The sequence below is a fragment of the Castor canadensis genome, chromosome 1 (genome assembly GCF_047511655.1).
Source record: "Castor canadensis chromosome 1, mCasCan1.hap1v2, whole genome shotgun sequence".
NCBI lineage: Eukaryota > Metazoa > Chordata > Mammalia > Rodentia > Castoridae > Castor > Castor canadensis.
The window spans coordinates 76,636,077-76,708,165 of record NC_133386.1 but is presented as its reverse complement, the minus strand read 5'-3'; the positions used below and the strand labels follow the sequence as shown (position 1 = coordinate 76,708,165).

General features: G+C 39.3%; 1 long non-coding RNA gene across 1 annotated transcript; it reads right to left on the bottom strand.

Moving 5' to 3' along the window:
* Nucleotides 1-40,790: 40,790 nt before the first annotated feature.
* LOC141420775 (uncharacterized) lies at nucleotides 40,791-47,695 on the bottom strand. The gene is made up of 2 exons (XR_012445388.1): nucleotides 47,152-47,695; nucleotides 40,791-41,691 (listed from the first exon to the last, which is right to left on the bottom strand). It is a non-coding gene; the product is annotated as an uncharacterized lncRNA (long non-coding RNA).
* Nucleotides 47,696-72,089: the final 24,394 nt, after the last annotated feature.

The window sequence follows — 72,089 nt, the reverse complement described above, 5'->3', positions numbered from 1 at the left end:
CTCTGAAGGCTCCTTATCATTCAAATGTCAGTACAGATGTCACTTCCTCATGGCCTTTCCAGCTTTCTGATATAAAATATCCCCAAAGTCATTGCCATATTTCCTAATTTAATTCACTAATTTAAAATTCAGTAAGATGCTGGGATGTAACAGGTAACTTTCTGGCCTATGATAGGCTGTGATTGCATTCACGTATTCTTAACTGTCTCCTAAGTATCAGACACTGCCAATCCCTTACAATGGCAGGTCCATAGGAATAGGGGCCTTCTCTGCAGACCAGTTCCTGGAAAAACTGCTGGCGCATTGTAGGAATGCAATATTTGCTGAATAATTTAGTAACTGAAAGTGGTTGGTAACTTACCTAGTATATAGGTATAAGGACTTTTTACTTTCTAAACCATGCTAAAAAATAAAAAGAATGTCACTTCAACAACAGCTCCAACCAGGTATGGTTGTACACAATTGTAATCCTAGCACTTGAGAGGCTGAGGCAGGAGGATGGCAAGTTTGAGGCCAACCTGGGCTACATAGTGAGATGCTGTTTCAAAAAAAATGCCCCAAACTTCATTCTGCCTTGCATCCATACTCTACGCTGTGACTTCCCATCTCTTCCCCTTAAAGTGTAGAGGCTACTTCTTACCTTTCTATCTAGAGTAGCCTTTAATTTGCTTTGGTCACTAGAGCAAAGCAGAAAGGACCTTGTGGTGGTTTTGTGTGGGCCTCAATGGGCGCTGCTGACTCCCTTGGAAACCTGATGTCTCTCTTTAATGAGCCTGGGCTAATCTTCTGCATGATAAGAAACAATGTGGCCCAGTTATCTTTGGCACTGCAACCAACAGTCAGAGAATCACTGTGCATGTGAGCCAGCCTAGATTAAGCGAGTCCACTGAGCCTCTGACTGACCACGGATGCATGAGGAAGGCTTCCCAGAATCAGCCAGCTTCCCAGGTTGGCTGGATTGTTTAACTGACCTAAATATTACCAGCATTAACTCATGGTACTTGTTTTAAGCTGTTATAGTTTCAGGTGCTTTATTACACATAGATTCAATAGTTAATATGTGAGGTGAAACTCCCTGTTTAATTTCTGTCTTGGTCTATTTAAGGTGTGATCACAGAATGTCACACCGTGGGGAATTTACAATGAATAGAAGGGTGTATTGGCTCATAGTTCTGGAGCCTGGGAAGTCCAACATCGAGGCACCAATGGGTTTATAGATTCTGATTCCAAGATGGTGCTTTGAGTGCTAAGTCACAGAGGTGAAGGGTAAAACAGTAAAAGGGAGATGAACTCTCCTTTTCATAAGGGCATTAATTCTGCTCATGAAGTAAAAGCACTCAGAGCCTGCCAACACTGCTTAAAGGTCCTAACACGTGAAACTATTACCATGGCAATTAAATTTCAACATAAGTTTTGAAGGGGACAAATATTCAAACCACAGGACTTCCACAAATAAGAAAGAGGAGCCCTGGAAAACAGAATGGTAATACACTATAACATATCATAACATCATTAAAATAGAGAAGGAAACTGCAGCAATTATAAGCATTTATTATAATTATAAGCAATTATAAGTTTGAAATTAGGTCTTACTCACACTGATGCCCTAAAGCCAAGCACAATTCTGTGCAGAGTGTTCATCAAAGGTTTTTGAGGAATATACTGTCAGTGTACCTGATAGTGAACTCTACATAAGGATCAATGAATTATGTATCAGAGTCTAGGAAAGAACAACAACATAAAAAGCCTAAAAAAGAAGCCATCCTATCCTCGAAACAATTTTTATCAAAAAAAGAAGTTTGGGGGGAAAAAAGAAAAGAAAAATCTCTAAAGAATTATTAAAAGTATTGTGAAACACAGCAGCAAGTAGAATAGTAATACAACAGAACTTGCTTTTTTATGACATGGGGTATATACAACAATAAATCTCTTGCATATCTATGTTCCTCAGGAAAAAAAAAAGCCACAAAAGCAACAAAACAAAGGCCTGCTAAAAATGAGGAGAAATTATAATGATGGCAGAGAGTTTCCTTGACCTAAACTCTATTTCTCGTGCTCTTTGAATTTTAGGGGGGCAGCCCTTCCGGTATGTACACCCCTTAGATTCACATCTGTGTGAATGTAACAATAGAAAAAGGCAGATGAGTGAATTCCTGAATTGCTCTCTCTGACACACACGGATATGTTTCCTTGGATGATTCTAGTTCGCAGGTGCACTGGCCACACACTAATTGAAAGAATTATTTTCTTAACATTCAGTGTCATCTGCAAAGGCTTTTGTGAAGAGCCTCATTGTTTCAACCAGCTGCTAGGAGCTGTTTTTATTAATTTTTTTAAAAAATCAAACAATGCTGAAGCAGGGGGTATTTGTAATATTTCATCCTCGGCATTCTTTTGAGAGACTAAACGAAAAACAACAGCCCACAGCTCCATGAGGCTAAGGACTTTGAAGACCAAAGAGTTGGGTTCCATAAACAGAAACCACCAAACTCTGTCCTTTTTCTCTCTATTTTTAGCCTCACGCCATGATAGGCTGTCTGAGTATAGCCTGTCTGGACGATCCCTGCAGGGATTTGGGGAACCCAGAGTAGGCCCACAGAGAGCCCTGCACTTTTACTGATTGATGGAATTCATCCCACAGTTCCACTGTGTGTCCTCCTTTAATCCAGAGAAGTTGCATCAAGTGCCATCATTTCTGTTCTTTGGGTGGTTGCCAGATTCATCTCCAAAAGGCTGGCCCTAATAGCTGATAAATCTTATGGAGTCAAATCTCTTATGTATAAGACTTTCCAATTTTTCCTAAAGACAGCCCTTAAATCACTTTGAACCTAAATGTCATCATAACATTGTGCTACTTTCTTCTTATTATATGCCTTCCCTCCTCTTTGATTTTAAGTTGCTCAAAATGGTGTCTTGGTAGTGTGGGTTGCTATGACAGAGTATCACTGCTTTATAAACAACAAAGATTTATTTCTTATAGTTCTGGAGTCTGGAAGTTTAAGATCAGGGTGCCAACCTGGTCAGGTTCAGGTGAAGACCTCTTCTAGCATGGAGACTGCCGACTTTTAGATCCTTTTAAAAGGGTGCTAATCCCATTCCTGATTGTTCCACCCTGCGGCCTCATTACCTCCCAGAGTCCCCACCTCCTAATGCCATCACATTGGGGATAAGAATTTTAACATGAATTTTGGCAGAATGTGTTCAGTACTTTGTAGAAAGTTTTTTTTTTAAGAAAAACCTACAAAAGAACCTAAAGAAAATATGCATAATGTCATCGTTATTACAAGAGGGAAGCCATACCTTTTAGAGCAGTGATTTTAAAAAGAATCAAGAGAGTTCAGGTAAAAAAAAAATGATAGACTATACTTGTAAATAACTAAATTATGACATTGATCAAGATAAAATATTTTAAGACAGAATTGGGCTTTCTTGACTATAAGGAATCTTTAGGAATGTTTACTTCACGTTCAAAATCCATGCTCTGTCTGAATAGAGTTTTGCGCACCCTTCCCTGAGGTTACAGCACTGTTACAACAAGCAACTGAAAGTATTTGCGTAGTAGTCAAAATATCATACATTCATTCTGGAGCACGATTTCCTTACCTTTAAATTTTTTTCTCTTTTTCACATTAAACAGCAAATTAAATGCAAATGTCTAGAGAAATGAAACACTTGCACTACAAATTTACACACACCAAATCAGAAAAAAAAAGAAAGTTATAGTCCTCTCGCTGCCTGTAAATCCCCACACTTTTAAATATGCACACTCAATGTATTAAGGAGCAGCTTAACCTTGCTTGGAGGACTTTGACTTTTGCAATTCCCAACATATGTTTATTCTTCAAGCTAAAAATTGCATTTCCATTGGGTTAAACCTTAATAGACCAATTTTTCCTGATGCTTCAGCAACTTTTTAGAAAGAAGTCTTGTGCTTTAAAAAACTTACCTAGAGTCTTTTAGATAACTAGAATCCCACACAAAGGAATGTCTCAAATGGCAATGCCAATTTGTAATTAAAATGCCAAGTTGTTTTTAAAGACAAAACATAAAAGAGCAATCACATATTCTGTCACACAGGGGAAAACTCAGTCATCAAATGCCAGAGGGTTTTGCCATCACTCTTAGACACCTTTCCCAGCAGGCAGTCTTTACAGCCAGGTTATTGCAAAGTGTGCCATTTACTTACCTTTAATGCATCACCAAAGTCACCACCCTCCGCCACCACATCAACTGAGCTTCACATCATCCTTTCCCAAATGCTGGGTATATTAGATAAAAATAGGGAAATGGTACACTTCCACTTTTTAACATTTCTTTGTAATTGCTTCACCTAACGTAGCTCTCAATCACCCCTATCGTTACTGATCATCTTCCCAGACCAGAAACAGATGTGCAGTGTCATCGTATACTTGCCATTTAATGATTAAAAACAAGAGAACTGAGTAGGGTAGAATAGGGTTGAAAGTCACCCATGTAGATACTGGATTTCTCTCTGCATTGAAAGGAACTGTGTGGAAGACTCACAGAGGGAAGGTAGAATTAGAGTCAGAATCAAGGCTGCCTTTTGCCTAAGGTACTTACACAGCAGGGGAACACAAAAGATGCTGCTGTTCTCCCAGTACCCTTTGCTCTATACGCTCTGCTTGACATCGTGCAATCTGAGTGTTAATTATTCACACGGCAATGAGGGAAATTCCATGTCCTAAAGACCAGTAAGTACAGTTGAACACAACAGCCTGTTTTAATCAATAGTTAAAACCCTCATTTTAAAAGATTCTGTTGTCATAGAGAGGAGGCCACCCCCAGAAATGTCATGTGGACGCCAAGGCCATGGGGAAGCTGGGGCCTGATGAAGCCACAGCAGGTGATCCAGATGTGCAAGTCTGCTGCAACCCACTCCTCCCCTAGGCAATGACTGGGCTGCAGTCTGTCACTAGGGACAGCTAGCACAATGGGGAGGCAGAAGAACAAGGTAAAATGACATTTGGAGGGTTTCTGAGTTATGATAATAGTCTTTGAAATTCCCAGGCGTTGTTGAAGGGTCTTCAAAGGATTCTCAGCTCCAGGATTTAGTGCTCTGGGCAGTCACCCAGGTACCACAAAATCCCCATGTGTGCACATCTCCTTTGTTACCCGCGTATATACTCCCTCCCTGACGTCAAAGCCATGTTTGCTCAGCTTGTTGAAAATGTGTTCTTCGCTGGCAATCTTCTTTTCCTTTTCTGAGCTAGCTAGGTTTCTGCAGAGCTCATGGCATTGAAGCTGCTCCTTCCATAGAAAAGACAGAAACAACAGTTGTTTCTGTGTCAAGCATATGCTAACCAGACAGGGCTTGTCTGCCTAAGAAATCTTGTGTTTATTTTTTGTTTCTGTTTGGCATCTAACCAGCATTGTAGTAAAATGTCCATTCCTTAGCTTTGTGAATGAGAGACTTCTGGAATAGGTTCATTGGTCTCTTGGTTGCGAACTGTTCTAAGAAATAGTCCTAGTCATAGCTTAGCCTGCCATTTGGAGAACTTTTCTCTACCTTGAATGATAATAAATGTAGGGTTGGGGGACAATGGTAGCTCAGTGCTATTGTGAAGGTAATGAGTGATTGTCATGGGCTGTCCCAAAGTCAAAACAAAACTGAACATGTGCCAAAGTTACAATCAAATTATAGTGTAAGTTATCTTAAACAAGAAAATGTCATCTTGATTATTCAATACAACTTGTTTTAGCTATTTGGAGACTTAGTCATTTATAGCAACATTAAGTAGGATGACAAAGCCTTCCCAGTCTTTTTTGTAGTTATTAGTTTCACCTGAGAGCCTAGAAAGAAGGGCAGGATCAATAGCCTGACCCATTCCATTTAATCTGTTGGTAAGAATGGGGAAAGGACACGATGTGTGTTACATGTCTAAGATGTGATAGGCTTTCACATTTACTATCTCACTTTAAACCTCTGAGGTAGTTATCCCAAACCTAAAGCAAGGAAACTGAGAATGACAGAGCTCACATAACTCATCCAAAATTCACACAATTGGTAAGTGATGGAGTTGGAATTTAACCTTGTGCATGAAATGATTTTGGCAAGATCAGAGCACTGAGGAAAACATTTGACACTGGATCCTCACAGAAGTTTCTCATAACTTTATGGTCAGCCCCTGATAGATCTGGTGGTATTATCATGGTTACTGATATTAGATGGAAGCAGAGAACACTAGAAGCTTCTTATGATTCACTCTGTGACACCATTTGCCTTAGTGTACCAATCAGTCTGTCCTCTTCCCTTGCCCCTCTTCTCAGCATTCACTCTCCTATTATGAAAAGGCTTGCTCTACACCAGGTCCCTTATTTACAAAGGTAAATGAAGAGTCTCTCCCAGAGAGGAGCTTGCATTCTAGTGGCATTCTTCCCTTATTAACAAGAACAAAGTAATTTAAAGTAAACAGTTCTAACCCCTTCTTACATGTTCAGTTACTACCTTTTTGTTCCTTGTTAGTTGTATTATTTTGTGTTAATAATAAAATTTTTGAAGAACAGAAAAAAAGAGCAGAGCAATTTAAAATGCATTTATTTTTAGAATTTAAATAAACTTTGCAGTAATTAGCAAAGGCTCACTCCTTTCTACCTAGCTCAGCTGTTCCAGGCCAGGAGTCTCTGAAATGCTAGGGCTGTTTATGAGTTATTTAAATATTGGCCTCTGAGAGTACTTTAAAATATTTGATCAGATTCAATGGGAATCACACCTTGAGAAGTGTATTAGAGGTTAATTAAAATATCAAGGTCATTTGTGGTTTTACTAGAACTGTGGTGAAATATGCCTTTGATTCATTAAAATGGGGAAAATAATTATTAGTCTAAAATAGAGTGTTAAGAAAATATCTTTCCATGGCAACAGTAGTATACTGGAGAGGGGCTAATAAAGTAACTCCATATTAACAAGAAATTGGATGCAATTGTTACATATTGCTTCAACTCAGTGCTGGCAGGAAGGCAATTTAGAGATTATACACCATACTTTAGAGATGTAAGTGAGGAATCCAGCATTGACCCAAACAAATGCCAGCATAAAGAATATACTCCAGATCTTCTGATTTCAAGACAATGATGTCTTTTTTTGCTTTGTGGAAATGTCCTATAATTTATTGTGTACCATTTCTATTTCAAAACATGTTTCTTAGGTTTTCATTTTTACTCATACCAACATTAACAGGAAAAAAACACCATAATAATTTGAGATAAATACAACAAAAGAAATTAGGAAGCTTTATCTTCTGGAACTTCTAATAACATGTTTTTCCTCTTTTTTTTTTCTTGTTGCCAAATAACTTTTATTATTTTTATTTTATCATTTTTATACTTATTTACATGTGTATTCATTATTTGGGCCACCTCTGATTGCTTCCAGGCAGAACCTGTTCTGCCCTCTTGTTCTCTGATTTTGTTGAAGAGAAAACTTAAAAGATAATAAGAGAAATGTATTTTTGCTAGTTTGAGATAAAGATAGCTATACAGAGATATTCCTAGAGTTGTTTCCATGCACTGTGTATTGCAACCCACACTGGTTCATCTCTGCCAGACCTCTTCACTACTTCCTAGTCCCCTTCCCATAGTGGCCTCTGCCAGTTTAAGACTACTATAGTCACCCTATTCAGTGAGCACATCAACCAAATTCAAGTTTTGGTTTCCTCCCATTTCCCTATCCCTCCCACAGTCTCCCTTTAGTGTGTGACCCATGTCCAATTACATTACTCTATTTGTTTTAGGTCTACAATCCACATATGAGGGAGAACATGCAATTTTTGGTCTTCTGAGCCTGGCTAACTTCACTTAAGATGATGTTCTCCAGTTCCATCCATTTACTTGTGAATGACAAAATTTCATTCTTCTTTATGGCTGAGTAAAATTCCATTGTGTATAAATACCACATTTTCTTAATGTATTCATTGGTAGTGGGACATCTTGGCTATTTCTGTAGCTTGGCTTTTGTAACTAGTGCTACAAAAAACATGGGTGTTACTTTTGTAATAACCTGAGTCAAATTCCTTCAGGTGTATCCCTAGGAGTGGTATTGCTGGGTCATATGGCAGATCTATGTTTTTTTTTAAGAAGCCTCCATATTGTTTTCCATAGTGGTTGTACTACCTTACTTTTCCACCAACAGTGTATGAGTGTTCCTTTTTCCTGGCATCCTTACTAATATTTGTTGATGGTGGTGTTCTTGATGACAGCTATTCTAACAGGAGTGAGGTGAAATCTTAGAGTGGTTTTGATTGGCATTTCCTTTATGGCCAGGGATGAGCATTTTTTCACATGTTTTTTTGCCATTTGGGCTTTTTCCTTTGAAAAAGTTCTGTTCAGTTCAGTTGCCCACTTCTTTATTGGTTCATTGATTGGTATGTTGGGGAGTTGTTTTTTGAGCTTCCTATATATTCTGGTTATCAGTCCCTTGTCTGATGTATAGCTAGCAAAGATTTTCTCCCATTCTGTGGGTAGTCTCTTCAATTTAGAGACAATTTCTTTTGTTGTGCAGAAAGACTAATTTCATCTAGTTCCATTTGTCAATCCTTTCTCCTACTTGCTGGGCTGCTTGAGTTCTACTGAGGAAGTCTTGCTTATACCTATTGCTTCCAGAGTATTCCCTGCTCTTTTATATACTAATTGCAAGGTTTTTGGTCTGATATTAAGGTCCTTAATCCACTTTGAGTTGATACTAGTACAAGGTAACAGGCTTGGATCTAGTTTCAGTTTTCTGCAGGCAGATAACTACTTTTTCCAACAACATTTGTTGAAGAGGCTGTCTTTTCTCCATTGTATGTTTTTTGGCAACTTTGTTAAAAATAAAGTGTGTGTAGCTGCATGGATTCATATCTGGGTCCTCTATTCTGTTTCACTGGTCTTCACATCTGTTTTTGTGCCAGTACCATGCTGTTTTTATTGCAATGGCTCTGTAGGATAGTTTGAAACCCAGTATTGTGATACCTCTAGCATTGCTCTTTTTGCTCAGTATTGCCTTGGCTAATTGTAGTTTTTTATGTTTCCAAATGAACTTTAGGGTAGATTTTCAACCTCTGTGATGAATGTCATTGGGTTTTTGATGGGAATTGTGTTGAACATGTACATTGCTATTGGTAGTGTAACCATTTTTACTATGTTGATTCTACCAATCCATGAGCATAGAGATCTTTCCACCTTCTGTAGTCTTCTTTGAGCTCTTTCTTCAGTGGTTTGTAATTCTCCTTGTAGAGGTCATTTACATTCTTTGTTAAGTTTATTCCAAGGTATTTGATTTTTTTTGAGGTTATTATAAATGGAACTGTTTTCCTATATTCTTTCTCAATTTGTTCATTGTTGATGTATAGAAAGGCTACTGATTTTTGTAAGTTGATTTTGTATCCTGCTACATGACTGAAGCTGTTTACAGTGTGTAGGAGTTTTTGGGTGAAGTTTTTTTTGGTCTTCAAGCTAAAGGATCATGTTATCTGCAAATAGGGATAGTTTGACTATTTCTTTACCTATTTGTATTCTTTTTATTTCTTCTTCTTACTTTATTGCTCTAACTAGGAATTCCAGGACAATGACAATGATGTCTTCTAAATAGAACACTCCAGATCAATGAATGAATATGCAATGGCTGTTTCTGAGAAAAAGATAGTTCTGAGAATATAGTTAAATTCTAATACTTCTGAAATTAGATGAGAACTATTATCCTCTAGTTTTTAAGAGATCAATAGCAAAATACTAAAAGAAACAAAATTCACCCAGATTAATTGTATATTTCAAGAAAATGTTTGTGTCTACACCACCTACACAATTGTGCAAACCTGTGGTTGGTCACTGAACTTAGATACAGCAGATAATAGATGCAGAGCAGCCCCAAAGGATTTGTCAATGAGTTGTTAAGAAACAGCACCTGCTTTTTAAAGTGAATATAGCAATCCACAAATAATTTATAACTTTAACATAGTTCATTTGGTGTCCTCATAGCCATTGTTTCCCTTGTTGAAATGAAAAATCTTAATGTGAGCTCTGTTGCATAGGGTTTTCATCATATTTTTTTGATGAGGGAATGTTGCTTAAAAAAAAAAACATGAAGAGATTTGGATCCATGGGTCAAAATGGCACTTAGCCTAAATGGGGGAAAAATGAGGGGTGAATATTTTACTCAGTTCAGCTGTTAAGTTTTAATGCAAAGAAATAGCTTTCCACAAATCTGTAATGGACACCAATTTCTAATCTTCATTATTAGCTTTGAAAATTTTATCATAGTGTATTTTGGCAATAAACCAAACCCAGGATATCCAGATTAGTAGATTTAAACTGATTTTTTAGGATTTCCTTTCTTCGGCCTTTCAAACTGTACAGCTAAACCTCTTGGTGAACTGCTGATAACACTTCTCTAAACTAAAGTTACCTTTGGACACAAAAGAAACATTCTTGAGGAATGACACAATTTTGCCACTGGGCCAAAAGAAAACCATGTTGTGGAGCATTTTCTTAAATGACAAAATATATTGTTTCAGGATTATACAACCCAATGTGGTATCTCACCAACCAGATATTAAGGCTCCTAGAACTGAAGTTACATCCTTTAAGGCCAGAGAGGGTATGTAGTTCCTTATAATGTTTCTGGGACATCAGTTGTCTCACAGCATCATCATATACAATCCCTCTATCATTATAAATGGCCATGTGAGAAATTTAATTCTAATTAACCCTGGGTGTAGAGGCACATGCCTATAAGTCCAGCACTCAAGAGGCCTGAGCTAAATGCAGAGACCCTGTTTCAAAAAAAAAAAAAAAAGACTAAATGCTACATACTAATGTATATTAGTAAAATTCCCCTTGATGGTTACAGAGAAATAGACACTGCCTCAATAAATTCTGGCCTAAAATACCAGATCAAACAAAAATGCATTCATTCAACAACTACTCATTATCTAAGCTATACCTACTGTGATATAGGCAGATAGAGATGTAATAACCTTATTGAACTTACAGTCTTTTTGAGTACAAAGACATTGATGAACAATTCATACAAGTAAATGTCTGTGATAAGAACTAGGCTAGTAGCTTAGAATGCTTTAGCTGTGTGACTTGAATAGGCTGCTTAATTTCTCTGAGCTTCTTTTCCTAATTTGGAATGAGGTTGGTGGTTCCTGTCTCCAAGGGTTATTGTAGAGGACTACATGAAATAAACAATGTAAGTGTTCATAACACTATCTTATATAGAATGCCTTCAATAACTGCTAGCTATTATCATTGGCATTCTTATTTTTAGTTTCATTACTGCTGGTAGAAGAGGTCCATGAAGAAGTGAACACTAGAGGAGGGTGGGATTTGAAGACAAACTAAAATCAATACAGTGAGGAAGAAGGGGTGAAATTTCTAGACAGAAATAGTTCATGCAGCTGTCCTGTGGGGGACAGAACACCGTAAGGAGGACAAACTCATAGAAGGCTGCCACATGAACACCAAGACAATACAAATGAGGCTGGAGAGGTAGAGAATGCTTTTGTGGGATAAGTATTTAGTTCATTTATAATATTTACTGTGGATTTGTAAACACAGACAAAGAACCATTTCTGCTTAAGGAAAACCTAATTTTACAATACTGTGCAGAGCAAACATAATAATTCTGTAGTTTCAGACTGATTCTTTATTCAATTATTCATTTATCCACTGTCCACACATTCAATATTTGTTAATGTCTACTGTTGGCCAAGTATGTGAATGGGTACTAAAATTAAAGGATCAGCCAAGCATCATCCCTGCCATGGCGAGAGATAGAAATATAAAAATCACAACATAGAATTACTATGAAGAGGATGTACCAATTTCATCAAAGGGTAGAGGAAAAATCTACTAACTGTAGAACTAGGAAAAGCATTAGGGAAGAGACTTTTGAAGAATAAATAAAAGGAAAAACAAAAAAGAAGAGAGAAGCAGATGGCATGGGAGCCAAGCATGTGAGGACAGAGGGGTCTCAGGCAACCAGGAGAGGGAGGAGGGCAAGCACAGAGACAGAGGGAAGACTGACAGAGACACAGTGGGGTAGAGAAACCTGAAGACAGGTACTTTATGGGATTTTATTCTTTGGCATCTGGAGCTGAAAGAGCAGAGCAGCGGCTTAATCACTGGGAACCAACTGAGAGTCTTCCATTTTCTGACTGCACTGATCACGGTGGCAAAGAGGTGAACATACCAGTGTCCACTGTGCTCAGGTTACTTAGTTCTCCACTTAGTTCTGCCTCTTTGAAGGTGAGGCTAAAGAAATTGAAAAGGACAGAATTTGTTACTAAGAATGAGGTACTTGACATCATCTAATGTCCAGTGCTGTGGACTGATAGACTGAATCATAGCACAAATATTGACTCAGGAAATGTGCATTGAGTCACAGCAGGCTGCCACATGGACACCAAGACAACATTTAAAAATTGCCTTTTGAAGTGAAACAGTCATCAGACTGTAGAGACAGACTATAGGCTGGGAGAAAATCTTTGCCTGCTATGCATCTGACAAGGGATGAATAAACAAAATATACAAGGAGTTCAAAAAACTAACCTCTCAAAGAATCAACAACCCACCAAATAAATGGGAAAACAAACTGAACAGACAATTCTCAAGAGAAGATGCACAAATGGCCAATAAACATATAAGAAATGCTCAACAGCTTAACATCACCATCCTTGGCCATAAAGGAAAGACAAATCAAAACTACATTGAGATTCTACCTCACTCCAGTCAAAATGGCCATCATCAATAACACAAACAGCAACAAATGCTGGTGAGGATATGGGGAAAAGGAACCCTCATGCACTGTTGGTGGTAATATAAATGGAAAGCGATATGGAGGTCCCTCAAAAAACTAAAAGTAGAATTGCCATACAATCCAGTAATAGCACTCCTGGGCATTTATCTGAAGGAATGTGCTCCAGGATACAGAAGAGCCACTTATGCACCAATGCTTACTGCAGCACTATTTACAATAGCCAAGCTATGGAAACAGCCAAGATGCCCCACTACTGATGAATAGATTAAGAAAATTGTGGCATATATACACAATTGAGTTTTATTCAGCCATGAAGCAGGATGAAATTATGGTCTGTGCATGTAAAAATGGATGGAACTGGAGAGCCAGTTCCATCAAATGAAGTAAGCCAGGTTCAAAAAGTCAAAGGACCAAGTTTTCCCTCATATGTGGAAGTGAGAACTATAAGTTAAATGTATATATAGAAACATACATGCTCATATCTATAGGTATGTGTATATCTATATCATTTATATCTATACGCATATATTTAGTGAGAGAGAGAACAAAATTGTATTAGTGAGTCTGTCTGAGAGGACTACAGGAGGTGGGAGAAAGAAAGAAAATGTCAGAGAATGAAAAATATTGAAACAACCCATCTATATATGAATATAATATAATGCACTGTACAGTAACCAGTTGAATATTAGGGGAGCCCAGTGATAGAGAATGAGTAAACAATGGGGGGAAAGAGGTTAATTTGATTAAAGCACAATATATGCAGACCTGAAGTGCCAAGGTGAAACAACTTGGACTATCAATACACACTTTAAAAAAATGAAGGGCAGGAGGGAAAAATTGGCCTCTTCCAGGGATGGGTAACAGTGGAAGGTAGGTGGGCCCAAGGAAAGGGAGAATGAGGGTAAATATGGTGGTTGTATTTTGTATCTGTATATGAGACTAGAAGAATGAAACCTGTTGAAATTTTTCTAAGAAGAGGGAGAAGGGAAGAAGAGGGAGAACAATTGAAAGGATAAATCTAACTAAGATATATTGTAATCACATATGTAAATATCACAATATTTCCCCATTACAACTATTATATGCTAATAATTTTTTTAAATTGTGCTTTTGAAGAGTATTTTATGTCTGTTCACATGCTCACCATATAATGCTTACTGAACAAAAATTTTAAAAGTCCATAAGTAAATGTGAGACTCCCACACATTACTTTAGGTTACAAATTATGATGTATGAAAGAAATGGTGTCCTTTAAATTATCTCTGAATGTTGAGATTACAAGTGATTTTTGTTTGCTTCTCTTTGCTTTAGTTTCCAAATTTCTTCAAAAACATATACCAATTTTAAAGTTAAAACACAACATAATAATTCAACACTATATTAAATAAACATCATCAGTATTCAAGATACTCTGGAGGGGAAAGAGTAAGGAAACCTGAGCCCACTAATATGTGAGCCTTAGGCATCAATTTGCAATGGTTTGTAAAAATTATTTATGTCAAATATGAGGCAAATGATTAAGGAAGACAGAAATAATTCCAAGTTAATTTATTTAAAGTACCTACTAAAGTACTAAATCTATCGTGAATGATAGATGGAACTTGTTTTCCTGAAATTTAGCGACTTTCTCTCTCTCTGAGGAAAAGGCACCATCGTCAAATTAGGGAAAAACTGGAACCATATCAGACCTAAATGATTTGGGATCTTTCTACTAACTAGAAAGCAAGAAAAGATAGTTGCTTATGAACTGGCCCTGAGGTGAAATACAAACATATCAATTATGGTGAGTTTCAGATTATAGAGTAGAACGGTATTTGAAGCAAAAATGATTTACTGGGCCAAGAATGGGCATATAGGCATGTCTAAATTTCTAACCTATGGCTCAGTTGTTAACCCTTGCATACAACATGTATTATCATGCTCCCCTGAATACCTTGTAAATCCAGCTGGGCATGAATTAGCATTATTATTTCTAAGAAGTGAGTTGCTTTGGACAAAATAAAAGGGAAAACCATACCAAAGAAGAAAGACAAAGAAACAAAAGAAAGGAAAAAGGAGAGAAGAAAGACTTGAGCACATTCAATTGTAGTTGTTTATAACTAAGAAGATAAAATGGATAAACTGCACAAAATCAGTATGCTTAAGATTCTCCTGATTTCAGCTAAAGTCAAAAGGTCAACATCATTTTGAAAGCTGTCAATTTGAAACAGTACAGCAAAATAAGACCCCAAGTCATAAATACAGGTTCAACCTATTTCCTGCAAAACGTTTCATCTACCTTAACCATTCTTGAGTATGGAGTTTCTCTAGACCCAGTAACCAAAGTGGCTTTTCACCTTTGTCTCAGTGTTTCTGCCTCATTCTGTTCCTACCACAACAAAAGTACACTTTCGCTGGCTGATGGATGGCTTCTCATTTTTACTTAATGTTCACTTGTACTATCAGTGAACCCCAGAAATATCTAGAGATGTTTCCCAAGGGAAAAGAACAAAAATGTATGTCTCAAGTAATGGTTTCATTGTTACAATGCCGAATCAAAATGTTTACTAGAGTGAAGGAATTAATACTTAATCATCTCCTCTTCCTTATTAGAAGGAGGGTTATAATTTAAAGTGAAATAATTTTACTGATCCCAATGCCAGTTCCAGCTTGTTGGCTTTAATGGGGAAGTATAACACTTGAAAATGTGAAAACACAGTGGGTAATATTTTTATGAAATCTTCAAGAACCACGGTATTTTGCTCATGTGGAACACTATGGCGTTTTGCCTAGATCGGGGAACCAACGGATTAGCACATTCACACTTTAGAAGACATGCACATAATTTGCTTTGCATGTGGTCTTTGACTTGTAGGAGGAACACCTAATAGTTTCAAACTGACAGACTGTTTCATAAAACATTTCTTGTAAAACTGGCTGGTTGCTAAGAAGCTCCTAACATTATAGAACCAGTATAAGGTTCACTTTTGAGCAAAAAGAGTCCACTTGAGACAGTTCTAGAAAATATTCTAAAAATATAAATAAATTAATTTTAAACAGTTCTTAGATTAATCATCAACTATATTCCACATTCTAGGAGTGGTTCTGAATGCTATATTCATATCATGTCATTAATTGTCCATGATTAGGATTTGTAACTATTCTTATTTTAGAGGTAAAGCAAGGGAGACACAGAGAAGTTAAAAGATCTTTTAGAAAATCATGTCTGATCACTGAACAAGATTAGATATGAACCTGAGTAATCTGACTTCAAGACCATGTTCTCAACTAGTAGGCCACACTAACCCCATGCATGGATAGTCTGAGAGTTCCGATGTTCAAAACCAATCTATAAGTGAGTAAATATTGTTATCTACAGCATTAAAAGTCTCTTTCCCCGTCCCATATCTTTTATAAGTGGGGAAGGACTGTATTTACCATTTAATTATGCTGAAACCAAACACATTAATAAAGTTGCTATATACTGAGTGATTGTAATGTTTATGCTACTAGAGGTAAAATATTAATCAATAAAAGATTTCATTTAAATTGGAATAAACATCCCTCGCAGTCTTGCTTACAATGCGGCAATAAAATTTCTGCTTTCTCTAATTTTTCTGATTCTCCATAGAAACAGTTTTTGTTTCATTGACTCAAACACTAGTATGGAATTAAATTTTAAAGAATTCATGCTAGTTAGCCACTCTATGGCTTCATTGGAGAAGACGAAGATGATGATGATGATGGTCTAAGTGAATTTTAATGTGACAGAAAGTAAAGGTGGAGAGAAAGAAGGAATGTATGAAGATGTAGAGATACAGTTGAGAAAACAGCCTTCGATCCACACTGAGTCTCCTACACTGACAAAAAAGATCCCCTATCCAGGAAACAAGGAATAATCAGCAGTCACAGAGATCACTAGTCAGCTTTGGAAGCCAGGTGTTACATGCATTTGGGAAGAACCCTACCTTTGCGAGAGCAGGTTACTTTCCCAGAATTTCTGACAGCCCACTAAATGTCATCCCCAACATGACATTTAGACAACATTATTTACACCAAGATCAATGACAGCTATATTTTGGGTTAACCAAATACATTTTGGGGTAACAGAAGGCAGGCAGATATTATTGCTTCCTGAATTTTTTCTTTCTTGTTTCTGGTTTATCCAGAAGAATTGTGATCTCCCTTTGTCACTCTGACTTTTCCTTACTGACTTCTCCCCATACCACATATTGAAGTTCACATGTTGAAAATGAGAAATAAACTAGATGGATGAGAAATCACTCACTACAAAGCTTGCAAATTTAACCACACTCTAGTAAATTCCCTACCAAAAACTAGAATATGAAATATTAGACTCTCCATCAGATCTTTCCCCTCTCAAAACTCAACTGATACACTGAAACATTCATTCTGGCTAATTAGAATCAGAGCATTTGGAGGATATTTTTTGTCTCTCTGTTCTAATGCTTAGTGCCATTGGGTCTTTTATAAATACTTGCAGTCCATCTGTCTGCTGTCTTTGATAAATTATCAAGAATTATTTGGAAAAATTATTGCTCTTTCTTTTCAGCCTTTTAAATACTCATTCAATGATTCTAAGTAAAGGAGAATCATTGCAGATTTGTTTTCCATTAGTCCCCCCAGAGTTTATGAAGAACTGATTCAAAGTAGGTTAGATTGTAAGCAGGAAATCCAGATAGGAAGCTGAGGCAGCCCAGGCAAGGTGATGAGGAAATAAGCCAGGGTGATATTACAGGGATGGGAAAGATAGGAAATTTTTAAAATTACATTTAGTGTCCCAGGACGTGGCAAGATAGTGGAGTAGAAGCTTTCTCAGTCAGACTCATAAATGAGAAGAGTCAGGGTAAGGGTAACAGAGAAGAGAGACTACATTTAGAACATAGAAAGAGAGAAAGAGCACTGAGAACCACAAAAAAAGTGACAGGGCAGTTGAACAGTATGACAAAACACAAAGGTGACAGGAAATTAAGAAGACTGCAGCTGTAGCCTCAACTCCCTGTCAGAAAGGGGAAGCCAAAGACTCAACCACAAGGTAGTCTAGGGTGCCTCATGACAGACTGGGGACAAATCCACACTTCCCCCAACCCTTAAAAATTCAGAGTGGGGATTTGGTGGGCAGTGTCTCTCCCCCAGTATGACAGGCTAGCATTGGATAAGATAATCTTTCACTCCCCATAGCTGGGAGAGCTGTGGCAAGGGAACATCTTGAGAGATGGCCAAATGTTTGAGACTGAGGTACCTGGGGGTCTTGGAAACAAGGAGCAATTGCAATACAGGACATCTTGTGACAACCAGCCACAGTGTCCAGAAGAGGCATGGCCATAAGAGGAGAGAGGTTTGAAGTGGGCGAGCTGTGAAGTTAGTTGCAAGCAGCCATCAGAAGCTTGGGAAATGAAAAGCACAGTAGTTGGCAGCCCCGGCCAATGTGATGAAAGCAAGCTTCATTGCCTGAGGACGATTTCAGAAACAGAGCACAGAACCCATGGCTGGCAGAGTGCTCAGGTTTCAGGAGCTGCCAGTTGGGTGCAGCCAGACAGGGTTTGAGACTGAGCTAGCTACTCTGGAACAAGGAACAATGGCAGCTCAGGAAATCCTGGGACACTGGGCTACAATGTCTAGCAGGGAGATGGCCATAAGAGGTGGTTATAGAGAGGAAGAAAGAGCTGATGCAGATGGAGAAGTTCAATTAGCCAGAAGCTCAGAAAGTAAAGGGTCTGATGGTCAGTAGTCACTCCCTACCTGACAAGAGCAAGTTTCATCCCTGAGGATCACTGTAGAAACAGCACCAAGCCCATGGCTGGACACGTGCTCAGCGTCCAGGAGCCATCTGCTAGCTGTGGGAGCTTGTTTACAGGCAGGGCTGAGAGCTTTGAGCATGGGACCTGGGAATAATGTGATATTCTCCTGCCTCTTCCTTTCCACAGGGTGATGAACTGTTGGGCAGGATCTGAAAGAACTGAGACCTATAAGCATAGCATCTGAGGCACTCAGTTCTCCACCAATGAAGAAATCAGTGCTTTGTTTGTTCCCCTCAATATAAGATGCATTTGGAATACACTCTGAAGGTGGAGTGCAGGAAATTGTCTGCTAGCCACAGGCATTTGCTGCCAACCTGAGTTTGAGACTGAGCTACTCTGGGGACTTGAAAATCAAGGAACAACCATATCTCATGGAGTCTTGGGACACCATGCCACAGGGTCAGGGTAGACAGCCATGACAGATAGTCTTGGAGAGGGAATGGGTAAGATGAGGACCTCTTGAGTTTAAGCACAGGGAGCCCAGACTTGTGACTTGTGGAGTACTTGGCTTCTAGGAGCTGTCTGCCAGCTGCAGGTGTTTTCTACTAGGTGGGGTAGAGAGCTCCACCTAGAGCTACACATTCTGTGTTCTAGAACACAGAATCTATGGATCTCACAGTCTCCTCGGTCTCCTCTCTTCCACAGGGGGGTGAACTGCTAGGTGGGGTCTGAAAGCACTGAGACCTGCAGACAGAGAGTTTGAGTCCTTCAGTTCTCTACCACAAGTACAAAATGGCAGAACTCAATGCTTGGTTTGCTCCACCTACTCTCTGATGCATTTGGGGGACATAGCTAAGCTTGTAAACTTACTGCCCCTGGGGTTACAAACTGTGGTTGAGAGTGCTTGCAGCAAGTGGGAAACTGCCTGTTCCATAGACTACAGTGCTGCCAGCAGTGACTTTCAGTGCACAAAGAAAGAAAGCTTGTAATGTGAAAGCAGCACAGAAGCTACTGACCCTCGACCAACTGTGTCTTCACACACAAATAGCAAACAACCCCTACATTAAGAACTACAAAAGACTCCAGTTTTCTTCTATCTGAGCAGTGTGGCAGACCAGGTTTGGTACCCTAGGCACACAGATCAAAGGTGGTCAGTGGTGAGAAACTATATGCCACCCTCCCACTACTGCCTGAACACTGAGACTAAAATTTCCAACCAACACCTTGGCCTCAGATGCATAAATCTCAGTACAGAAAAATAAGAAACATGAAAAAAAACAAGCCTACATGACACCTCCAAAGTATCATGGTAAGTCAACAATCCCATAGTAAACAACACTAAGGATAGTAAAGAAGAAGAAGGAAGAGGAGGAGGAGGAGGAGGAAGCCTAGACAGAGAACTAGAAAGCAGGACCATAAGAATGGTCAATGAAAATAAAGAAGACATGTATAAAATCCTGAATGAATTCAGAGGATACAAATAAAAGGTTGAATGAAGTAAGACTGACAATGCAGGATATGAAAGAGGAATTCAATGAACACACAGAAATTCTGAAAAAGAATCAATCTGAAATTCTGGAAATCAATAAGTCAAATATAAACCTCAGTGGAAAGTCTTTCCAGTAGAGTAGATCATATTGAAGTCAGAGTATCAAGGCTCAAAGAAAAGGCAGATGTATTAAAACAGTCAGATAAAGAAAAAGTAATAAGTAAAATAAAATTTGATTTAGTGATTGACTGAATATATGGCTAACAGAGATAAAATATGGAGGAACAGCAGGCTCAGTAGCAGAAATAAAGATTTCTTTCTCAAATAAGTTGAGTGTGTGGTCCTAATGGGTGAACAATATGAAAGGGTCCAGCAGAGTTGTATTACATGAAATTCATGGAGATACCTGTGGAGGAATAATAGACTAAAACATCATCAAGCTGCAGGAGGTTGTACTGACAATAACAGATGAGACAAAGAAAGTTCACACTGAGAGCAAAGAAGCAGCAACTCAAGTACAGAACTCTTAACAACATTAAAGAGGTTGGGGAACAAGAAATGCCTGTGAATGATAATATGCCAAGTGGAATCTATTAATACTCAGATCTAGTCTACCCTTCCAAGCTCTTCCTTATGCTTCAGGAACTAAAAGCCTTGAAAGTACATCTCTCCAATTTCCTTGATAGTTATGTTCCTATTTAGATTTGTAAAAAGGTGCTTACATGAGAATAGGAGACAGAAGGTGGAGTTCTCTGAAGTCCTGAGTTTCAACGTCAGTAGAGTAGACTTCTACTTAGACTTTCTAGAAGCTTCTGGTATTGTTCCGAGAATCACTGACTCCAGTACTGGTAGCAGTTTATTGGCTGTATATTACTGGGATTGTGTGAAGCTGCTTGCTTACAATTTACTTCTTAAACATTCCAATGACTGAGGAAGTCGCTTCTTTCCTATATTAAATTTCTTCCTGTTCAAAACGCTCACAATCAAAGATCCATACTCATGAACAAACCTCTGTTAATGTAGAAAGTGTAGTGTCAAAGAGGTACAGAGACAAAACATTTTTTAGCCCTCACTCTCAGTGAATTATCAAGAAAACGGAAGAGACAAGGAGCATAGACACAGCTGGGGAGGGGAAAACTTTATGAGAAGAAAAGGAGATATATTATATGGCAGCTAAAAGTGGAGATGGGTCAGAATAATTTCAAAGACAGAGTGTGTATGTTTTATAATCAGATAAGACATGAGCAGATTCATAAACTAAGGCCAAGTAAAAGGGAGAAGGAGCTGAGCACAGTGGTACACCTCTATAATCCCAGCACTCAGGAGACCAAGGCAGGAGGGATAACAAGTTTGAGTCCAGCCTGGACTGCATAGCAAGACCACATCCAAAAAAGGAAAAAAGCTGGATGTAGTGGCTCATGACTATAATCCCAGGTACTCTGGGGGCAGTGATTGGTAGGATCATGGTTCTAGGCCAGTCCAGATAAAAAGTTAGCAAGACCTCGCAATCTCAAGAAACAAGCTGAATGTGGTGGTGCACACCTATGATCCCAGCTACCCGGGAGACATATAGGAATATTGCAGTCTGTTGAGCAAAAACTAGGAGACACTTGAGTTCAAACCCCAGTATCACCTAAATAAAAAAATAGAAGGAGGAACAGGTCTATGGAATACTTAACTATGACTGAAATGATCCTGGGCTAGGTGGAAGGAGTCAGGCCAATGATAAGTTTGGCCATAAACAGAAAAGGGGGGATTCTATTCACTTAAGACCACAGCAATGCAGAGGATACGAGCTAGGAAAGTAAAAGAGCCACTTGCCTAACTGCAAAAGTGCAAGGGAATCTGGGTGTGACTTCACAGATATTCATACCACCTGCTTTTGGAAAGCAAACCCTGATTTCTCTTGGGAAACCACCTCTTTCCATTTTCAACTCTGAGTATGGAGTGGAGCCCATGACCCTGCCCCAATTCCATGCAAACATCACACTCTACTGTCGATAGTGATGGGTCCAGGTGCCTGATACAGCTGGAGCTCATGGGAAGTGATGGGACATTTTGTGAGGCTTCTGGTTATAAGGCAGGTATAAGCCCCTGCAGTGCTTCAGGCAGAGACAACACAAATTATCCTGATCCATGGGAGGAAGAGTATTTCTGAGAACAAACCTAAACCAGAAAGAGTATAGCTGAAAAGACTGAGAAAAAACAGGTCCTGCAGAGAGAGATCAAGCTGCCTGAGCTTCATTTGAAACCAGACCCTCTCCTGGACTTTTCAATTAGTTTAATCAATGAATTCCACCAGTAAGCCAGTTTGGGCTGGGTTTTCTCTCATTTGTTGAAAGCATCCTAACAATGTAATGAGGGTATCTGCTGAATGAGAAGGGAATAAGATGTATTTCAAAAACAAATATTAGTCTGATTACATCAACAGCAAAGGGAAGGATCTTAACCAACAATCACCCAGTTAGATCATAACACAGTTCAGTTTGCTTGCTAATATCAAGCCCAAGTCAATAATTTGGTTTTTTAAATGTTCTCTATGGCAACTAAAGGAACTGATTTTTTTCATCACTTGCAATTGCCTTTGTGAAGCATGGACCCCCCCCTTTGGCTGGGCTCATATGACACCTAACATCTGGACAAAAGTTGAAAAATATGATGTCAACCATGTGTTTTGTCAAACACAATTACAAACCCCTTGGCAGTTAGAAAATATCTAATAATTGTTTCAGATTTCATCTGAGTCATGTATGCACAGCATTTGTGACTTAAAACTTTCATGGAGTTAAGGGACACAACCTCTGCACCCACCATTCCTTGGTTTTACAAGTCAGTCCCCCAACCCAAATGTGATATCACCACTTAATATTTCCCCCATGTAGGATTTTCTCCATGCAAATGCATCACGATTTCAGCTCCATGAGCAACTGTTCATGTTGGAGTCTTATATTTCAACTGTCACATAAAGGGCATTAGAATTTAGGATATTCAAGATAGAAGGTAAATGTGAATTTGGAAGGGCAAACTAAACCTTTTATTTTACAAGAATGAAATGATGTTTGGGATGTACACATAACTCATGCAAGGTCCCTTCACTAGCTAGTGCCTAAAGTGAGACTTGAACCTATGACTGTTGACTACAGCCACTAATACCATCAGTGGTAACTTGCTGAGAAGTAAATTTTGGTTACATACCATTTGGCAAGAAGGAGCATTTAGTGGTTATGAATATATTCAGAGCTACCCAAAATAGTGTCAACCATTTCTAACATGTCTTATTCTAAACATCCAAAAAGTTAAATCTTTAGAGATCTGAAGTTTCTCTATACTACTGAGTATCTAAGCACCAGAGACATTATTCTTCTGTCTACCTACCATTCCTAGGATGTATTATCCAAATAGTTAATGCCAACTTGTGGCCACTACAATTAAAGGGGCTCTTACCTGAATTCTTGTCTCTGTGATTCTTTTTCAATACACATCGCAATTTCATATATTTGATATTGTCTTTTGGAATGTAATGGAATATAAAAATCAAAGTCATTCATGCAATGTGATCTCATTTGTAGTGGGCAAGTCAGATACATATTTTGTATAATATTATTTTATATAAAATATAAAGATTTTTATATGAAATATAAAGACTTAAATATTTTATATAAAAATATTAATGGAAAGCTTAAAACATTATCTTCTGACATAGAGATTGGTCTAAGAGTGCAAGCAAGGTCATTTGTTCAAGGGACAGCATGTGACCTGCAATTTCTTACTCACTAATTCACTCACAGCTGCTATACAACCAAGTATTTCATGATAAAACATCTATTACTTCAGTATGTTTAAGTATTATTATCAAATGGAATGCTATGAAATCACATAAACATGGATCTTAGCTAAGAATTATACAAAAAGCTAACTAATTTATTCTTAATTTCAGGGAAAAGAGTTTTATATTTTTCTCCATGTTTCACAGCCAAGATTAAAATAAGATTTACTAAGATGGCTGTTTGGTTTAAAAAAACTAAAGAAATTAACGACAAGGGGATTGGAATATGAGCACATGATAAAAGCGAGAGCACACAAGGGAGGGGTGAGGATAGGTAAGACACCTAAAAAACTAGCTAGCATTTGTTGCCCTTAACGCAGAGAAACTAAAGCAGATACCTTAAAGCAACTGAGGCCAATAGGAAAAGGGGAACAGGTACTAGAGAAAAGGTTAGATCAAAAAGAATTAACCTAGAAGGTAACACCCACGCACAGGAAATCAATGTGAGTCAATGCCCTGTATAGCTATCCTTATCTCAACCAGCAAAAACCCTTGTTCCTTCCTATTATTGCTTATGCTCTCTCTACAACAAAATTAGAAATAAGGGCAAAATAGTTTCTGCTGGGTATTGGGGGGGGGAGAGGGAGGGGGCGGAGTGGGTGGTAAGGGAGGGGGTGGGGGCAGGGGGGAGAAATGACCCAAGCCTTGTATGCACATATGAATAATAAAAGAAAAACGAAATAAATAAATAAATAAATAAAAATAAAGAAATTAACAAAAAAAATTGGAAATTTAGGCAATCATTATGCATTTGACCCCTTTGAAGTCAGAAAAGGGAAAAGTAGGGTCAGTAATTTAGAAGAACTTTATCTTTTGAAAAGATTAGTATTAGTAGATGTCACAGATTTCTGAGTTGCAAGGAACAATACAAAAATTACCAAGTAACCAATCAATTCACCAAGCATAGGAAACATAAGGGACACAGAGAAGGAGACATGGCTTGGCTTCTAAAGCAGTTTATAATCCAGTTGGGATGATAAGGCATGGAATCAGTTAGAGGAAGTATCAAATATTGTCATAATATTTAAGTGATAAATTATTCTTTTCCTTTTCCTCCTAGTCTACCCCATAACAATCTGATCAGAATTTTTCCCAAAGTAAAGTTGTATAATGGAATAAAGACTTTTTGTTCCAGTAATTCAAACCTGAAAGTTGGTAAATCGATGCTGAAAAAATAGTTCTTCATTCTGAGGACTTAAAAGTTTACAAAACACTTCTCTACATACTATTTCCTCAGAAAGAATTCAGAAACCCTATAGTACTTATAGAACAGAAATGTTTCTCTCCATTTTGCAGATTAAGTAACTTAGGCCAAGAAAGAAGACTACTCAAAGACTTTGGTAATTCCTAGATAATTGAGGCACACTGAAGTTTAACTTAATTAAATATCAAATTTAATTCCATAGCCATACAATCTAAAAGTCAGGAGAACTGGCTAAAATCTCAGCTCTGTCACTTATTATCTGTGTCATAAGAATCATGCCACATTCAGTCTCTCTGGGCCCAATTTCAGAAAGAGCTGCCTGCATCAGTAAAATTAGGTTTGCTTCTGAGTAATAGAAAGCCAATAGTAAGAGTGATTTAAACAAGATACAAGTTTACTTCGTTTACTCACAAAGGAGGTCTGGAGGTGGGCAATCTGGGGCTGGCATGGTATCCCACTGGATCAGGAATCTAGGCCTCTTGTACATTGCTGTTTTGCCATTTTCAGCAGTTTTCTACTTCAGGGTTCAATATGGTTGCTCAAACTCCAACTATCATACCCGTATTCCAAACAACAGGAAGAAGGGTGCATCATCTCTCCCAAATTATGAAATATACTTTCTGTGAGTTGCATACAACACTTCTTGTTTTGTTAATGAGAGGCTATCATATCCATGCCTACTACAAAGAATACTAGGAAATAAATCTTTCTGTGGAGTCAGGCATTTATCTAAAAATCAGAGATTCTATTATGAAGAAAAATGGGATGATAGGATTCAGAGACCAATAATGCCATCTACTACTCTGGCAATATCATTGGGTTGCCTTATACAGCAGGTTATAGTGTTATCAATGAAGCTGACTTCGGGTAGAGCAGATGTCTTGCCATGGTGCTCTTCCCACAGGTTTCACAACAGTAGAGCACAGGTGTGACCACCATGAGCACACACCTGCAGACTTCCCTCTATAGCTGATTGTATGCCACAGTGTTGACGTGGGGCACACCTCACAAGCTGTCCAGCCAGCAACTGGATAGGCATGTTTTCCAAGACAGTCTCAATCCTGGAAGACAGTCTCATACTCAGAATGCAAGTAAGTTTTGCTGAAACTTCCTTAAATGGCACAACAGTTGAGGAGCCCCACCTGCTCTTCCTCTCTCCTTTGCTCAGGACTGCTTGCATCATGACCTGATGGCTCTTCCAGACTTCTCTAGCCACTTTCCTATTTTCTCATTCCCTTAATGAAATCCTTGCATGCTTAATCCTATCTTGACAGCTGCTTCTCTGAAGATTCAGATTAATAAAACACAATGTGTTATGAAGAGATATAACTTGTAGGATTTCTTGATTAAGAAACAGATTTTTGAGGCCAGGTGTGGTGGCTCATGCCTGTTATCTCAACTACTCAAGAGTTGGAGATCAGGAGGAAATCCAGTTTGAGGCCACCCAGGCAAAAAAGGTAGTGAGACTACATTCTAACAAATAAGATGATCAGTATGGTACGCTTCTATAATCCCAGCTACATGGGAGACCGTCGGTAAGAGGATCACAGTCTGAGGTTAGCCCTGGGCAAAAACGCAAGACCCTATCTGAAAAATAAAGAAAAAAGGAGCATGGTTCAATTGGGAAAGTCTAACGAGTGGAAGGCCTTGAGTTCAAACCCCAGTATAGTAACACCAAAAAAAGAAAAAGAAAGAAACAGAAGAAAAAAGATTTTTAGTGTTGATAATGTAGATGAGTGATACAGTAAGTACCTGCTTAGCATGCAGAGAGCCCTGAGTTCAACCCTCTGCAACACCACACACACACACACACACACACACACACACACCCCGGAAGACTTTTTGGCAACACAAAACTTTTGCTAAGTAAGCACATCTTCGTGATCATCTTATATGTTCCCATTCATGAAAAGCTCAGGTTCACTTTGTAGATCACTTTTAACTATGCAGCAATTAAACACGTCATAACATTATTTCCTTTCAGATACAATAGAAACATTTTACTAGGCTTATCACTTTGAGCTAGTAGAAATACTTTGTAGCAATATTTTTAAAATTCAAAATAATATGAATATGTGTTTAAAATCTCCATTACTAAATCCCTATGTGGTTAAATTGTTTGTTCATTCATATACATAATCAAGTACTTTGTACCCACTATGTGCTAAATACAAATTTATGAATGAATAAAATACATCTGCCTCCAAGGAACCATGCCCCCTAGTCACAGAGAAACACTGCTAACAGTCAGCTACCATTCACTTTACCACACTGGCCTTTGTCTGTGGGAATCTTGACTGGGAAAGGACCACTGTCTCAGATCCCAAGGAGCTTGCTTGGTAAGGTCTCAGCTGTGCTTCCCAAGTTACCCATGCAGCTCTGTAGGCACAGTGAGACTTAGACATCCTGGAGAACAGCTATAAGCCCAAAAGATGTATGCCTGCACTTTCTGTTCAACCACTACAGAATAGTCCATGTGGAAAGAGCTCTGGGAAGAAGGGTCAACGACAAAATAAGAAGGCAGTGGTTAGACACAGGGCAGCAGACAGCAATCTGTCTACTCTGGGCCTAACACAGACAATAATTCCGGGAGTCATTTTATATCCATAAATACTGTAGGGGAAAGTACTACAGAAAAGAAGGTCCCAGAGAAAAGTATGGACTTGGTTCTTGTTTCATTCCCAAGAATCATACTAGCAATGTTTAGGATATTGCTCTCCAGCGTGTTTTCCAGCACATACAATGGCAAAAAGTAGAGCCTAGATTCTTTAGAGCTCCTCCATCCAAGATTTCCCTTTCAAAAAAAAAAAAATATTTAAACAAATTCAATTTAGTCACTTTCAGTTATTTCTGAATAAACTAGACTATATATTGAATATTGATGATAGACTTATGAGCAAAAAATGTTGTTGAAGGTATTGCAGAATTTAATGTTTTCAAATGACTAATGTGACTTTAGTGCTGTAAAACACTCTTAGAAAATAAAATATTGTGTATGTTTTAAATTTTTCAAAGTGTCTCTTTTTTCCAGCTTAAAATTTTTAAATCAGAAATTTTAGGTTGGGCACAGTAGCCCACACCTGTAATCTCAGCTAATCATGAGGCAGAGATCAGAAGGATCTATGATTTGAGACTAGCCTGGACAAAGTTAGCAAGACCCCATCTCAAACAGTTGGGCATGGTGCATGTCTATAACCTCAACGACACAGGAGGCATAGGTAGGAAGATAATGAGACCAGCCCTTAGCTGAAAAATAACTAAAGCAAAATGTGAAACACCCTATCTGAAAAATAACTAAAGGAAAAAGAGCTGGGTGAATGGCTCACATGGTACAGTACTTTCCTAGTAAGCCCAAGGTCCTGAGTTTGAACCCCAGTGCCACCAAAATAAAATTCTACATTCTTTTATGATATACAGAATCACTTTTGGAAAAAAGAAGCAAACTCAATGAAACTAAGCAGAATTTTTAGAAGACCCAAAGTTCTTTGAAGAGAGACTTTGTCACATACATACCTATTCTGTGCTCCCACCCTGATAACTCCTGAAACAGATATAGATGTCCAAATCCTTTTGAGATAAATGGGTGGGAAATGGACAGTTGAGTGGGTAAAAAGTAGGAAAGGAACAAAGAGAAGCAGGAATGAGAGCACTGAGTATTAGAGAGAAACTGAAAAGAAGGGCACCAGATCCTAGGAATCCAATGAGCTCATGACAGTCAAGAAAACATATAGTCAGTTGTCTTTGTCTTCAAAAATAAACAGCTAGAGAAGACAAGCACCTGAACTAATGAAAACTGTTCTCTTCTGGCTTTCTCCTAGGAATTGAAAACAGCTCACATAGCCTTCTCTGTAGACACAGATGTCTGGGAAGTTAATTGCAAATAAGACCTGAGGGTTGCCAAGGATGTCGGCTGTGACATCACTGAGGGAGGTGTGTGAGGGGTGAAAGGAGCACAATGGCACTGTACTTGGCAAGTCTCTTCTCCTCTCTAAGAGGCAGTGTTCCCACAGACTTGGGCTAATGTCATTTGGCTGGCTCCAGGCTTCAATTTGACTCTGTTTGTCATTTGCTCTGGAATTGGAAAAGAAACTATTCAAATCCTGTGGCAAGCAGAATTTTGACAGCAATCTGGGTAGTAAAGGCATGGAGAAGACCAGGAGGCTGAGATTCTTGAAGGGGGAGCCATGAGACAAGTACCAAATGGAGCTCAGAGGTCCCTTTCCTCACCAGAAGAGCCAGAAGGAACATCCTCTGTCCTCAAATCTAAGTAGTTTATGCATCTCTTACAACATTTCTCTCAATCAGCTTTGTATTCAATATTAGTGAGATTTTCTTTATCTCTCAAAAAAAAAAAAACAGGTTTCCTCAAGTTATTATTCCCCCTTTCTTTGGCCCACAATGGATGTTCATTAAATGTTTGTTGAGTGATTGGGCAGAAGACAGACTCGTGGAGCAGGTCATGGCACTATCCACTGACTAATACCTCCCCATTATAAACTCTCCTCCTGAGGTTTTGTTTCGTGTTTTCTCCTTTCTGAAATTTCCCTTGGAAAGACTATCAAATGTGTTCAAGCAGAAGTAAAGTAGAGATCCCTTCTAAGTCTCTTCGGTATCTGTTATGATAGTGCTACATTGGTTTAGGAACAACTTAAGGTTTGGGTTCTGTTGCCTCATCTTCCTATTGGATCATTCATTCCCAGTTTTCTTTGCTTTCTCATCCATTAAAATTAGCTAACAGCTATCCATAAAATATCAACCTTTATTTATTTGACAATATTTTATTGAGCAGCTAGAATGAACCAGGTGCTGTTTTTATGTCCATAGAAGAGAACTGACTCATCTGACTTCAATTGCCAACTTTATGTGCTGGGTCACAGATGACAAGAGGGAGTCAGCTCCTTGCACAATAGATGTGATGGTGCTAAGCACGTGGACCCCTGGCTGTGGTTAAAGGAGCTTCTGGGTAGCTTATACTCCAATACTTCAAAATCCTGGACTTCCAAGGTCTGTCTTCATTGTCCTCCCCTTAACTCCTCATAGCTGCCCCCCACTCATTCTCTGTGTCACTACGTACCCACATGCCCTACCCCTTGCTGAAAGTATTACCCTCTAATCCCTTTCTCTGCTTTCCAGGTTAAACTTTTTAAAAATTCCACTGCAGTGAAAACCTCTTTTCAAGAAGTGATTTCTAAATCCCAAAACATTGTTGAGATGACCCATTCTTCTGATGACATTAACCCCAAACCAAAAACACTACTTGCTTGGTAATTTTGCGAATTATTTCCTCTGTAATTCCTTCTCAATGCAGGTACAGCAGTCATTGTGGACACCTTCCATAGGAAAGACTGTGCACAATAAACAAATTACACTGCAGAGTCTCTGCCCTATGCAGGCTTCCTCCTGGCAAAGGGAATAAGACTGAGCTTGAAGAAAAGTCAGTTGCTCTCCGGCCCCCCATTTCTACCTGCCTTCAGAGTAGGTGCTTCCTGCTCCCCACTGAGTAACCAAATTCCTCCTAAAAGGGTTGAAAAATCTTGAGGTACCCCCGCTGCTTGCTACACCTACACACACATGCACACACACACTTGGAATCGTCTGTGTGGATGGGATCCAAACATATAAGACTTCTGACTCCAGGACCAAGCTTGAATCCCTACTCCTGGCCCCAAATCATGGCCATCACCATGGCCACACCTAGCAGTCCAGGAAAGTATGAGAGGACCTGTGTGCGCTGGCTGTTGGCTAACCTGTAACTTTGCATGCTGCACAGCACTTGGATCAATGGGTGGAGAGGAGGAAGGAGCAAAAATGAAGAACAGAAGCATCCTAGAGGCCCCGAATAGTGTCTCTAACTTATTCTCCAGGGGCTCGAATTTGGCAAGTCCCAAAATACTCTTTGCCAATAATTTCTTTGCCTTAATTTTTAAAACCCATGTGAATTTCAAGGGAAACTCGGTCCTTATGTTTCTGATTCACTTACACTTAACGCACCACAAAGTTGTTGTGAAACAGCCATTTGATGTCTAAGACATCTTTAGAAGTCCTTTCCTGTGCCTTTTCTCCCTTGCCAATGCTAACTGCAATTCCAATCAGGAATCTCCTTCAGTTGGAGCTAAACTCAGAACTGAAACAGAGCTCATCTTGATAAAACATTGTTGTCAGCAAGTAGACAATGGAAGCCCATGGGAAAACAGAATTCTCTGAAGCTCCTGAAACTTCCTCCAATTCAGGGCTTTATTCCCTCTTACAAAACTCATGTTAAATCAAAAGCAGAATGCTGATAATGTAAATGGACATTTTACCAGGTCCCTTCTCAATCATAGCAGAAACTCCAGAGAGAACAGTTACCCTAATTTTTTCTATCAGATATTCCAGCTTGAAGTCTTCAGGAGAATTGCAGTCACTTCCTCTCACCATAGAACTTTTTCAACCACAAGAGTCTTTGATCTTTAACATGCAAAGTAGCTCTGCCATCAGTTATAGAAGGCTGTAACTAAAATAAATATCCATTTACCTCATGCATAATATAGGTTCAAAATAAGCCAAATTCAAACTGATAGTGTTTAGGAGGAAAAGGATGTATAGAGACTGTGGTTTCCAGCTGATCTTTTGGTGTGGACATTGTGGGGCTGGATTCAGTATCAAACACTAGAAAGACAAAGCTGGGAGGTAGTTTGGAAGGTCAGGGCAGGTCTTCCATACTTGTTCAGGCATGGTGAATTCCAAATTCTTAAGCACCCTGGGGATAGCAGGTAGAGTCTGCCAGGCTGGAGAGGAGAGAGACCAGGGCACCCTGGGCACTTTTTGGCCAGGTATTCACTCAGGCTCAAATGCTACTTCAGCATCTTATCTTCCTGCCAGCACAGTCCAGCAGAACAAAGACTCTTCAGATCATGGAGATCAGGACTGGGTCAGGGTAGCAGGAGAAATCACTCCCAAACAATCCCCTTCTTCACCTCTATTCTCCCCACCCCACCTCTTCTTATTTCCTGCTCATTCTGAAATCATTCTCTTAAGCATTTTCAAACTATATTTGCATTTAATCATCTGAAAACATATCCTTTATAGCCTCCTCAGAGCTCTTTCAAATACTCCTTCATGAATCTAAACATAACTTGAACTGTTTCTAACAACTCCCTCCTGGCTCAGTAAAGTTGCCATGTTTTTCCCCCCTTATTTTAAATTGTGCAAACAATTAGACATTTTGAAAACGGCATACATCAAGTACAGCAAGTCAGGTTTTAATTACTTTTTCTAACCCCTGTTGTCAGAATCAGCCCTCCCCACCCCCCAGTCATATAACATTTTAGCAAAATCATGCTATCTTTCTAGTTTGACCTAAATATCTATTTACTTAACTGAGTAAGTAAAGGGCTGATAGGTCAAGTGTGAGGCCTGGCTGAATAAAGAGCAAATACCTGTTACAAAATACCATCATTACGAAGAACTGTAAAATTAAATGCATCTTTAGAGGTTTGTAACTAAGTTCACATTTGTATTGAAATACCAAATAATCTTCCAATTTTTATGCATAGTTTTCAGTCACTGTAACAGAAACATGATGTCGCTCATGCTGAGCGTACCGATCTTGGTTTCCTTGTTTACATTCACAGCTGTAAACACAGCTTAATCCAGAACTTGCTTGGAAGTGAATTCTTTATTGTTTCCTGCATTCACCATATTGAAAAAGCAAGTGTTTCATTCTTTTCCTCACATTCTCCTTCTTTATGCACTCACCCACAGGTACCTAACCTTCTTAGGGTCTGACCTCTCTTTTTCCTACCAAAATCCCAATGTAGGTCTACCCTCTCTTAATTGTAACTCCTTGCAGATTTCAAAAGTAAGGTGGAAATTTTAAAAATGTGGCAGGAGTATCAATTCTTTTCTTTAGCCTACACTTCGTCCTATGCAGTTTCCCAACATTTGACCCCCAACCATCTTTTCAGAAGAGGCTCAGGTCTCATCTTCTCCATCAGTGCCACACTGGTCATACCAAGGGCAGGGAATTTTAAAGAATTTTCAGCTCTCTTAGTTGCCCAAAAAGGGACCCTAAATGAATGCAATGGCAATAAATAGTACTTAAATGGGCTTCTTTGAATTAAGCAGAGGAGGGTTGGAAGAGGGTACTTCAGAAGAAAGAATAAGAAAGAGAAATAAATGATAATCAGAAGGAATTTGTTGAAAAGGAGAGAAAAATATTTAAAAGCAAATATAAGCAAAAACCATTAACATATTAAATGGAAACAGAGCAAACAATATGAATAGGGAGAGAAAAAAGGGTTGAATTCAGTGATTTTGGCTGTGTAGAAATGTAGATTCCAGAAACAAAATTCCCCAAATGTACATTTTTTGTTACCAATATCTATTTTGCATTATGGAATTACTACACACACACACACACACACACACACACACACATCTGAAATGCTGCTTTCCAACACCAGATGGAGTCACTAAAAGTGGGAGAGGAAACTACCCCTGCCTCTGTCCTCTGAGTCCCCCCCACACACACAGCACATTAAGACCCATATCCTACCCTCCATCTCCACCCTGGCCTGACAACACACACTGCAGGTCATGGATGGTCTTCCCCTCTGTGGTATCAGCAAGTATCAGAGCGAGACATTAAGTTCCCTCTTGTGACAGCTGCTAAAACCTCAACTCATTCAAAACACCACTAAGATTGTAGACACCACTCTGGTTTCTTAGCAGTACCCAGTAAACAGAGAAAGCAAGGCAGACAGACACTGCAGATGTCTCTGCCCAGGCTCTTCCCTTGAAATTCTCAAGCACATACTATGAATGTGTGTAAGACATAAAACTCCTGCTTTCTTATTGCCCTTCTCTGTCCCACCCAGATGAAACTTTCTGAAAGAGATCTTTCCATGTTGCCTCAAGAGGCAACTATATCAAGCCTTCTCTCAGTTCCTTGATGGATCATGTCTTCAAAATAAGGGAGGAATCCAGTCCACTATTGAGATTTTATTACTAGCTTGTATTTCTACAGGACTGTTTTTTCACTTATTTAATTTGTTTCTAATAAATAAGATCTACTTTTATACTTTATTTCATTCCTTGTCATTTTCTCTTGGAGAAAAATGTAATGCTGAGTTCTGAAACTGGAACAAACATACACAATTCTGTAGTCCCTGAACTCAGCAAAAACATCCTTATAAATGAGGAATATCTAAGCCCTGAGTTCAAACCCCAGTCCCACCCAAAAAAAAAAAATGAGGAATATCTTTAGACTCAAGGAAAAGGTACACATGTATTATTTTATTTTTAAGACAGGATGATGTACCTCATTTGGCAAGGGACACACAACATAGGTCTCACTTCTTTGAGTCATTGGAAGCCCCTGTAGTTTTGCTGCACTTTACAAAAGCCAAGACCCAAAACAACAACAAAATGCTAAGACCTCCCCAAAATCCAGAAATCACAAGTGACCCTTTGTTTATTCTCATGTACAAAATTAATGTTTACACTATTGATTTGAAACAAAGATCCTGAAGTGGCTTCTGCTCCAAGGAATCAGTAAGAAATATCCTTGCAATCTAAGGAATCAGTAAGAAATACCCAGTATATGCAAACATGCTTTAACACATTTTAAAACCTTTTTATTAGTATACAGTAGTTGCACAGGGGGTTTCATTGTGACATTTTTTATATATGAGTACAATGTGTCCATCCTCACCATTATTCTCCCCCATCCCCTCCCCACTTCTTTGAATGACTTCATCAGAGTTCAACATTCCATCTTCATGCACATATAGAAAGTGCATCAGCCATATTTACCCTCTTCATTTACCTCCTCCTCCCACTAATACCCTCCCCTTAACATGAGCTGTTTTACATTCTTGTCCTTCATTGTTTAAGTGTATGTTCATTGTTCAAAGGGTCTTAGCACATTTTTTTTTAGTTAGAGATTTATTATAGCATATTAGTAAGAAAATCCTGGTCCCTGACCACCCCACATGAAGGAAAAGAAGCCATGAAAAGTGCTTAAATTAGCAGAGAGATAAATCCATAAGCAGTGCAGCCCAGACAAAAACTTTTGTTTATTCATGGATAAAAAGGAAGCAAAAGAAGATACAAGAAAACTGAAAGGGAGCCCCAGTGAAATATGAAAGTAGATGAGAATTGCAGGAGAGACATGGGCCTTCCTGGGAGTCTCTGAACATTGTGGGCCCTGTCTCCAGAAAAACGCACATAAAATGCACATGCACAGTGTAAACAATATCAGGAGGGTTCTCAGGCCCCTCAGAGGCTCCTAGAGAGTTCTGTGGTAAATAATAACACAAACATCTTTGAAACCTACCCTAGAGCTTAACCAAGATGTTTAGGAAACAGGAAACTGGAGAAAAAGACAATTGTGTCATTCAGAACAAAATCACTGCCAAGGATTCTTTTGCTTCAGTGAGGGGTGATAGGTCTGCTGTTCGACCAGAACTTGCGTACTGAACCCAGGTGTGGATAGTCCTACATCCCACACTATTTTCTTTATAAGTATTCGGTTAGAGATAGGGCCAGCCCTCAAATTTTTTACATATGAAAATCATTTTAAATTTTTTGATGGTTCTAATTCAATCATTTCATGTGGTCATAAAAATAATTTGTGCTTAAGTGCTCTCTGAAGACTCTGGTTCCAAGTGCTGTAATTCCTTTCATTTGGCCGACAGCCTGGGTGACATTTCCCTGCTAAGGGCCTCCCATGGGTTCCATCTGGATCATTTGAGTCTCTGGATAATTTGCGTTTACTTTATGTTGAGATGGTTCCTGGTTCCAACAATGCTGTGTCAGAGATGGAGTTAAGTGCCAAGTTTGCTTAGAGGTTTGAGACTTCAACATTTCCGATTGTTATGCCAGAGAGGGCTACTTTCTGAGGTAACAGATTCAAATAACAGTAAACAAACTAGAAAAAGATTCAGTCTCACTCACAATTAAAGAATTGTAAGTCAAACCAATAATGAGGAACTGTTCTACAACATTTTTTAAAGTTAAAACATAACATTATTTGTAAGAGCTGACATCACTGAGGAATGGTACAGTTCTTATCAAGTTAAAGACTATTTTATTAATATGCGAAGAAAGCAGTAAAAATCTCCCTTCCTCTTGACCTAACAGTCCCATCTTTAGGGAAGCTTGAAGAGGGTGGGGAAATAGAATCCATATTACAAGTTGTTTTCAGCAGCATCATTTGTACTGAAAGATTAAAAACATCCTACTAATTGGACAGCAGAAGATGGCTGGCTCTGTGGTAATGGCTAGTCCATGGGGACATTTTGGTCTATGTTGCCCACAATAATCTAACTTACACCCTAACTTATACCCAAGCCCAGAGATTGTATTGTAAATGCTTAGATGACTTAGCTATGGCCAAATTAAAACAAGAGGAAACTAATTTTTGAAAGAAAAGCAAGATGAGAGGAAACATTTTCTGAGGAGTTTAGGGGAAAGATGTGTCTCTCCTAAGAAAGAGACACAAGAAGCCATTTATCCTCTAACTCTGAACAGAGTGTTGGATGTGGTCACTGGAGCTGCTGCAGCAGTCTTACGACCCATCTGAGGAAGAAATTGGCCCTGAGGAGCAAAAGTTAGAGAAATGGAAAAACCTGAAGGCTCGATGACAACATTGATCAACCCACAGCCTCAACTTCCATATTCATGAAATACTAAACTTTTTTATACCTTCAGCCAATTTGAGTTTAATTTTTCTGTGATCTGCTGCCAAAAGAATTTAATAGAAGATCCAGACCTGGTGGCTCATGCCTGTAATCACAGCTACTTGGGAAATGGAGATCTAGCAAAAAGTTAGAAAGACTCCATGTTGACAAACAAGCTAGGTATATTGGCATACATAAGTAATACCAACTACACTGGAGATGTGTATAGGAGAATTATGGTTCAAGGCCAACCTCAGGCACAACTGTGACGCCCACTCCAAAAAATAAGTCAGAAAGTGCTAGGGGCATAATGCCTAGCAAATAGAAGGCCTTGAGTTAAAACCCCAGTACCACCAAACAAATAAAAATCTAATAGAGTCATGGCTGAATGCCGGTGGCTCACGCCTGTAATCCTAGCTACTCAGGAGGCAGAGATCAGGAAGATCGCAGTTCAAAGCCAACCCAGTGGATAGTTCATGAGACCATATCTTGAAAAACCCCCATCACAAAAAAGGGCTGGTGGAGTGGTTCAAGGTGTAGGCCCTAAGTTCAAGCCCCAGTACTGCAAAAAAAAAAAAAAATCTAATAGATTTTTATCTAATAGATAAATTAATTTTATCTTCTATATACATTATAATAGTGAAGTCTGATGTAAATCTATAGCAAGTATATGTCAAAAATCATAGATAAAGAAAGTAAAATCCCCCAAGGGTATCCCGTATAATTATAACTATATAAAAAACATGAATATATATACATACCTAGATATCATGTAATAGTAACAAAATATATCAGAGTTGAAGAAATTAAGAGTGAGATAAAATATTTTAAAATTTCAAATTTATACTCAAGTGTTGCTTTGTAAGTTTCCTTCATGTCATTCTTCAAAATGGTGAGTCCCTAGAGATGAAAGGGGACATTTGATGTATCCTGGTTTCAAGTATAGTTACTGGAATATTTTTAGTCTTACATGAGTCAGATGAATTCAATTCTGTTCCAGTAACAAACAGTCCCCAAATATCAAAGTCCTAAAAAAACAAAGGCATATTTTCTTGCTCAGGCCATATGCACACTGGAGTTAGGTGGAGAAGTGGGATCCTCACCAGTCCCTCAGAGTCCCAGACTCATGGAGCAGCAGTATTCTGATCACTGACTGAAACCAAGCATGCTGGCAGGAAGAAAATAAAGCACGCAAATAGCATCCTGGATTTTAACGTTTCTATCTCCTGGTGTCCACTCACATTTCATTACCACAGCAGGTTACATGGCTATACCTTAGTTCCAAAGAAGAAAGAAAGTCTAACTCTCCCAAGTGCCTGCAAGCCCAATATTTGGCAAATAACACAAACAACTACACAGGGTTAAAATAAATGGCTGTAGGAAGTAGAGCACAAGTATATGTACACAAAGCAGAATTTTGTTTTTAATACCAGAGCGTTACGGGAGAGGTAAAGCCTTTATGTAGTAGAATTAGTACAGAGACACACAAAACAACCTTGCAGTTTCTGCGTACATGCCCTACTTCACCCAGCAATGGATTCAACAGGATTCCTATAGCTTCATAAAACATGTAGTTTGAGTCTCCACATGCCATAAATATAACAGAGACTGTTATGTCATTCTTAAGGTGCCATTATGAAGACTACCAGACAGAAAATAGACTCATTATGACATAACATGCCCATGAAAAATCTGCACACATCACCAAAAACAACTAACGATGCACCTCCCTGATAGAACTTCTTAATGCTTCTCCTCACTTCCCACTAGCTTCCCACATGTGCTTTGGACATTTTTTTTTTAACACTTTAACATTCTGGTCTCAGATCAAGCATAAATTCTAAATTGTGAAACTTAAGAGTCTACATATCATAGTTGAGTCCTTATCTTATTTCTCTCCTCTTCCCCTTCATTCCTCTTTGTCTATGGGGAAAACTTTTTTTGGACCACATTCTCCTCCTAAATGTTGCACCCTGATTCCCCAGAATATGGCTCAATTTCCTTTTTCCACTGCCAACTGTGACTCCTTCACCATTCAGTTCTCATTCTTCCTGAGCTGCTGACTGCAATAGTCCATAAAAGCCTTTGGGATTCATAGGCTGCTGGAAATCAAAACTCTCAGAGTGCTGTGTTATTTCCTCCTCATTCTTAGAAGAACAGGTGGGGTTCCTTCTCAGAGTACTATGGTGGACCAACAAACAAGTTAGGTAAGGAAAGGCTAATTTTACTTTCCCTTTTTTGGTATTTTCCTGTTTATATATTTTTTCTGTTTGGTTTTTTTTTTTTTAATCTTACCTTTTCTTGATTGGATCAACCAAGAATCTTTAGATTGTAAGTAACAGAATTCTTCATTTAACTGTGTTTTAAAAGTTTTTTTTTTCAGATAGTCCCATAAATCATAAAACATTCAAGGATAGGTCCAGTTTCAGGCAAGGCTTCATCCAGGGACTCAAATGATCTCATCAGAATGTGATTCCTCCTCTGTTTCTCTGCCTTCCTTTCTGGCTCTTGTCTTAGTATTTGGTAGATTTCCTGTCATGACTGAAAGACAGATACTGGAAGTTCCAAGGGACATAGTCAGTTCTCAGCAGTCCCAGCAACAGTCCTGGGTTCTACAAACTATTCAAGCCATAGGATTCCCCAATCCACCAATAACTGCCCTGGAGGAATGAATATAAAACTGGATTAGGCCAATCAGGCTTCACCCTGGGGTTGAGAGTGAGGTCATGGCTACCCAGCTCATGGCTGTGGAGTTGGGAACAGAGTCCTCTTTTATAGAAAGTCGGTTGAATAATTGCCAACAACCTTGGCATGAGCTCCTTTCCTGCTTCAACATTAGTCCTTTGCTTCATTCTGGGGGTGGAGGAGATAGAAAAGAAGTGGTATCTGTCTTCAATAACAACAATTGCTTCATGTTCTGGCATTTCTGTTTTCATGCAGTCTTCCTGAAGACCCTAGTGGTTCAGAAGAAAGAGTGTTGACTAGGGGTCTGATACCTAGTGTTGGGTCTCAGCTCTGAGACCAGAGATAACTCACGTTGTATATGTGGGGTTTTTACTGATGAATTAAGGAGAAGGACTACATGATCTTCTAGGGCCTGCCATTTCTGAACACTACAGTTTTCTTGTTCTATGACCCTAGTACAGGATTGCAGAAGTTACTTTGTTCAATGCCTCACAGCCAGCAAGAGTCCCAACCTCACCTTGGGGTAAAGCCCTTTCTAGTACCCCAGCTGCCACTCAATAAAAGGAAGAAGGAAGGGAAGGCTGATAGAATTGCTAATTCATTGTGTATAGGAGTGGGAAGTAGAGAAAACAAAGATACCACTAGACTTTTTGAATTAGTGACAAAAATGATCTTAAAACTGGTACAAGAAAGGAAATGTTGTTTATTTTCTGACCCATGAAGGAGACTAATTTGGTTTAACAGATTTACCTATTTTTAAATGTAGGACAATGTGGAAATGCACAGAAGACCTTTAAAGTAGAGTTGTAGGTTGGCATGTAGGACAAGGCTACAAATGTTGAGGCCAAAATGGACTGAGTAGAAAGCATGACTGAAAGGTGGACCAGAGTCCTGGAAGGATAGCATGGGTGAGGTCCTAAGACTGGGAAACATCCACTTTCCAGGGAAGACAGCAGGACACTCCCCAAAGAGGAGCATCCAGAAGACACATGAAAGAGTTAATGAAAGGGGGAAGGAAGGAGAGAGGTAGGGTAGAGGAATGAAGGTGTCTGGTGACTTCTCTCAAAGGGACTTCTGGATCTACCCTCAGGTCACTGGGTAGGAGTCCCAGACAATGACTGTAGAAAAGACAAAGAAGGTGTTGAAATGAAGGCAGTGAACACAGCTGAGATCAGACGACTTTGCCTGCTCAGCAGCATAGGAGGGCAAGGAGTTGGCTAGGAGCACAGAAAGCTTTCAGAAACTGAAGGGACCATGGAATTACAACTGTGAGGAAGAAATTAGAGGATTAACAAAGTTGGGTTTTTAATACTTGTCTGGCAGAGCTGACCAGCTGATATTAAATTGTGTGAATTGCTCCTTAAAAGGATGCTGAAATGGGATGGCAACACAATGACAGAAAACGAGAACAAGCTTCACACAAGGTAAACCAAGTGGACTTTTTATTTATTTTTGGTTGCTCTAGAGACCACAAGTGCCATGAGTTGTTTTTTTTTTTTTTAATTATGCATTCCTTTTTTATCTCCCCACTTCGTTTGGCAAAATGTTGTGGGGCCCAGTGAGTCCAAGACTACCTAGGGAAGGAGACACACTCTTCCTCCAGAGGAAAGCATTTGCTTCCTCTGACCTCTGCCTGGTATAAAAAGGAAGGTGCCATGATTTACAAATGGAATTACGAATTCTTGCATTACCCCAAAACAAAGCTGTGGCAGAAATTACTACCCCATTTCTCTTGAAAGGAGGAAGCTGGACCCACTGCTGAAACAGTATGCACATGCACAACCTTCTTAATTGTCTTTTCTCAAAGGAAAGGGAGAGACCTAATGCATCCTTGGGTACCTGAGTTTTAATATCAGTCCCTTGCTGGAGATCCTGGCAGCTGTGAGCTCTGTGCTGCCACCTAGTGGAAAGAGTCGGTAATTCAAAATGCTTGGGAACTGTCAGGAAAGGAAAACTTCCTGCTTCCCAACTTCGCAAAAGGGAAAGAAACAGAAAAACATGAACCAGAAGAGACCATCCGGTCCAGAGTGTCTGTAGTGCAGCAGCAATCAGCCTCCCAACAGCTGCAAACACATCCCTTGTTATAATGTCCTTTCCGCAGGCTGTGGGGCCAACCAACACTCCTTATGCCGAGCCTGGAGAAACATGGCAGGTGTCTGCAGAGCACAGCAGGTGAACCCCTGACCCCACAGGGACACAGCCTATGCTGTGGTTTCTGTCCTAGCAGTAGAACTCTTCCTTTTCTGGATCTGGGCTTCATCATCCTGCAACCCTCTTTATTTCAGGCTCAGTGATGACACAATAGGTGACCACTCTAGACAAAACACTGCACAGAAAGAGATGAGACAAGTTAATGAGATTCAGCCAAAGTCTCTTCCCCATCCCATCTCCTGCTCCTTCACAGGAAGCCAAGTCATAACAGGAGGCCAGCATTGCTGCAAGCATGGTCAGTGCCAGCAGGCAGCACTTTGGGTGGGAGTCTTGGTTCTGGTTCTGTGTCAAGTAGAGTCTCTCCTGTGTTTCACTTTTCTGACAAAGAATTTCAAAGTCCTATTTGGCTCATATATTCAGTTCTTAGCTATCACCAGCCACACATCTGTTGGAAGATGGCCTTGTTTTCCTATTGCTAGGGCCACGTCACTGAGACAGCCCTGTTCTCTCACTAGTTGTACATGGCAGGGCAAGATCAAAACAGACCTTTTCAACTGGTCATTTGACATCATGCAAAAGAATTAGTGAATGGTTAGAAGACTAAAATCAGTGGTTATCAGAATTTGGGGCAAAATCTTTAGATATGCATTTCCTGATGAACAGGAATACTCTATCATTACTTAAATAATTTCATGAAGACAAGTTTGAAACAGAAAACAAACAGAAGACTGTGAATTCCACATAAGATTGCCAAAGGTGGTGCACTATCTATTGTTTTAAGAAACAACTGACTTTTTAAAACCTCCATATGATTTATAAATCAAAATCATTTTTCCCTTGAGTACAATCCAGAAAGAGTAAAACATTCAAAACACTAAACTTTCAAAAGATCTGTTGGGTTTAAAAATTCTATCCAAGAAAATAACTCCCTGGATTACTTTAATAGCCATGCAACTCCTGAAGGCACAGATGAAAGACCCCATCAAAGTACAAAGTGTTAATAATCACCCTCAGTGTCCAGCATCTAATTCCTTGTTCTTTTAGACAAGCATCTGCCTAGTTCTGTTTTATTGTTTGATTTCATTATGTATTTCTCAAACATCTGCACCCAGGCTCTCTGAGACAACAGCAAATTCCACTTGGAGATGAAACTGCACATGAAGGGGAAGGTATTGCAGAATCCTGCAAACCTGATGATCCTTTTAAAGGAGTTTGGAGGACTGCAAGCACCACTTCCCCACTAAACACTGCCCAACTGGAAGCCAAGGAGCTGCATTTCTGAATTACTCCTTGAACATAATATAATAGAAAAACCACTCTGTTACTAAGACCCTGTGTATTGTAGCTGTAGCAGACCTTCTCAGTGCACTACCTCTTATCCCCTGGGATTTCTGATCTACATTAGTATATCCCTGTTTGCAGTCACTCTCAACAGCCAGCATCTATATCACTTGTAGAGCTGCCAAAGGCATCTACCTTGCTTGCAAGTCAAGGAGTCAGAGAATTTATTCCCTCGCACCTGAGGTGCCCTTTAATCATGAAAGGCAAGTGTGAAAACATAAGTACCCCAGCTTCCTTAACCTGATGGAAGCCACTCAGTGGTAAACTCTGTTGTCTTTTGCACAGAACTGAGCCAAAGTTACTGCAGTGGTTTTTAAATATGTCAAACTCTTTGATGCTTCTCTCTTCAAAAGGTGGAGTCTAATTTCCTTGTCCCTTAATGTAGGCAGACTGAGTGACTCTCTTGTATTGCTATGTGATTCTATGTGACTCTCCAGGCTAGGCCATTATAAAGAATGGCCTCTGCCTAGCTCACTCTCTTGAATTGTACATTCTGGGGGGAGAAAAAGAAAAAGAAAAAGAAACAGAAGCTACATCATGAGGATACTCAGGCAGTCCTGAGAGAGGCCCATATGTGGAGCAGAAATGAGGCCTCTTGCCAACAGCCAGCAACTCCCCAGCATGTGAGCAAGCCACCTTGGAAGGGGATACTTCTATTCCAGATCAGCCTACAGATGACTGCATCCCAGCTGACATCTCCCACCTCATGAGAGACTTCTAGCCAGAGCTACCCAGCCAAGTCACTCATAAAACTGGTGTACTTAAACCCTGAGACATGATCAATATTTGTTATTGTTTTTTTTCCTGACCCAAGTTCTTTTCCATGCAAAAAAAAAAAAAAAAAAAACTTTTCTAGTCTATAGTTTTACCCTTTTCCATAATAACTACCCACAATCCCTTTCACTCCCCATACCCTTTCCCTCAGCTCACAGACCATGGGAAAAAGAAGGCTGAAGTTATGAAACCGAGCAGAGGAGACAGAAGACTGTCTCCGCCAAAGTCCATGTTAACATGTAACTGCCACTGTAACAGTGTTAAGAAGAGGTGATCCAAGCCACACCTATAAAGAATCCCAATGAATGACAGGTGACACTGCACTAAATGAAGAAATGACATTTCCAAAACCAGTACCAGACTACTCATTACATAGTAGGGGAAGTTATATTTCTCATTGTATAGAAAAATCTATTGGCTAATTCAAGATCTAAATTTGAACAGCATTATTATAAAATTATAAAATTATACATAAGAAATTTTTAAGATTTTGGATAAAACTTCTGAATGACGGAAGACAATGTAAATAAAGTCCAAAAAAATACCCAAAGTGAGAGGATATATTGGTGTATGTGTGAGTGAGAAACTTAGTACCTGAAATGTATACTTCTACAAATTGCCAGGGAAGGGCGATCTAATACACAAATGAAAAAAAGCTATGAATAATCAATTCACGGTGAAAGAAACTCACCTACAACAATTATCCCTAATTCACTCCTACTATTTGTTTTAATCAGATTTACCTATTAAGTCTGTCCTTCAGACAGACTTAAGTCTGTCCTTCCTTTGAGTCTTACTATCAAAAGGAATACTGTGTGTTTTGAAAACGAGAAGACTTTTGGCTGAATGGATTGTAGTTAATGGAACTTATGAGGCAAATTAATCAATTAATATTAGAAAAAATGGATGTTTGAATGTTAGGATACTGTACTGGAAAAGCGCATTCCTCTCAAAACGATGTTTTAAGTCCTTTAAAAGAAACAAGAGGTGATCAAGTCATGAAGGTGAGCCCTCATATACGGGTTAATTCCATTACTGAGGGAGTGGATTATTTACTACAAGGGTGGACTTCTATAAAGGCAGGCCTCTTCTTGCTCTCTCTAGCTATCTCACACATGTTCACTTGGCCTTCTACCATATCATTACCCAGAGAGAAGGCTCTCACCAGATGCAGCACCCCCAACAAACCATCTTAGATTTCCTGATCTCCTAAATTGCCTACCACATAAACTTTCATTGTTTGTAATTTATCCTGTCTGTGGCATTCTGTAATAGCAGCAGAAAGTGGACTATGATACCTATCCACCACTGGCAACGTGAAGCACTTCAGCACCTTGCAGTCAAATGCACTCTGCCTCTGTAGCCTCAGAGAACTGTGAGTAACACTGATCTGTAGCAGGATGGAGGACTGGCTGCAGGTGGTAGGAGAAACCTTGTGAGCTCAAGCCACCTGTGAGTCAGGCAGAAGTCTATACTCAGATGGAGCCCTTCCCTGGGGACATGTGAAGCATTCAAACTATGGACCAAGGCAAATTCCTTTTTATAACTAGACTTAAAAGGTGGCAAGTTTCTACGAAATCCATGCTCTGTTAATTTCTCCCAATAAAGAAAACTGCAAGATCACGAATAATCTTGGGGTATTTCCAATGTGGAAACTCATGGCTTGAGGAGCAGACCACTATAATGTAGACTGCTGAGCTGTCAGAAACAGCAGGAGAAAACACACAGCCATCAACGACCAAGAACAAGTCCCACATGAGAGAACAATCTCTCAGACATGGCTCAGGTAGAGAATGTACTTCTAGCTAAGCCAGGTTTTAAGTCCCTGAGATACCTAAAAAATTAATTAATTTGAGTTCTTTCCCTTATAATATGTGATTATGTGCCTGCCTTGTGACTAAACTTACTTTTCTACTACCAGTGAGAAAATAGTCTGCTAAGTATATTACTAGGATAGAAAGGTAGTAAGGAATATATATAACTTATTTACAAGAAAAATAATCTTTCTATAAATGTTTGCACATTTATAAAAATATAAAATGTAATATGTAGCTTCAAGTGGAAAGAGTCTTCAGGAAAACACTGCTAACAGTTACGCAGCCAATATACTCATTTTAAGTAAATTTGCTTTTCTTTAAAAGTTGTTTTTTTCAAGGTCAATGTATTAATTTTCTAGGGCTGCCATAACAAAATGCCACAGCCTGGGTGACTTAAAAAACAGAAATTTATTTCCTCACAGTTCTGGAGGCAAAGAGGTCCAAGATCAAGGTGCTGGCAGGGTTGGTTTCTCTTGAGGCCTCGCTCCTCCACTAACAGGTGGCCGCCTTCTCTCTGTCTCTCACATGGCCTTTCCTTTGGGTGTGTCTCTGTCTAAATCTTTTCTTCTAATCTGTATACCACTCATATCTGATTAGGCCTACCCCACGACTTCATTTAACCTTAATCACATCTTCACCTACAATCACGTTCTGAGTCACTGGTTGTTAAGACTTTGACATATAAATTTGGAAGAGGAACAGAAATCAGCCTAAAGTAGACAGACTTTTTTTCTTCTAGTGCTGGGGATCGAACCCAGGGCGTTGCACATGCTAAGCATGTGCTCTACCACTGAGCCATACCCACAGTTCAAAGGAAAGTTTTTAATAATTCAAACTAGCTTTTTTTCCTTAAATATAAAGTTTTGCTGGGTATTAAACTTTTAACCTCTTCTTTTAAGAAGCAGGATAATAAAATCCCCGTAAGGATTGAGAATAAAACCAAAAGAAGAAACATGATGTTTAGAAATTCACATCTTTGTAAAGTTAGGGCAAAGTTACAAAAATCCTGATCTGGAAAGATCTCTGGAAATAATGCAGCCATTGCTTTCCTCCATTCTTTCTTCTGATTATCAACCTCCACTAAGCTCTAGGTGACAGTACTGAGCCTCCTTCATCATTGCTCTTTATGTTGTCTTTGGATTTACCAGACACGACGTGCTCAGACAGATTAACCCTAGCCACAGTTGACATGAGTGCTTCAGCTGCATCACCCTCCCAACTTCATGACCAACAGGAAAGCCAACTATCACAGGGTAATGCTTCCACTTATGGTGACAGGCAGGGCAGATTTGGGGAAGGAAGCTGACCCAGGGTGAAATTTAGAAGTCCCTAGGCACCACTCCCCAAGTAGTTCCTGAGACAAAGTTACTCCAGGGTTTAGTCTATTTACAGGCCTTACTGGACCTGAACTTTTCACAAAACAGAGGTATCATCTACTCACTTATTCAGTTGGTTAGTTCTTCATACAAAAAATATTTGCAGGAGTCTTCTGGTACCATGTAATTTTTAGGCACCAAGGACACAGAGGAAAGCAAAACACATCCACTGCTAGAGTTTATGGAGGATTCTGTAGAGCATTTCAAAGGGCACTAGTCAAGGTGAAAGTGGGAGAACATCAGAGAAGACAGCCTGGAAGAGGAGGTATTTGATCTGAGTCTTGCAGGATGAGTAGGAATTCCCATCAGAAGAAACACAATACGTACACATATGAATGAACTTCCTTAGGAAAACATGACCCTCTGATTAAAACCCAGGGGATCAGCAGCATTGATTTCTTCTGGAAGTTCCAGGACAGCATCTGTTCCTTGCTTCTTCCAGCTACTAGAGGTAGTTGGCATTTCCTAGTTAGCAGCTGCATCATTCCAGTATCTGTTTCCATTGTCACCAGGTGATTAAGGTCAAGATCATTTGGAAGAGTCTCCCTGAAATGAGATCCGAACTTAATCACGCCTGCAAAGTTTGTTTTGGCATGTGAAGTAAAAAAATCACAGGATCAGGACATATACATTCTTGGAGGACATTATTCAGCCTGACACACTACCCTGTTCCTCCTGACCAGGAGATTCTTTTCATGGGCATCAAGTGGTGGTCCTTATGTTCTTTCTTAGCAGTTCTATATACAAAATCAGAATAGCCCTCTCTACTGGGCATAAGAGGGCTACAGGACTGATCAGCAAAGTGGTGCCTCCCAAATAAAGGGGGATACTGGATTTTAACCTAGATGCCTTGGGATCTTGCCCAAAATAAGATCACAACTTCTTTGCCAGATGTAATCTGGCCCCACAATGGAGAGAAAATATTTCCAACCCAATTGACAGATTTTACATCACCTCACCCACATTCTGTTCTTCTACCCTTTCAGAACCAAGGGCAAAAAGAGCTGGGAACATCCAGAATGGCAGTAGTTTTCCATGGTGAAGACATGATGGAAATGCTGGGAGTTTTATCAGATTTGTTCATCTGAGAAATGTCTTCAGATGCATCGTTATATTCCCAGATCCACAACTGATATCCAGACCAAGGAATGTGTAAAGTCATACAGTGGGAGCTGAAAATATCCAGACATGAAAAACACAGAGCAGGAAGACGGAACTCCCTCTGGAGATGATGGGAGAGATAGTAAAAACTCAAGTTTTCACACACACATAGATTCACACTAGCACTGTACAGAGAGGGAAACCAGCAATACACCAAGAACTCAGGTTTGAGGAGTCCCTGGTGGTGTAACATACAGATAGCAACTGAAACACATCAGTATCAGTGTCAAACCAGTAGACTCTTCAGAAGGATTTGACCCAATAGGCCAATGGCAGGCATGGCTGGAGAGGGTCCTTCCAAAGGTGTGAAACATTTAGCACAATGAACTGAGGAGATCAGAAATTTTATTTTTAAATCTTAAAAATACACACACACACACAAAAGTGCTAGGCTCTTAGGGTTTCTGGACTTAAGTCCTAAAAATCAAAGGATAGAATTAAGTGTGGTTTAACACATACACACACAAACACACATGGACTGACTTTTTAATTTATATAAATTGTGTCTGCAGAGGATTTTCCAACCCAAGTTGCCTATGGTGAGAAAGCAGAGACTACTTAAATAACTAAAGGAGAAGGATGCATTGTAAGCTGGAAGCACCTGAGACCAGTTCACCCCTTTGCCCAAAGTACAATCGTAGGGGCCCTCCCTCAGTTCAACTTGAGCTCTAATCAAGACTTCCTGGCTGCCTCCACTCTTTGTTTTACCTTTAGAATATGCAATATTGTTTCAATTTTGAAAGGGGTGTGAAGTTTAATAGTCATCTGTGTATGCCTGCAACAATCATCTGCTAAATTTTGTCATACAAGTTTGTGATTAACAAAAGTCCAAATTCATTTAATTTCAACAAGACCCCATTGACTTTATAGGACACGAGTTCTTATTCCAACAGATTCTAACATTCTTTGGTGGCTAGGGAAACTTCTTTCTTTGACCCATTGTGCTAAGTCTGAAACTAAAGAGTCCTATACACTGTTGGTGGGAATGTAAACTAGTACAACCACTCTGGAAAAAAATTTGGAGGCTACTTAAAAAGCTAGACATTGATCTACCATTTGATCCAGCAATACTACTCTTGGGGATATACCCAAAAGACTGTGACACAGGTTACTCCAGAGGCACCTGCACACCCATGTTTATTGCGGCACTATTCACAATAGCCAAGTTATGGAAACAGCCAAGATGCCCCAGCACTGACAAATGGATTAAGAAAATGTGGTATCTATACACAATGGAATTTTATGCAGCCATGAAGAAGAACGAAATGTTATCATTCGCTGGTAAATGGATGGAATTGGAGAACATCATTCTGAGTGAGGTTAGCCTGGCCCAAAAGACCAAAAATCGTATGTTCTCCCTCATATGTGGACATTAGATCAAGGGCAAACACAACAATGGGATTGGACTTTGAGCACATGATAAAAGCGAGAGCACACAAGGGAGGGGTAAGGATAGGTAAAACACCTAAAAAATTAGCTAGCATTTGTTGCCCTTAACACAGAGAAACTAAAGCAGATACCTGAAAAGCAACTGAGGCCAATAGGAAAAGGGGACCAGGAACTAGAGAAAAGGTTAGATCAAAAAGAATTAACCTAGAAGGTAACACCCACGCACAGGAAATCAATGTGAGTCAATGCCCTGTATAGCTATCCTTATCTCAACCAGCAAAAACCCTTGTTCCTTCCTATTATTGCTTCTACTCTCTCTACAACAAAATTAGAAATAAGGGCAAAATAGTTTCTGCTGGGTATTGAGGGGGGGAGAGGGAGGGGGTGGAATGGGTGGTAAGGGAGGGGGTGGGGGCAGGGGGGGAGAAATGACCCAAGCCTTGTATGCACATATGAATAATAAAAGAAAAAAAAAACAAAAGGAAAAAAAGAGTCTTATAGACTACATCAACATGGGGCTACATATTAGCAGAAGAAGATGTGATCTAATATTAAATCTTTAACATCTTCCATGAAGAACAAGGGAGGAAGGAAACTGATTTTCTTGCCTGTTTGCTTAAAGTCTTACTCTCTAAATTGTGCATTGCATTCATTATCTTCTTAACAAGACCTGGGGCAGAACTATTTTCAGATGAGTTCTCCATCAGGCTGAAAGAGATTAAGTAACTTGTTTATTATCACATATCCCAGTCAGTGTGATCCTAAAGTCCAAAGTGCTTTGCATAGAGTGTTTTTCCTATAATGACCATGATATTCTGGTCATAACCAGGCATGATATGGTTTTTGTTTATGCAGAACTATAATGTCCAAAGAAAAGAAACTATAGCTATAGGGGGACTTGGCTCATAGTGGGCCCTGAAAATAAATTGCTCATTGAATGAAAAAGGATTTTTTTTCGGTAGATATTTCTAGTCCTGAACGGAAAATGTGACATTCTATTGCACTTTTGCATCAATGTTCTTGGTCCCAAGCTCCCAACTCCTTTCTATTTCTTTTTGCTGTTTCATCCCATAGTCTACTACCAAAGAGGTAGCCAACTGGCGCTCATCCCCTGTGATGCAACCATGAGGCAGGACTGGCTTAGTGATAGCAGCACCATCTTCTGTGTCACACATCTCACTTAGTGTTCCTTCCTTCCCAACATCCAGCTTTGCAATGGAAACCCACATCCCTCAAGTTCAGATCAAAGAGGAGTCTGCTACTATTTGTAATATGTAATGTCCTTGTTTTCTGAGAGGCACGGGTTATTCAAGACAATATCACCTTTTGTATCACCATAAAAGAATTGGTTTACATATACACACAGACAGATTTTTTTACTAGGTCACCCTTGAATAGAATTCTCATTATAGCATCTGGGGCTCCTCAGTGAATGACTACCTAACTAGAAGCCCCATTCACAATGCAATATGCTTGGGTACCTAGCTTCCAGAAGCACTTAATTCAAATGTCAGAACAAGTGCATTTGGAGCCGATAACATACTCTTTGTACAAATTGAGAATCAGCCTTCAGTGGTTGGGAAAACTGAAGCTGATAGGCAATGATAAAACTGCTCACACTCCCAGGTGATAACTCAAGTTATCCAAGCTTCCCAATTCTGCAAAATTAGCTACAAATCAAGCAAGAACCCACCTTCCCTGAAGATGAAGTCCTGGAAACTCAATGTGAATCACCACATTAATCACAATTTTTTTTTTTTTTTTTAGAAATTTAGGACCCAGGCAAAACTCAGAAGGATAAGCTTTATACTAACATCAGAAAATATTTAGTTCATTGTTCTGTTTTCAGAAATACTTCTTCCATCCCAAATTGCATCTTGTCCATGAAATAGTTTTTTAAAATGTTATTTATTGATGGAAAAGGAGACATGAACTAATGAATTAAACATCCAAGCTATCCCTAGACCCATAATCATTACCTTCAATGAAAATAAAGATGGATCCATCATCTACATGTCCATGAAGGAGCAACAGAACAATCTTGACTATTTCTAAAATCAAGAATGTATCCATAGCAAAGAATTAGCATGCCACTGGCTATTTACCTGCAACTTGGCATGTTCTTGGGAGGGGGGTACAGCCACTTTGACATCCTTAATTGATAGACACACATTTTCCACACAGCTAGAACTTCAAATAGCAGCTTCTATGCCCTTTCCACATAAAGCCCTAACCACTAACATGCCTCACAAAGGCCCACTAAAATATGAATGTGCTAGAATTCATAGTGAACTTAATTGCTAATATTCCTTGGCAAATCAGATACACTATTAACAACATAATAATGAGTATGCATAGCAAGGCTCCCCAGTGTGACCAGATGCATGTGTAAAATAAATAAATAAATTTAAACTGCCATGCTAAATAAAGCTGTCCTGCCACCTCAGGTTACCATCTGTTTCTAGTTTTCCTCAATGGTTTTCCCTATTTTCTCAGCTCCAAACCACTCCAGCTGGCTAGCCTTCCTTCCATGCAACGTGGACCAGGCTACAGGTTACCTCCTGCATCTCTGAAGCTCAAATTTGGATGTCACTTCCATGAACAAAATCCCTGCCATCCTGCAACTTTTTGGTGTCCCATTCCCAGTTTTTTTTTAAGCAGAGGAGGGAAATAAAGGGAGAGGAAAAAAAAGAAAAATTAAAACATTTTCTTGTTGGAAGATGTTAATAATGGACAAGTGTGAGATTTGGCAATAAATTATTGTCCAGATGAAGGGAAAACAATTACAAATTAGAAACAGATTTATTCACACTCAGTGCATTAATGAAAACTTTAAAAAAAAAAAAAAAGAAGGAAAACTAAACTGTGTGTACTGTGTGGAAAAAAATAATGGCCTGGCAGGCCTACTTTTTATTAACAACTCATCAGTAAGCAGGTTGTAATTCATAACAAAGAATTCACCCCAAGGAAGGCCACATGACTGTGAGCTTTTTTGAGTTTCCTAAGAAAATACATATGTTGTTCCACTTGGTTTCCTTTCAATAAAACCCACCAGTTAGCACTTCATTTTCAAGCTGTTCTGACAAATCAGGTGAGTTAGCTTTGTAGAAAAAACAGAAGCCAATTTTTCAGCTGAGAATTTTAGGAAAATTTTTTTAATAACTTAAATAAATGTCCCAACAGCCAAGGAAGCCATGATAAAGGCTATGAAATGAATTCATTTGAAGCAGCTTGAAAGAAAGTCCATTTTAATTCACTTCATGAGTTTTTTTCCTGAGGAAATATTTAAGGATACATTCCTTGCTGCTAAGGTGTGTGTCTGAAGGGGTGAGAAAAAGGAACTCTATGATTTCTATATTTTTGTAATCCCTCAAAAGATGATTAAAGATGTTCTGAAAGCTCTCTCAGCAGCTCCATTAAGTAGAAAACTTAACAATGATAGCAGCAAGGACTTCCTGTTCCCAAATACTTTCTGAGCTAATCAAAAATCATGGGACACTATAGTATGGCCACTACACAGGATTCCAGCCTGATTTCCCACACCTCCCCTGAGGGCACCAGGAAAACCAAACAAGTGGATGTTTCCAAGAAAGAGTACATTCTGCTATTCCTTCTGCAGGTAATGACCAAATTACCTGTGACTTTTCATGTCTTCTAAAGTTCTCATCATCCTTTGCTACCCACTGTAGTATGTCCCGCTTCCTCCAAGTAAGTCTTCCTTAATCACCTTCAATGAATGAACCCACATCTCTGCCTTTGAACCCACTCAATAAAATGTTTATTCCTGCCTTGAATAAACTTCCACGTAAAAAAGTTCACTATATTTTAAGAGAAAGGTAATGAATTAACCAAATATCACATTTTTTAGCTACTGGTAATTATGGATGGTCATGTGACTAATCCTGGCCAATGAGCTGTTTGTGACTATTCTTGTTGTCCTCTTCCACTGCACAGCCAACAGAGAGGCCTTGCATTGAGATGGTAATCCAAAGATAGAGGTGGCCTAAACCTCTGTCATTACAGTGCATAGTCTTGGAGAGCTGCTCAGCCAGCAGTCTGTTTATGGGATAAAAGATAAACATTTGTTTTGATAGGCCTCTGAGATTTGGACCTAGGGTGGCCTGGACTATCTTGACTAATTCATCATGGTCTAACTGTTGGTATTAAGAATTATGTACTTAACTATGCTTCACTTTCACTTTGAATGCATGAAAGTTGGTTTGAATTCCAGATTGTGGCTCTCTAATTTAGAATCTATGTTGGCTACTATGTCACTATAATGCTTTTCCCCTTCCTATATGTGATCCTGATTTTATTTTTAATTTAAAACTTTTAAATTCCAATTTAACATCAATTTATTGTGAGGATTTTCTTGTGAGCAGCTTCAAATTCCTTAAGATGAGGCATGAAATACACACACAAACACACTTATAAGGAAAGGGTTAAGACATTTGTATAAGTGCGTGTCTCACGTATATGTAGTGCCTTACATCAAGTAGGCTGAAGATGAAGAAGCATTGTTGATGTATCAAGTAAAAGAAAAAGACAAAGTGTGGGGGAAACACCAGAATGAAGACATAGCTACTTAAAAGATTTATGTATCACTGAATGTACATGTCATATTCTTCCTAAGACATTCTAAATTCATTTTGATCTTGATTCTTATAAAGCATGAGGAGCTAGGGGGGAAGAAGGGAAGAGAAGGAAGGAAGAGAACAATAGAACAGGAAAAAAAAAGAAATGTACAGTACTCGTAGCTGACCTCATTGTCACAGGACTGAAAAACCAAGAGTATGTTGTTATGGAAGATGATAGTACCAGAAAATTGATGTTTGTCTTCACATATTTAATGCAACAGGGTTCCTATCGTTTGTTTTCATTTGAGATTAGAATCTTTTAAACCCCTCCTCCCCATGCTTTCATCCTCCCCCTCAATATATGAAGAGCATACCATTGTACCCATGACTACTGAGAGGTGACTGAGGTAGAAAAGATGTCTAGATCCTGTGAATTCTCATAGGATCCAGAAACTCCCCATATGGCATGAGTAGCAGTACTTCTCTCTGTATACTGTAGCATTGCTGTCACCAGGCCTCAGCACACATTAATAAAGCAAGCCTATTATGATTCTTGTTCAGATGATTTGGGAGAGATGCTCCCAACTTTAAAGTGATTGCTGACAAACTCTGAGTTGTGGTTCTTGATGAGGGTTACATTGAAATGTTCAGGAGCTACTGAAATGATTCAACATGTAACTTTAAAAGATTATATAAAAGCCTCTAGTCTTCCAGCTAACATTTCTTCCCTCATATTTGTAATGACCCTGCCCCTAAGAAAGGAGCATTGGTCCTGGCACCCTCCATGAGATGACACACACCTAAGAGGGCACAAGCCACAGTCACAGACCACCTGGAAAAATGCATCAGTTCTCAAAACTTTTCCTTGGACTGGTGGACACTATGATTAAAAAAAAATAATATGCTTAGTGTAATTTATGAAGGCCCATGCCCGCCTCTCCAGACTTACCTTGCACCCTTTTCCTCCTTGCTCTGTTTCAAGTTCTCACTCTTTTCTTCACTCTGGTCTCCATGCACAGAAGCCCCCTCCACTGTCTCTTCAATTCTACCTCCTCCAACCTGGCTTGTATCTCCCTATTCTGTAGTCTTTAGCTTAAGTGTTGCTTCCTTTGGGAAGGTGTCCATAGAATCCACACTGTCAGTCCTCCATATCTCCTATCATTCTCCTTCACAGCACAGCTGTAACCCCCTTCTCTCTGCAAGTCGCTTGAGGGAGGGACTACTTCTTCCTCCTCTTTGCTGTACCCCTACTGCCCAGTTCTGTGCTTGGTCCACAAATACTTACTGAGTGAGTAAATAAGTGGATGGACGGGTGGGTGAGAGTCAATGAAATAGAACAGAAATTCAATGGCTCTCCCATTCTTCTCATGCAGATCGTAAAGTGATTGAAAGGAATTGGCCAAGTGGGGAACAATGTTCCCTGCATTTGACATGAGCATTAGCTCCTAGGCAGTTTCTTCCTATACCTCTCCATGTTCAGAAGGAAGATGCAAGATTGACCTTGGCCTGAAATTGTCCAGAAAAAAGTGCAAATTGCAAAAGGGCAGGTTGGTAAGCAAACTCAGCAAAAGAAATAAGCATAGATTTGACCTTTCAAGAAGGAAGATGTGGCTTTGCTGGAGGAAGCTGCTCAACCACCTTGAGGAGGAGCAGGAGCTCAGTACCGGACAATGTCTGTCCTGCTTGGCTCCACCCACACTTCCTCACTCTGGCTTCCTTGGCTTCCCTACACCTTGGCTTTGATCTCTGCTTCTTGCTACCATACCAGCCCAGAGTCACTATTTGAATGACACCCTTGGAACCACTGTTCTGATAAATGGTCTGTCTATCTGTGACCCTTGGTTACTGATGTTACTCACCATTCATCTCGTCATAGCTATTTCTATGAATTGAAAACTCTCTTGCCACCAGCCCTAAATCAGCTAAAGCCAGCTTACCTCTAACTGAGCTGCTTGGGTCAGGAGATTAGACTCAAAATACCCAGCAGGACACTGTCCCAAGTGCAGTTGTCTAAAATGCAGTTTTCCCACTAACTGGTTCTCTTCCTTTTCCAAATCTGTTCATCTTTTTATTAAATATATCACTTTTATTCATCTTCTTAAGCAAGAAACTTAAACTCATTTTTGGCTTTTCTTGCTCCCTAACAAACCTAAAATAGCTTGTGAATGTGGGACATTCCAGTGACAAATCATTTCCATCTTCTCTGCATCATGTTGCCTTTTCAATACATATGGTCTCCAACCTGGACTACTGTGACCATCACCCACCTTGCACCTTTCTCCTTCAGTGTCTTCTCCCAGCAATCCTCTACTGTACTATTAAACAAATTAACTTCCAAGCCACAAGGAATAGCAAGCTAGTCCCCTGCTCTACAACCTTCCATTCTCCACAGCTACAGAACAAAGCTAAAATCCTTCACATTGGTATTCAAGGCCCTCCCAAATTGGCCCTAGCATATTCAGCCATTTTCTTCCCCACGTATGTGTCCTTTATTCCCATCACACCAAACTCTTTTCTTATGAGAAAATTAGGAGCCTACTGGTTCTGATTTTGAACCAGCCAGCACAGAATCCAGTAAGAGGATATGTTCTCCATCCCAATCTAAGTCTCCTCAGTAATTCTCAACATACCCCCTGCACACTTCAGAGGCTGATTTTGTTCACAGGGTTTCCCTCCCTCCTCATAACTATTTAAATATTCCAATCTTCCATCAAAACTAGTTGAAGCTTCAACTCCTGCATCTACTTTCTAAAGCTACTTAAAGATCCCAGGCCCCACCTAAAGAAGCTAGATCAACTCTCAAAGAAAAATCACACACTTACCTCAACAGCTTACCTGCTAGCACCTATGATTTTCTGTCCTTTCTGACCTCCTATGATACATAGTGGCCTTATGCCCCTGGGTTCAGAACTACTGAATCAGCAACCTGGGTTTTAGTAATCCCCTCAGGTGATTCCCAGGCATAGTAAGATTTGATCTTACATTGTACAGATGATAATAGACTAGTACCCAATGGCTCTCTCAGTCACTTTGTGGATTTTGTCTTTTTTTCACAAATACTTTTCAGAGAAAATGTCTTATACATCTGTGCAGAGCCAAGCAAACAGTAGTCTCTTAAATACTTTTATTGGGCTGAAGAACCACCTCGTGATACTACTTTTTCTGAATCCCTACTACATCTGACATGAGCTGGGTATAGACTAAATCCGTCTTGTGCCTTCAAATTAGATCCTGCTGCTAATAAAGAAGTTGATCCCCTAAAAGCAAAGTAGAACAATTGACTGCCCTCTAGTAGCCACCTGCAAGGCACTGCTTGCAATCAACTAATTTTCAAGTAGGTAGGAAAAAAGGGTTAAATGGCCAGACTGCCACATGGCTAAGAACAGCAATGTCCTAGAGGAAGCCATATAGCCTGCCCCAGAAGAGAAAGCAGTGGAAAGGTCTTAGTTGCGCAGGAACAGGAGAGAATTGGCAAGGGAAGACTGGTATGTTTTTATGTGGTTGGGTAAAGAAAAGTTCGTATCATAGCCCTAGTGATTCCTATAAACAAAGATAAAAGCAGAGACAGGATATTATCAAGTTTTAATATACAGCTGCTAGAGCTTGTTACCTAGGGCTCAATCAACAGCGCTTAGAAACAGCTGGCTTTCAAGGTGAAAGCCAGATTAGGGTACCCAAAGGTGCTGATGTTAATGTGACTAAAGCCACATGTTCTATTAAAACTCTTCTAGCCTCTTTCTCCAAGGGCTACAGTAAGTCCCGTCATGAAAGCCATCCCAGGTGTGAAGAATTCAAACTAAAAGAAAGTTGACCCCGAGCTGGTGGATTATATGAGGTTTAGAGGCTAGATTTGAAAGGTGGCCCAAAGGAGGATAATCTGGTTATATATTTTTTTTCATAAAAGTAGGACAGTGCACATATGTAAAGATGAAATCATAGTTACCTATTTTAAGTGCTTATATACATGCACATGTACACAATACACAAACTCACTTGATTCCCTTTCTCACTATAACCCCAGACTGCTAGGATATTGTCTATTGTCAAACTACTGGTTCTCTTTGCACCTCAATTCATTATCTAGGATCACATGTCTTCACATTTTCTCAGACCTTTTAATTTTGTAGAATTGGGCTTTCCATAAAAGGAGAAACTTTGAAGAATATTTTCCAAGTAAGGAGTATGGAATTTATGCTATCTATTCATACTGCCTTAGTCAGGAGCTGTGAAAAATGGCAGAAGGTATTCATGGGAAAGAAGATGGTACCCATGGGCCACACAACCCTGGTTGAAGATTCCAAGGAAACTCTTCTCACTCTCCAGTGCTTGAAGCTTAGTGGGAAAGGTAAGCAAGGCTACACTACACACAGAGTATGATGCAATAAACACAGAGCAGCATGTGCACAGAGATAATAAGCACCTCAGTGGATATGATATGATTAAAAGAAATAGCTTTGTGCATCTAGGAAAACAGAAATAAGCACAAAAAAATGGACCATAACGGGAAGTCTGGACTGCCTAGAAGTTAGTGAGATGAGGACTAGTAAAGAGAATTGAAATGGAGAGGACCAAAATTCATGGAAACCACACCATTAGAGTTGAGAGATGTGTTGTATGTCTTCATTTGTTGCATAAAGAGAGACTTCTAGAATAACCATCAGCTTTCTTGTCTTCTGATGCCTTCCTGGAGAAAGAATTGTAACTAAGGAGTTAAGGATACAGGCAATTCTACCAAAAGGAGTAGGAAAGTGCGTCCCCTGGAAGAAATCTGGCCTTTAATTGTTTTTATCCCAAAGTCTCTACCTGCTGAAGAGAATGGGCCTTCTCTATGATCTCTCACAGATGTCATGGTCACATTCCACCTTCCCTCCTTTTTTTTTTTTTTTTTTTAAGGAAAGTTCACTTGTATCACAGTCCAGCTTAGGAAGCAATAGAGACTACACAAATTCATTGATTTCCAAAATGACAAATGGTTTTTCCTCATCTAACTTAGACAATAGGTAAATTAGTGTTTGGGATGGCTGATTAGATAAGAAAAGCTTGTAGTACTCCAAGTACCGTGTTCAGGCTGAATTGCTGGTAGGAAGTACTTATAAATCAGTTTTTTCAAGTTTTCCAAAACCTGTTTCTCAAAGCTCACCGACTTGGGGCAAGTCACTGCTTTTGATTCAAAAAAAAAAAAAAAAAAGGTTCTAAGGTTCTATGCTACTGGCATGAAACCAAATTACTTACATTAGGCAGGACATGTCTGACCCAGGATCACTATTCAGATCCATAGTCTGCATCACTGAGTTTCATTTCTAGTCTGCATGGAACAGTACAGTTATGTGTCAATGTGAAAAACCCAGGAGAAAAATAAAGTATTGAGGGAAAAACATAAGAATGGTATGGGCAGTATTTATCAGTTTCTGATTTTTAAACCATTTTTAATAGGACAGAATTGTCTCTAAGATAGTTTAGGTCCACATATTATCCATGAAGAAACAAATTGTTAATTGTAGAAAAATAAAAGACTACAACTTTAAAACAACAACAAAAAAAAAATCAGTGTAATGCCTACAACTGACATTTGAGATAACCTGTGTATCTTTGAACACATAGTCTTAACAGATCCGTAAAATATTATGCATACTTTTTGTTTGCATTTACTTTTTATAAGATAAAATATTAACTATCTTTCTATAGTAATATTTCTATAAAATTATTAATGATTACCTAGTAGCACATCTTATGCAAGTGCCATAATTTATTTAACCTAATGGAAGATAAATTACTTCAAGTTTTTCTTCAATATAAGCAATTCTGCTATCCACATATTCTCAGAATTAAATATCTATTTTCTCCTTTGCTTATTTTCATTAGAAATATCCCCTTCATTGTGAGTGCATAAAAGGTTGATCACATTTATTTAGTTGCCTCATTTAAATATCCTCAACTTAAAAAAACTAGATAGCAATTAAATTTCATTTTACTTCTCTATTAAGAACTTCAAGTTTTTAGCTTTTGTATCATTCCCATGTTATATTGAAAAACTTTTAAGGTAAATGCATTCCATGAGTAATATACTTGTAGAATAAAGAATTTAACTGAAAGAGTGTTAGGACTATATGGAGACATCTTCAGAAGATTACCAGTAATCTCTGGTGCCTAAGAATCCATGATGGCAGTAAGACAAGGATACAGAGAGCTGGAAAGCAAATAACACAGGTCAGTAGAAAGCCATCAACAGTTACTGGAATTGCCCGAGGAGGCCTCTACTGATGACTGAATGTTTCAAGCTGGACATGGTAGCACACACCTGTAATCGTAGCACTCAGGAGGCTGAGGAAGAAGGATCCTGAGTCCAAAGCCAACCTTGTCTACATAGTGAATTTGAGGCCAGCCTGGGTTGTGTCCAAAAAAAAGTGCTTAATGGAGGAGTAAACACTTGAAAAGCATTAAATTTCTTTAAAAATCATCACATTATAAACTATGCAGAGAATTTTTGACTCATCAAAAATATTTAATTTTTTTCAAAGCCAAAACTATTTTATTTACTTTATTTTTTAATTTTTAAAAATCTTATTGGCACATAATAGTTGTATGGGGGATTCATTGTGATATTTACATATGTGGGTGCAATATATCTTAGTTACATTCACCCCTCCATCATTCTCCCTTATTCCCTAACCCTCCCTTCTTAGAACAATTTCATTTTTCTATTTTCATCTATGAATACAAAATGCATCCACCATATTCCCTCGCTCATCCTTTCCTTATGACCTCCCACCTCTCACTGGTACCCACCCCTGGAAAAGACCTATTTTACCTTCCTGTCCTTCATTATTTTACATTTATATTGGTAGTAAGACTTGTTTCCTTTTTTATTTTTATTTTGATTTGAGAATCATTTATTTTAATTTAACTAAGATAACAGGAACTGAACCAAATGGAATATTTATTATTGAAAGGAAACTTCCATTTGAATTCCAAGGAGACCCACTGCATCCACAAAGACTGAGAGAAGACAGAGAATCTGGGAATTTGATGAAACATGAGTTGTACTGTTCCCTAAGTTTTCCTCAGAGGAAACTAGGGCTCTAGGGCCTTTGTGCCTCATCTAATCTCAAAATCACACACCCTGCGATAGCTGCACCAGCACTAGAATCCAGGGATCCAGACTCCAGTTCCATACTCCTTCCATCACTCAATATTGTTTTCCCAAGTCCTGCTAAGCAAATTTATGAAGGGTGCAGAGAAAAATAAAATGGGTATAAAGAAAACCAACAGGTGCAGAAACGTGAGAGGGTCTTTCACCTGTCATATGGAGTTAATGAACCTCTTCCTGTAAATCTGTGAGGCTGAGGAGTTCATTCAACATTCCTTCATTCAACAAGTGTGTACTGAGTGGCTATGATGTACCTGACATTGTGCTGGGCAAAGGAGAGTGAGAGTGAACAAGCCAGACCCTTGGAAGCATGCCTGTTCAGATATCAGCATCTGCTGCTTAACTTGGAGAGGATTGTTAGGAGTAACTGGGTGTTGATCTGTCTCCAGGGAAAATGAGGAGAGGTCAAATGTTCCACTGTAACCTGCCATGCTCCATGAAGATCTCAACCTCGTGCATCAGTGATCTGGAGACTACATTAAAACACACACCTGATATTCCCATAAAGATAGAAAACCATGCCCACCTCTCTGCAGCCCACTATATCATCTCTCTCACAGTTCACACTCACTCTAATCTTTTGTCCAAGATAAATCATTCTTCCAGTGATAGGTTGTTCACTCGGATTAGAATACAGAGGGAAGCATGAACACTTTGTACCAAGAGATTCTCACCTTGAAAATATTTTCTTCTCTCTGTGCTGGATGCTCTGTCTTGGTCACCTTTTCCCTTCCTCCCTATCTCCATGAACTCCTAGCATCAGAAACCCTAGAACTTGGCCTTGGGACTCTTCTCTTCTCCGGTCATATCCACTCCCCCTACCCCATTACTTCATTACATCTCATGCCTTTAAAAGCCATCTACATAGATAACTCCCAAATTTATGTTTCCATCCCAGGCTCTCTTCTAGCATCTCGTATCTGACAGTTTTCATGTTGGAAATGGAAGTTCTGAATTTCCCCTCAAACCTCGGGTCATCTTTAACTCTTTTCTCTCACACTTAAATCGAGCCCATCAGCAAACCCTGTTTGATTCTTCTTTCAAGAGATATCCTCACAGTCTGTGACAACCCTAGTCCAATCACCCTTGTCTCTCATGTACACTATCACAAGCCTGTTTATTGGTTTCTTCCCTTAGTCTCTTCCCCTCTCAAGTCTATTCACAACACAGCAATCAGTGATGTTGCATGATGGATATCAGACTGTGTCCCTTTTCTGATCAAAACTCTTTTATGCTTTCTGATCTCATTGTGAATAAAAGCCAAAGTTATCATAACAGCCCCAAAATACCCCATTTCCTCTGAATTTGTCTCCTCTACTCACTCTCACCTCTGCTCTCTTCACTCCAAGTCACCTGCCCTCTTTACTCTTCTTTTAAAATATCAGGTTTTTTCCTCCCCTAGGGCATTTTCACTTACTGTTTTTCTGACTGAAATGCCTTCCTATAGTTACATGGTTCTCTTACTCAAGTAGTTTCTTTTAAAGTTTTCCCTGATCTCCCTATTTAAAGATGCAACCCTCCCAACCCCCATCACTCCCTGGGTTTATTGCTACCTTATTTTTTCCATAGTACTCAATGCTATCTGATAGATACGTTTTACTTACGTATTTTGTTAATTCTCTATTCCTCCCACTAAAATGAAGACTATGCATAAATAGAGATTTTTGTCAACATTGTTCATTATGTATCCCCACCATCTTGAGTAACACTTGATTAGAAATAGTTCCTAAGCATTACAAAGCAATAGCAATAAAAACAGCATGGTACTGGCACAAAAACAGACATGAAGACCAGTGGAACAGAATAGAGGATCCAGATATGAAGCCACACAACTATACCCACCTCATTTTTGATAAATAATACACAACGGAGAAAAGACAGCCTCTTCAACAAATGCTGCTGGGAAAAGTGGTTATATATCCACAAAAAACTAAAACTAGATCCATGTCTATCACCCTGTACTAGTATCAACTCAAAATGGATCAAGATTCTTCATAACAGACCTGAAACTCTGAAGTTAGTAAAGGAAGGAGCAGGAAACACTCTGGAACTAATAGGTATAGGCAATGACTTCCTCACTACAACCCCAGCAGCCCAGCAACTAAGAGAAAGGATGGACAAATGGGACTTCATAAAATTAAAAAGCTTCTTTCTGCACAACAAAAGAAATGGTCTCTAAACTAAACAGACCACCCACAGAGTGGGAGAAAATATTTGCTACTATATATCAGACAAAGGACTGATAACCAGAATATACAGGGAACTTAAAAAACTAAACTCTCCAAAAATCAATGAACTAATTAAGAAATGGGCAACTGAACTAAATAGAACTTTCTCAAAAGAAGAAATTCAAATGGCCAAAAAACACATGAAAAAATGCTCACCATCTCTAGCCATAAAGGAAATGCATATCAAAACCACACTAAGATTACACCTCAACCCTGTTAGAATAGCCATAATCAAAAACACCACCAACAATAGGTGTTGGCGAGGATGTGGGGAAAAAGGAACCCTCATACACTGCTGGTGGGAACGCAAGCTGGTGCAACCACTCTGGAACAAAATTTGGAGGCTTCTTAAAAATCTAAACATAGATCTGCCATATGATCCAGCAATCCCACTCCTGAGGATATACCCAAAGGAATGCAACACAGGTTACTCCAAAGGCACCTGCACACCCATGTTTATTGCAGCACTATTCACAATAGCCAAGTTATGGAAACAACCAAGATGCCCCACTACTGACTAATGGATCAAGAAAATGTAGTATTTATACACAATGGAATACTACTCAGCCATGAAGGAAAAGGAAATCTTATCATTTGCAAGTAAATGGATGGAAGTAGAGAACATCATTCTGAACCAGGTTATCTAGACTCAGAAGACCAAAAATTGTATGTTCTCTCTCATATCTGATCTTTAGATCTAGGGCAAATACAGCAATGTTGTAGGACTTGGATCACATGACAAGAGGAGAGCACATAAGAGAGATATGGGAATGGGTAGAAAACCCAAAACATGAAAGCATTTGATGTCCCCACTCCAGAGGAATTAATACAGAAACCTTAAAGCCACAGAGGTCAACAAGAGAAGGGGATCAGAAACCAGTGTAAAGATCAGTTAGAGATAAATCAACCTGGGTTGTAACACATTTGTACATGCAAGGAATGCTAGGAATCTCTCTGTATAGCTGTCCTTATCTCAACTAGCAAAAATGCTATATCTTTCTTATTATTGCTTATTTCTACTCTTCAATGGAACTGGAGAAAAGCACAGAACAGGTTCTGCCTGGAAGGGAGAGGGGAGGGGAGGAGAGAGTGGGGGAGGGGAGCAGGAGGGAGAAATGACCCAAACAATATATGCGCATGTGAATAAATGAATAATAATAATAAAAAAAGAAATTGTTCTAAAGTAAATTAATTAATATCCATAATGTTATAACAGTGTATTATATGAAAGCAATTCTAAATTTTAAGCATTTTGATAAAAATAAAAACAACTAGAACAATTCATAATCCTAAAACAGATGGTAGGGACCCACCCCTCCCTGGCGCCCTGGGGCACCCGTGAAACATTGTTCCAGCACTGTAAATACCATTACAACACTGTTACTGATAAACCTTTGTTGTAAGCACCCTTTTGAAAGTTTATTTTTCCCTTAAAATGTGCTGAGATGTTGGGGGCTGGGAAGATTTAACTCTAAAATTGGCAGCTGTTAAATTCTTCCTGGTCCCCTGGCTGCCTTGAGCAAAGGAATGCCAGCCAGGCAGCTGGACTGCCCTCAGACCAGCACAGCCACTTCAAATCCAAAGCACAACTCTGACTCCAGAAGGCACTGCCCCAGCAAGCAGCACTGGACTTTTGCCATCTAGCAGCCACTTCCATCCAGGCCAGAGAGGGAGCACTTCTTTCCCCTAGTGGCCCCATGAAGGCCTATGATTTGTGCCATTGCATAAGGGACTCCCATAACTGGTAACAGAGACTGTGTCATGATTGGTGCAATACAATCCTTCATTTGCATGAAGGGACTGCCATGATTGGTATAGGCACCCTTGTCACACCCGCTTCTGGCTATAATTATCAGGCTCAATTTGCTCAGTTTACTGCCCCTTGGTGTTGCAAAATTAGGTCTGCTTTTCCTACTTTTGATTCTTGTCATTAGTAGATCAGCTGAGCTGGTAACTTGAACAAAAGAGAATAAGAGGTGATATAAGCATCAGACCTGGCAAATAGTTCCCACAGTAACAGGAGCTGGTGGCAGGCGTGGCATTTGGGTGGCAGAGGCAAAAGTAGCAGCAGGGCAGCTGAAGCATGAGTGGGGGAGGGGACCAGTAAAACTGGCTAGAGCAGCTGGTAAGGGCAAAAAGTAGTGAAAATGACATCAGCCAAATGGGATCTGGGACAGAGACACACCTCCTGCCTGGAGTCCTTGCCTGAGTGCAAAAGAGCTGTAACACCTTAGACCTCTGCCCAGCCCCCAAGGCCTGGAGTGACTACACACTAGCTATCCAAGGCCCAAGGCCACCTGCCACTGCCACTGTCATCCACTGCTGCTGCTTGCAAATACTTGCTGAAGGCACAGAATAACTGGAGGAGCATTTCCTTGCCTGCCTGTGATTTCTCCCTGGGGAGAGCACAAGAACCCCAACTAGTTTGTGACAGTCCTATGAGTCTTACTCATACCTGATATCTGGTTTGAATATGTTACTGGTAGGCATCGGTAACAGTGACCACTGCAAGTGAATATATTGAGCCAGAGACTACTGGTGTAAAAAACTTATACTAGACATTCCTGTATCCAGAAAGCCACAGATTAAAGTGCAGGCTTGCCTTGGACTAAAAGTAAGGGAAATTGGCAAAAGAAACTTATGTAGTGACAGAAAAAGATTTCCTAAAGAAAATAATGAAAAGTATAAGTATGATTAATAAACTAAAATTTAGCCCTGTATGTTTAAGCCTATTTTTCCCTCTCATAATTTGTTTAGTGAATTTAGTGAGCTTTCTATTAGAACTCAGCTATTCTACCAACCTGGATGGCTATATAACCACCCTTTCTCTCTAGCTCCTATACCAGCACTCACAAGTCTCATGCTTTGTTTATATGATGTAAACTGGGAGAAAAAAGAATGAACATGGGAGAACTTAGGAGAGACATGTTGACCTGGAGCCTTCACAGTGACCAGATGAGAGACCCAAAATACACTTTGCATTTATTTTCTATTCTTGGTGATTTCAGCTCCAGAGAATACACTCTGTAATTCTCCAGCTCTGATTTGGAAATTCCTTGTTGTTCAAATGTTACTGTATGAGACACGAGGCAGGGAGAGAGAACTCAATTGATGAGACTTTTGAGGAGGATATAAAGTTAGAAGATTTTGTTAAAGGAAAAGGGAACTAGTATGTAAAATGAATTTTGGGGACTTGTCCTGTCTATGATACAAACCATAGCTTATTTATGGAGTTTGTCTCCAAACTGATGAATGTTTAGTGGTTATGGATCACCAAATGACACAATGGATGACATGGACACAGAGTCCCTACTGTATAAAGGATCTTCACTTGGATGTCTGAGAGACATTTCAAACTTAGCATGTTCAAAACTAAACTGATTTTCAAAGCCAAGTCTTCCCATACTCTCCTCGGCTCACTGATGGCAACTTCTTGCTCAGGCCAGAAGTCTTGGAGTCACCCTAGACTTTCATTTCATGCTCCACATCCAGTTTGTCAGAGTATCATCAGTTCTACCTTGAAAACACATCTGGAACAGAATCACTTTCACCACCCAACTCTTCCCACTGAGGTATATCTATGCTCCTTTCTCTCTGATGGACTCTGTGCTTCTATCTTTACTCCACAAAGCAGGTTAAATCGTGACCCCTTCCCCCAGTAAAAGATATATTCATGTTCTAGCTCTCGTACCTTGACCATGACCTCATTGGGATTTAAATTCTTTGCATATGCAATTGAGATGTAAATTAATATGAAGTCATACTGAATTAGGGTGTGCCATAAGTCCCATATGAGAAGAGGACACAAAGCAACACAGAAACACATAGAGCAGAAGATCATGCGATGAGTTAGACATTGGAGTGATGCAGCTACAAGCCAAAGAATGCCAAGGATTGCCAGAAAACACCATAGGCACAGAAGCAGCAAGGAAGGATTCTCTGCTAGAGCCCTCAAAAGGGGTGTGGGCCTGCTACAATATTGACGTTGGTCTTCTAGCCTCCAGAATTGTGAGAAAATAAATTCTGACCTTTCTTTCTCTTTCTCTTTCTTTCTTTCTTTCTTTCTCTTCCTTCCTTCCTTCCTTCCTGCCTTCCTGCCTTCCTTTCTTTCTTCTTCCTTTCTCTTTCTTTCTTTTTGTTTTTCTTGTGTTTTTGGTGGTACTGAGGTTCAAAGTCAATTTGCTAGGGAGGTACTCTGCCTCTTAAGCCACACCTCCAGCTCTCTTTGCTCTGGTTGATTCTACCCAAGCCAACCTGGACTGTGATCCTCCAGTTTATGCTTCCTGAAATAGCTGGGATGACAGACACATACCACTGAGCCCAACTATTAGTTGAGATGGGGCCTCATAAACTTTTTGCCCAGGTTGGCTTCGAACCACAATGCTCTCAATTTCAGCCTCCCAAATAGCTGGGAATATACTCATGAACCACTAGCACCTGGCAGCACCTATTGTTATAGGCATCCAATTTGTAATACTTTGGTTTAGTAGCCTAGGAATCTAATATGCCCCACTTCAATCTGTTCTTGACGTGTAGCCAGAGGAATTGCTCTAAAAGACAAAGCTGATCATACCATTCTACCACTCAAAGATCTTCTTTCTTCTCCCACAGAAAGAGCCAAAAGCCAAGGCCCAATTCCTCAGATACTACTGTGACTTTATTGCCTTGCTGTTGCTCCCATACCTCAGACCACTCCTGCTTTAGAGCATTTGCACTGGCTGTTTCTTTACAAAGGAACCTTCTGTTCCCAATTTATGCGTGACTAGTGCCTCATTAGTTCAATTATGTCTTTGCTTAGTAGCAAAGTTCAGTAGAACCTAAAACAGCTACCTTATTTAAAACCACAATCTTTCCCACCAGTTCCAAAGCTCCAGAATCTCCCATCCTGCTCTCCTTTTTTCTCACCATAGCACATAGCCCCATCTCATGTTCTGCATGATTTACTTAATCACCATGTTTAGTTTATGTTGCCCATCTCCCCTCATTAGAAGTAAGGTTCATGCTAATGAGGATCTTGATTTACCTACCAAAAAGTGCCTCTTCATCATAGATGGCAAATCAGTATTCGTAGGATGAATGAACAAGAAAAGGCATAGATGTGAAGGCTCACCAGCCTCTGATCTTTACTATTCTGTGCTCATTTTATTTGGATGATTGATTAGGAAATCCCTTGGTATTCCTGGCTAAAATCCTCACTTTGTCATTTTTAGATAGGTAGGCATAAACTGTTACACTTAATGTATTTTTCATCAAAAACTGTCAGCAAAACAGAATGTAGAGGAAGTGCCAAAAGAAAAGAGTAAACCCCGGCCACTATTGAATCCAAGATATCCCTAGTAAGGAACAAACTAGGCAAGGCAGATACTAAGTACTTCAAAGGCTCCTTTCCATCATTGCAGAATGGGCTCACCATATCCTCCATAATTTCTATAATTAGATATAACTAAATAGTGTAAGTATATACATAAAAAATTCTTAGGCAATTGACATCCATGAAAATCATCATAGGCTAAAATACTTAATCTTCTGAGCCTGAATCCAAATTGCAAACTACCCAGGGAAAAAGAATGAGAACATGTATCTGCTCAGATCATTTTCCTATCTGCCAACAAATGCCTCTAAAAAGAATTGTGTACACACACAAACACAATTCATTCCAGAACAAAATTAGTTTAAAAATATTAATATCTATCAACAAAAATGTAGAGATGACTGCTATTTGATTTTTAGGTGAACTGTGAATTTTTTTTTTTTTTACATTTTAAGTCATTGCAAAAGACTGGAGGTGTGGCATGGCTCAAGTGGTCAAGTGGTAGAATGTCTGCCTAGCAAACACAAGGTCCTGAGACTGCCAAAAAGAAAAAAAAGAAAGAGTTGCAAAAGGAGAGCTGCAGAGATAGGCCAGGTGCAGTGGTTGAAGCCTATAATCCTAGGGCATGGTAGCACTCACTGTTGTCCCAGTTATGCAGGGAAGCATAAACAAGATCACAGTCCTGGCTGGCAAGGCCATAAAGTGAGACCCTATCTCAAAAATAACCAAAGCAAAAAGGGCTGGCGACATGGCTTAAGCAGTAGAGCACCTGCTTAGCAAGTGCAGTGGCCCTGAATTCAAACCCCAGAACTACCAAAAAAAAAGAAGAGAGAGAAAGTTGCAGAGGTGAATGAATAAAAATATGTCATCAGAGAACAAGAGGGTGGAACAGGTCCTGCCTGGCAGGGTGGGGTTGGTACCACTAGGAAGGGCTGAAGGTGGGAAAAAGGTATAGGAGAGTAAATATGGTACAAATACTGTGTGCACATGTATATAATTGGAAAAACTATACCTGTTGAAACTATTCCAGGAATGGGAGGTGGGGACAGATAAAGAAGAATGATGAAGAGGGTGAGTTCAAATATGATACATTTGATATATTGTAAGAACTTTTACAAATGCCACCGTGTACCCCCACCCAGCACAACAATAAAATAAAATAAACACAGCCAAAAGAAGTGCAACTACCTAAGGAAGAAAGAGAAAGACTTTGAATTTAAAAGAATTTATAATGAATGAATTATTAGTTATTCTGGTTGTAAAGAAACAAAAATATCATGCAAAATGTCATTTGGTTAACAAAAAGTTATCAAATGTTCCAACTGTGAATTAGCAAAATAGACTAAAATAAAATATATTTTAATTTAGAGTACTGTAAAAAAAATCCATGGCCATTTTGGATGAGTCAGTTAAGCGTTCTTCAAGACGTTCCTAGGCCTTATGGGAACCACAGCACTTTGCTACAACTACACACAAATGCCAAGTAATGCAATCCTGCTAAATAACAGAAAGTTTATTGTAGATGAAATTCAAGCTTACCCAGACAGATACTTAACTTCTGATGTAGTTCTAAGTTTTATAAGTCGCAAAACTTAGAATCCTCAAAGTGTCTGCCTAAATTCAACCCCAGAATGAGTGCTGATTTCATTCTCTCCAGCACTGGGCTCCTAGACTTGTCCTTGATATCTGCTGACATTATTAAAAGAAGCACATTCCCTTACAGATCAAACACCTCCTGTCTGAGTAGTTGTTTGAGATCCACTTCAGTGGAAAAAGGCATGACAGCTAATAGGTGTTAAAAATAAACCAAAACGGTTGGAAACAAATGCACGATAGGAATGGACATGTTCTTCAGATGTAAGAATTGGATAGATACAAAAAATAAAACTTTGGGTCCTATTGGGCACACCATTCTCCCCTGGGAGGCCACTTGCTATCGCGTCTGTGCTCAGTCTCTTGGAACTCCTTGTTACTAATAAGTGATTATCCAACTTAATCATAAGTGATACAGTCAAACCCAGATAATGCACACATATTTCACTTAAGAGAGGACAATGCTATGCCATGTTAGTCAGATAAATGCCAAATCCAATTTTAACTCCTGAGTTTGACAAACCCACGTCTACTAGCAGAATACACGAAGGTCTATGAAAGGACTTTATTCCACTCTTTATTATATAACATCCTCTAGGATGATGCCTTTCACATAGGAGACATGGGATAGATACTGGCTGAATGAATGGGTCATCTTTTCTACAGTAAAGACCTCTAAGACGGTAAGCACTTTCAGTCTACATCATAATGAAGTTCCTCTGGCATCCAGTTGGTGCTGGTATGGCTTTCCCTGATGCCAGTGCTTCCAAAGCAGCAGTTCAAAAAACTTTTCAAGTTATTTGGATTTTTTTATTACCAGGATGTAGTTCTGATAATGTCATGGACACTAGGGTATGCTTTTTCTTTTTAATTCATTTATTCACATGTGCATACATTGTTAGGGTATGCTTTAAGGACTGAAGGAACAAGGCAAGTCTTACTTCAGTACAGATGCACCAACTGTAACAGCAGAATTCCAGAATGGTAGCTTATGAAAGAGGATTTGGACAAGTTAACCTCCCCGTGACCCTCAGATAATATGTAAACTGGCCCTGTTGTCTCTGTTCCTTTGCACAATGATCTTGCTTTTTCTCTTAATCTCATCACTCAGGGGTTCCTCTCCATTCCATCTGTGGCACAAAGCTTCACTGATCTTACTCAAGCTGTCAGAACATCATCACAACTGTTGTCCCTCACTCTAATCTTTTAAGATATCAAATTTCCTGATAGTATATCCAAGTCCAAACCCCTCAACAGAAAATCCTTCACAAACACACCTGAGTGTAGGCTTATCTCTTGGCATCCCTTTCTATTATTTTACCTACTTATAAATTTGTATGTACACATTGTACTTTCCTCTATCTCTTGTGCCCTTTCCAGCATCCCTGTCCTTGCTTATATAGTTTCTTCCACTTATACTGGCTTCCATATCTAATATACTTGAAGCAATCCAAGTTCCAGTGCCACATCTTCCTTGGATATCCCACTACACACTATGTCCCCACCCATACCCACAATGTTCCCACAGCCTGACTCAGAAGCACTCAGGGACATCTTGGCTCAACTGTGCAATCCTTCATCTGGATTTCCAAAGTACTTTTATAATACTTCCAGTGTGGTACATTGTCTCCCAAAATGATCACCCAAAACTCCCCATACCTATAAAAACATACCACTCATCCAGTATATTTCTCATTCCTTAAATTTTTACTGGCCTTGAGACTTAAACGAAATACAGTAGAAGAGATTTTGTGCCTGTTCTGGAGCCTTAAAAGAAGTCTAATACCACGAACTGCAACGGCAACATATAGTAGTGTACATGACTATATGACAAGAGACCATATGAAGAACCAAGGGAC